This window comes from Zootoca vivipara, chromosome 3 (genome assembly GCF_963506605.1).
Source record: "Zootoca vivipara chromosome 3, rZooViv1.1, whole genome shotgun sequence".
NCBI lineage: Eukaryota > Metazoa > Chordata > Lepidosauria > Squamata > Lacertidae > Zootoca > Zootoca vivipara.
This window is the reverse complement of record NC_083278.1, coordinates 57148910-57214759: the sequence shown is the minus strand read 5'-3', so window position 1 is coordinate 57214759 and position 65850 is coordinate 57148910. Positions and strand designations below refer to the sequence as shown.

At 41.1% G+C, this 65850-nt stretch overlaps 2 protein-coding genes across 2 annotated transcripts in view; both read left to right on the top strand.

The window, feature by feature from the left end:
- Positions 1-10310: 10310 nt before the first annotated feature.
- Positions 10311-44577, top strand: MOXD1 (monooxygenase DBH like 1). Its single transcript, XM_035108974.2, has 12 exons — positions 10311-10642; positions 17606-17752; positions 18775-18942; positions 19076-19159; positions 31215-31394; positions 32267-32369; positions 35280-35446; positions 36687-36878; positions 39620-39679; positions 40836-40978; positions 42413-42581; positions 44130-44577. Exons 1-12 carry the CDS (start codon positions 10388-10390, stop codon positions 44292-44294), a joined length of 1833 nt encoding a protein of 610 aa, XP_034964865.2. The 5' UTR covers positions 10311-10387; the 3' UTR covers positions 44295-44577.
- A 17936-nt stretch (positions 44578-62513) lies between these two features.
- Positions 62514-65850, top strand: part of LOC118082750 (uncharacterized) — a 14131-nt gene continuing 10794 nt past the window's right edge. The window contains exons 1-2 of the mRNA XM_060273266.1: positions 62514-62635; positions 64561-64652. The gene's annotated coding sequence lies outside the window, so the exon portion shown is untranslated. The remainder of the gene's footprint in view (positions 62636-64560; positions 64653-65850) is intronic.

Sequence of the window (65850 nt, the reverse complement as noted above, 5' to 3'; positions counted from 1 at the left end):
AAAAATAGTTTTCTTTTACTCAAGCTTAAACAGCACAACACATTTGCAACTGCTGTATGAGAACTAAATTTGGCATATTTTTTTAAAAAAATCACTTGGCTGTGGAAAACTTCCAGGAACATTTTAATTTAGATTTAATTGTTGATATCAAGATGGGGGAAAATTAGGTTTCCCATTCAGATTCTAGCCTTGGGGTTTGCTAAAAGACAGGGCCTGACTTCCTCTGCTTTCCATTAGGAGGAGGATTTGAGCAGGACAAAAATAGGAATCACAATTAATGCAAAGAAGATTAAGTTCTTGGGCTCATATCTTCTAAAGAATATCTCACAAAGGCTATTGGGGGTTATTATGGTCTCATGTGCTGAGAATTCCCAAGACTACCATTTGACTCAGGTCAAATGAGATGTTTCAAGGCAGATGAAGTATACATCTCCTGACATTTTTTTAAAATAAAAACTTAATGTGTGGCCTAAGGATGCTGCAAGTTTGAGCAGAGGAAGAGTGAAAAGAGGAGATACTTAACCCTCCCCCCTCTACTCTTGCCACTTCAAATTCTGTGCAATGTGGTTAAAAACGGTCCTCCTGATTATGCAAACAAATTCCTCTGAAGAATGGCCAGAGGAGAAAGGGCTAAGCAGCCAATTCCTCTGCTCAGACTTGCAGACTCCCATAGCTTTCCTTCATCAAAAAGTTGAAGAATTGTTTGCACATGTATTGTCTAGTCCAGGTTTCCCAAACTTGTGTCTCCAGCTGTTTTTGGACTACAATTCCCATCATCCCTGACCACTGGCCCTGTTAGGTAAGGTTGATGGGAGTTGTAGTCAAACAACAGCTGGATACAAGTTTTGGAAACTCTAGTCTACTCCAGTCTTTCCCCAAATTGGTGTCCTCCAGATGCTGTTGGAGTCTTCAAACCCATTAGACTTTTTAAACAGGTTCCCCACCTCTGCCAAATCACAGACCACATCTGTTTCCATTGAATGAACATAAAAACCATGGATCTGGTAATTGCCAGTGCTGCAAAAACATGGATCCTTATTTATTTATTTTTACCAAGAAATGCCCTCAAAACCACCATCTAATAATTGGTGACTCTTGTATCCACAAAAAATTTGGCAGCATCTGTGTTAACCTTTCAAGTTTCTATTGAGTTTGATGAGTAATTGTTATTTTGTGTCAGCTGATTTGCTCAATTTTTATTTTTATTTTAAAATGGAGCTTGTACTAAAAACTATTGCTGACCTTTCATGATGCCCAAGCAGTTGAAACCTCTAAGCTTTGATTATTGATTATTTAATTTCTATACTGATTAATACATTAAAAAAACTGTAAGTGCTATACAAAAAACTAAAGCAACAACTTAAGCAAAATATTACTAAAATGCAGTTACATAAAAAGTTACAACATAAAAAAATTCCTTCCAGTAGCACCTTAGAGACAAACTAAGTTTGTCATTGGTATGAGCTTTCATATGCATGCACACTTCTTCAGAAAAAGTTACATTAATGCAAAGTTGCACACGCACACACACACACACACACACACACACACACACGAACACCTCTGCTCACCCACAAAGGCCTCACATCAAGTAGAGTTCCTGCAAACAGCGGGCATCACTCTAGTCTCTTGCTCTAGACCAGGCATCCCCAAACTTCAGCCCTCCAGATGTTTTGGACTACAATTCCCATCTTCCCCGACCACTGGTCCTGTTAGCTAGGGATCATGGGAGTTGTAGGCCAAAACATCTGGAAGGCCGCAGTTTGGGGATGCCTGCTCTAGACTAGCTTTTTATGGGAAGGCCCAATGCGGATGCTACTTCCTCAGGTTGTCCACAATTGTGCTCCCCACTCAGCTGAACTCTCCACACCCAGTTCTACAGTGGGTTTGTTGAGTTTCCCGGTGGGTCCAAAGGACAGGTAAAGATCCCCTATCCGCTCCCAGTTCTTTCTTCACCCTCTGTCCTCTACTCTCCCCCCCCCCCCCACACACACACCTGCAAATATGTATCCCAGGAAGAAACAAATGTAGAGCTGGGTATTTTCTGTCACATCCACACCCTAATCCCTTTTTATTTTCTTTAATCACTGTTATTAAAAAGGGTGAGTACAGCTGACTCACAGATCTGAACCAAGAGCGAGCTTTACTGAACATTTACAAAGTCTTTGTGTCATAAAGACATTTGAAGATATTCTTCACCTTGTAGGATCAAGACTGTACTAATATTTTACAATTCCCTTTTAATGCTTTAAATCTCAGTTCTATACCCACTCTAAGGCTGCATTCAGATGGCACTTTATTTCTTCTTCCCAACATTTCCTTCCCCAATAATTTTTGTATTTTATGGGCTCTTTCACACAGAAATTGTGGTTTTAGTTGCAGCTAATATTTGCTGAGTTACGGTCCATTGTTTTGTTGTATTATTTGCTGTTGCTGATTTCAGCGTGCACAGTATTTATTATTGAATTATTGAAAGCATTGATACCCCACTTTCTGTATATATATATATATATATATATATATATATATATATATATATATATACCGGTATATATATATACTCAAGTTGGTTTAGCACACTGGAAATAAAATTGATCAACCAGAAATAAATGTGCTAAAACTAAACCATTAAAATAGACAGGGACATCAAATGAAAATTTAAAAAATGTCCAGGGAGTAAAAAAACAATCCATACTCTATAGTCAAAATGCCTTTCAAAATCAAAAAGGTCCTCATGAGATGGCAAAAAACTATAATTTACAAAATTAGTTGCATGTCTACTTGCATAATTGCCATGATTTACATTCCTGAAACCATTAAACATTGATCAGTCATCACGGCTGCACAGATCCTCTTGAACTGTGGTCCATTCTCTTTTCTTAATTGACTTTCCTGTTTCTCAATCAGCAAATCAAAACCTTTTTTTTTTAATTCTGGAAGTTGAGTGCCAATGGTAGTGTCACATTTTTCGTTTGTGGAAGAGAGCTTGGCTGATTAATGGATCATTGAGAATGTAAAGGCAGTGCTTTGCAAATTTGCTAAATGTATGGGTTTCATTCCTTCTTCTAAAACTAATGCAAAGTTGAATTTAACTAGCAGAGAGCCAGCTCAGCTGAACCTTAATTCAGATACACAGGACTTTAATTCATTTCTGTTCCTTAAAAATTAAGCCCCATGGGATTGCTTGGATCTGTAGTAGCCTAATCCATAGCACACTTACATCAAAGCACTTGGATTAAAAACTGATTTTCAGACAGTTCACATGACCATATACATGGTTTGCTAGGAACACGGTTTGATCTGTGCAGAGTTCTTTGCATGGTTGATGACACTGGCAGATTGATTCCCTGCATGTCCAGCTTACCAGCTTACATGTTTTGCCATTTGGCAAGACTGCTAAAGAGATCCTGAAATTTTGCAGTAGACAGGCAGGTGGGAAATGTTAAGTCTTACACTAGAAACCTGGTACATAATGCCGTAATTCCTATCCCCTTTAAAAACTAAATTTCCTTCCAGAATTATGTTATGGTGAACTTTCAAACATGTTTTATGTACTAAAATGTGGGAAAGGAAATCAATCCCCTTTGCACAACACAACTGAAAAATCATAGTGCGGATAAGCCCCCCCCCCACAGGTGCTCAGGTGAAGGTGAGAAAGAACCTATGTGGACATACAAGCTATGTGCAAAGGCTTTGTCCAAGCAACTGCAGACCCTATTTGAGCATCCGTAATCACATGGACTACAGTTTGACAAGTTGAATGTGCATGGGCTCCTTCAGACCTTCACCAGAACATACATATGGGGCAGCAGGAGGGGCAACAACCACAGTCATGTTTCCTGCTCAACAAGCACTACCATTTGAATGGGTGGAAGGATCTATGAATGGATGGGGAACTTGTGGTCCTCCAAATATTGTTAGACTCCAAGTCCTTTCCTTTCAGACTTAGCCAGCATGGCCAATGGTCAAGGGAGCTGTGGTCCAACAACATCCCGAGAGTCACAAGTTCCATATGCCTGTGCTAGAAAGAAAGGAAACATAATGCCTCATGGATAAACAGCAGCCTTTAGAATGCTTTTTGAACCATTATATAAACATAGGAATAAGCTCTTTTGAAGCTGGAAACACCAGGCTTATCCCTGCTTGTGGTTTCTTGATAAATGTTTTTTTTAATGGCCTTACCTTCTGAGTCAGCATGGGTGTGTTAGATGGTTGGATGCAACAGTGGTTCACAAGATCATTGGAAAACAGACTTTATAGAAAATAGCAACTGCCAAGAAGGTGCTGCAATGTTCTGGGTAATCTCTAAAAGAATGTGACCTCCAGCAATATGCTCTGACTGGAAAGAAGGATCCCTGCAGGGAGTTCCAGGTTTTGTGTGCTGAAGCTCAGATAATTGGGAAAGGTACCACCAAAGCCAAGAAGATGCCAACATGGTTCACAAGCAGAGTCAAGGAGACTGTTAGAAGCAAGGTTTCTTTCAGAAAACAAGTCTTGTCCAAACAAAAAGAATAAAAAGGAGCACAAACTTTGGCAAAAGAAATGCAAGCAGGCAATAGCGGGCAAAAATATATAAACCAAAATCATTTCTAAAAAATGTATTAGAAACAGGAAGCTGACTAAGGAAGCAGTTGGACCTTTAGATGACATGGGAGTGAAAAGTGTGCTAAAGCAGTAAAAGGAAATTGCAGAGAAGCTGAATGAATTCTTTGTCTTCACTGCAGAAGATGTGCTTCAACTAACTTTTTCAGGAAGGGAATGCAAGGAAGTAAGGCAAATCGTTTGGAGAAGAGATGAAGTTCTCAATCAGGGGTTGGGAACCTTTTCTGCCCAGCAGGCCAGATTTTTATCTCCATGCTCCTGGCAGGTTGAAACTGACAGGTGGACAGGGCTACCCACCTGTGCATCACCTGATGTGATAGGGACATCATGTGATACTGTGCTTTGAAGCCCCAGTTGTCAGCACTTCAAATCACAGTACAGAGATATCTGTGGGCAGAATTCCTGCATTGTAGGGGGTTGGACTAGATGACCCTTGGAGTCTCTGCGAACTCTACAATTCTATGATTCTTGCACTATCCATGCTCTAGCTGTTGTCCAGTCTGCTTCTTTGTTTGGAGCTACCTAGAATACCAAAAGGCAACATCAGCTCCACAATGATGAAAAGGTGCCCATGAGAAATCATGTTGATAGCCCAATGAATTTTAACATTTCATAGTGAAAGTAGGGTGAAAAGGTAGCCTGTTCACTGGCAAATCCCCAAAGCATTCAGGTTTCCATATTCTCACATTTTACATTTGTATAACAATACGTTGACCATTACAAGCATCCATAATATCTCAAGAATCTCAATGTACTGTTGCCCTAGTAGATCCCAACAGCAGTTATTATGATAGAAATTAAGATAAAAATGGGTAATTTACAGAAGATACTTGGTGGCTCTTGAAATCTACCAGTGAACTGCATAAATGAATGAGTCACATTTTCAACATTTACCCCAGCTCCAATGAAAATATTGCCATCTACCCTAAGGTGATGGCTCTTTGTTGGCTCTTTGTTGGGGCAAATTGCTTTTTTGGTTTGTTTTGGGAAAGTACAAACTAGCTATGGTGAATGTTGTTCTTTAATACTAAATGATGGAAATGAGGATAGAACTTGGTAATTTACTTGCAACGCTCAGTTGACCTTGAGATTTTCTGTAAATGTCAGAGTTTTCTGACATTTCCCACTGGCCTCCTAAAAGCTTATTGATAAAGGTCAGCACTAAACAAGTTCTATTCACCATCATATTTACATTGCCTTCATTAAGACAGTTATTAAATCTGTAATTCTGTCACTCAAGCTTAAATTTATCAAACAAAACTGATCATCTTCTCCTACTCCTAAATTTCACCCAACAAGCACTCAGAGCTATAATGAAAGCCAGAAGGTAAGAAATGTAATTAATTTGGTGACTAGAACTCAAGTGGCGCTGTGGGTTAAACCGCAGAGTCTAGGGCTTGCTGATCAGAAGGTCGGTGGTTCGAATCCCTGCAACAGGGTGAGCTCCCGATGCTCGGTCCCAGCTCCTGCCCACCTAGCAGTTCAAAAGCACAACAAAGTGCAAGTAGATAAATAGGGACCGCTCCGGCGGGAAGGTAAACGGCGTTTCCGTGCGCTGCTCTGGTTCGCCAGAAGCAGCTTTGTCATGCTGGCCACATGACCCGGAAGCTGTCTGCGGACAAAACGCCGGCTCCCTTGGCCTATAGAGCGAGATGAGCGCCGCAACCCCAGAGTCGGACACGACTGGACCTGATGGTCAGGGGCCCCTTTACCTTTAGAACTCAAGGCCCAGCTTTGGATGCTAAGTGGATGACACTTAGCAAGAGACTCACTCCCAGTTATATTTCCCTCCATCTAAGCAAGAGGGATAATAACGATAAGCTATTTTCAGACGATCAGTGTGAGCTAAATGAACGCATCTGGCAGCAAGGAGCAGGGCTGTACTGGCAGGTCTCACACCCCACTCTATGTGTATTCATCAGTCTGTGAAAACAGACGCAAGGCATGTGGAAACTTAAAAGCACAGGCTCTGTATTTGCAACCCGGACCTACAAAACGCCTTGAAAGAGTACCCTAGATTGATTATCTGAAAAACATATAATCTTGGAGAAATCAGAACAACAGTTATAGGAACTGTGATTACTGAGAATTTATGCACTCAGTAGATCCTTCTATAATCCAGGCTTCGTTTTAAAACCCTCGGATATCCATTCAGTATATCCTCTTACAGCCCCAAGTCAGTTTAACCTTGTAACTCAGTGTAAAGTGCACTCCCAAAGTTATGTACTGCTGATACCAGCAGCAATCCAATTTGGACTTTTTTTTGTAGTTTACTCCTCTTCACTAGCTTGAAATGGCCCTTCTCCACTTTTATCCAAAGGTCTTTTACCTCTTCTCTGGATATAGTCCTGTATGGCTTGCTAAACTTCCAAACAAATTAGCACACAGGCCACTGATGGATATATGAGTTTTAAACTAGGGACATAAGTGTGTGAAAAAGCCTGATAGCTTGGAGGCAATGCTCTTTGAAGGCTCAGGGGACATTCAAGCTTTGGAGACATTTTCAGAATATCTGCCCCATTGAACCATCAGCCATGGAGGAAGGTGTTTGAGATGAAGATGTGAGCGTCTAAAGCAGGAACTATTTCAGCTGGAAATTTCTACATGGCACAGCTTTAAAGGAAGGTTTCAAAAGGTGAGCTTAAAAGACTAAGTGGAAACATGTGATCTCATCCCTTAATTTAGCAGTGTGGTGTAAGAAGCTCTGTTTGTGTACCACACACTTGGCACGAACCCCCACCTACCCCCAGCCACTTGTAAAAGCTGGCCTCTTCCCTTCGTTATAGTACTTTGTTTAATAACAGTTTCCATCTCCTTAATTCTATGATGACATCATTTTATCTACAAACTAAAGTGTGAAAAGTGTACATTGTGGTTGAAATAAATGGCAATTCTCCCCTTTACTTTCATACAGGGTGGCGTCCTTTTGCTACCCGCTTTCTTGTGGATTAGATCCCATTCTCTACATGCTGTCCTAAAGTCTACATATACAAACAGAAAGAAAATATATAAATGTGCTTCAGAATAGAACATAATTCCAGAAGACATTGGCTATCTACACATTAGCAGCTTAAAATGCAATGACGTCATTCTCCTTTCTGCACCATTGCATTTTTAAATTGCTGTTTACACTAGACAGACATTGGAGACGTATTCGCCCAATGTTCTTTACCTGATTGGTTTTCCCATGCCTTCGACCCCACTAAACTTCTATTCAATGGAGCAGTCATCTGAGCATGCACAAAGGTTTTCTGAAATGTTCACACCTCAGCTCAACTCCCACACCTCAGCTTAGCCTAACAGGCATCCCCAAATTGAGGCCCTCCAGATATTTTGGCCTACAACTCCCATGATCTCTAGCTAACAGGACCAGTGGTCGGGGAAGATGGGAATTGTAGTCCAAAACGTCTGGAGGGCCGAAGTTTGGGGATGCCTTGCTTAGGCTCTCAAGTCAGACAGAATCTTATTTGAGGGCAATCACATCAAACCTCTGTATTTCTCGAGAAAATTCAGGATACATATGGATTGTGGCCAGCGCCATGTGTACAGTGGTACCTCGGGTTACAAACGCTTCTGATTACAAATGCTTCTGGTTACAGACTCCGCTAACCTCAAAGTAGTACCTCAGGTTAAGAACTTTACCTCAGGATGAGAACAGAAATCGCAGGGCGGCAGCAGGAGGCCCCTTTAGCTAAAGTGGTACCTCAGGTTAAGAACATTTTCAGGTTAAGAACGGACCTCCAGAACGAATTAAGTTCTTAACCCGAGGTACCACAGTACTCTGTTTCAAACACCAGCAGTGGGAGCGCACTGGAGCTGGAGTAAATGGCAATGTACACACAGCCATTGTGTATGTACCATTGCAGAGATCAGCCAAAGTGTGAGCTTTATGGAAAGTCTGGCATTCCTCTGCTTTCTCTGAATGATGTGTGGTTTGTTGTTTGTTTATTGATATTTTTTAAAAAGTGACCGTAATATATCAAGCCTTTCAGAATGCTTTCCATTTACCATAAGTAGTCCTCTTTGCTGTGTGTGGAAACTTCGTTTCATACAGACATCAGCTTCTTCCACATTTGAGTTTGCACTAAAATGCTGTAAATTGTATCTGGATGAATATCCCACCTGTTCACAGTTGTTAACAATTAGAATCCCAAATTAGTGCATAACCATGCACAGAAAAGGTGATTAAAAAGGTGATTAAAAAGCTACCCTTCCCCATCCTTACTCCAAATATGATTAGGTGGTTATATAACAACAACAACAATTTATTTGTACCCCACCCATCTGACTGGGTTGCCCAAGTCACTCTGGTTATTAACGGTTATTAATCAGCAATTAAGCTGGTTATGTTTTTGATGTGCTTTTTTATTTAAAACTTTTGGAATGTAGTTTTTACTATGTGATTGTTGATAGGGTCAAATAATTAATGTCCCAATCCCACTGACTACATGATACACTAAGTCTTGTCCAGGCTGCAGCTTGGATTATTTTTCTCATATCACTTTTCTTCCACCACAGAACCCAAGGCAACAAGCATATGGTTCCTAAACCCAGGTCTGTTTCGCTTCAGCAAGGGTCTCATTTCCCTTCATTCCATACCTATGTTTGGGTCCGATGCTGTGGTGCCAAGCTGCCTGAATGGCACTGGGGGGGGATGGGGCAACCGACTGAAAAAGATGTCAATCACTGCAGGGGTTTTGTTTTAAGGACACCCTTTCAGACCACCAGTCACATGGCCTGCTGAGAAAGGTTCGACCTGGATAGCTCAGTTGGTTACAGCGTGGTGCTGAAAATGCTAAGGTTGCAGGTTCAATCCCCATATGGGATAGCTGCATATTCCTGCATTGCAGGGGGGATTGGTCCTAGATCAGGGTTTCCCAAACTTGGGTCCCCAGCTGTTTTTTGGACTATAATTCCCATCATCTCTGACTGCTGGTCCTGCTAGCTAGGGATGTTGGGAGTTGCAGTCCAAAAACAGCTGGAGACCCAAGTTTGGGAAACCCTGCTCTAGTCTCGGTGATCCTCAGGGAGGGTTCCTTCCAGGTCTACAATTCTATGATTCAGTTCAGGGCAGCGGGGCCAAAGTGCAGTGCTGCCAAAGCAGCACATCTGACACCTGAAAGGGGCCACCTGTGGAAACCACTTAGAGGTCGCACAGCAGCACCACCTCTGGTGGAGCAAACGCACTGCAACACAACATGTTGAGACTGCCACCTGGAGTAGAGGGGTGCAGAACCAGGCTGTGTCCTGGCGCCGCCCTGCTGAGGCTTACAGGTGTTGGATGAGCTGCCTGTTATCTACCTGGTACCTGATAAATCCTCCGTCTGGCAGGGCGCGCGTCGCTCCCCTCCTTCCCTCCCGCGTCCACGAGGCACGTGCCGCCTCTCTCACCGGCTCCGTCTCTCAGCAGCCGGATTCTGAAGAGGAGCACGTGTCAAAGGCTTCTCCTGTTGAACTTCTGCCTGTCCGAGAAGCTCCTCGTTGTCCAGCTCTGCCCCTTCGCTCTTTCCCCTCAGGACCTTCGCTTCCCCGCCTCAGGGCTCCTCACCCAGGTCGCGCTCTCCTCCTCCCTCTCCCGCGCTTTCCTCAGCCCTCGAGGCCCGCTGACTTCGCGGGGGCGGGGTGACGCCGGGCCCCCGCCCCGTCCAATGAGCAGGCGCGGCGCCTGGCGGAGGCGCCAGGAGGCTGCCTCGGCCAGCTCAGTCCCCGGCGCTGCTGCTGCCCCACAGCTTAGCGGACGGTCCGCTGAGGTGCGCGCCTGGCGCGGGTTCAGCGGGCGACGAGGATGCGCCGCTGGCCGCTGCTGCTGCTCCTCTTGTGGGGGCTGCCCGCCGTGCCCGGGCGCCACTACCCGCACAGCGCCGTGCTGGACGGGGCGTCCCGCTACCGGCTCTCGTGGGCTGCGCAGGGGAGCTCCATCGCCTTCCGCCTGGAGGTGCGCGCGGCGGGCTACGTGGGCTTCGGCTTCTCGCCGACGGGAGGCATGGCTTCGGCGGACATCGTGCTGGGCGGATTGGACGCGGGGAAGCCCTACCTGCAGGTGAGGCGGACGGGCGCCTTGGACAGAGCGCTGGGGGGGGGGGCAGAGTACGATCTGATCAGGGAAGGGGGTCTGGCTCACATGTGCATTGGGGGACAGGGAAGGAGGAGAAGGGCTGGCTCCCCCTTCCAGGAACAGGGATCCAAACTCCTTAGGGCTCAGTGGGATGGGCAGTCGTGCACTCTGTGCATGCTCAGAGCAGGAGGGTCCATTGTAAAGCTGCTGGTGCAGTGAAGGGCAACGGGACAGCCACCAAATCGCGACCGACCGTTTGGGACAAGGGAGGGTGGATGTAAGGGGCAAAATGGGATCTCATGCGTGCTTCTTCTCCTGAATAGTCATTTAGTATGCCATCACTACTATTATCATTTTCGATTTATATACCGTCCTTCATCAAAAGATCTCGGGCGGTTCACAAAGGGATAGGTTTGGAAAAACTTCCTAAGGGATAGGTTTGGAAAAACCTCCTTACGGGTTTTCAGTGAACTTGCTGGGTTGTAAAAAGAATTAATATGAGGAAACATTAAAACATGTATTGGAGTTATTCTGGCATGTGTGAGGTGCGTGTTTTTATGGGGAGGGTGTGTGCCAGCAATCCTATGCGAGACAGAGAGTAATAGAAGACTTAAAAGGGTTTAATTTTTTTTTGACCTATTCTGAATAGCCTTATCTCCCAGGTTAGAAGCCTAGTGCTGAAGCTGGTTCTGAATTTGACAGGTTTGAGGGTTGATCCCTGGGCAAGACTTGGATCCATCTAAGACCCTTCTAGGGTGAGCAGATGAGTGACCAGATGGGTAGCGTGCTCATCGGAGGAAAAGGCAATGATATACAAACAAGGAATTTTCTGCCTCTCAGCTGTCTGCTTCTCAACTGGCATTGACAGAGCACTCATAGTATGTAAATCTGTGTTCAGTTGAGTTTAAAGGTGAGCGTGCTTAGGATTGCAGCCCTAAGTTTTAGCATTGTTAATGATGACACAAGCCCCAATGTTCACATGACTGTGTTCACACTTCATGTGCACAGATTCGGGAATTAATATTGTTAGTAATAGAATGTTGAATATTTGTAGGGATGGGCGAATCTGGAGATTTTCATTTCTCTTCAGTTTCTCATTTTTCCACTCTCTTCGGTTCATCAGATTTCTACATCAGTTTGCAGTTACATAAAAGAACAAACCTTGACTACCAGGACTTCTGCAAAGGGAGGTTTTGTGTCACACATCTTTTGGAATTCTTTTAGTGTGCCCACAAATATTCAGTTGGGGGAGATCTGGTTGACATTATACCGTATGTACTTAGACTTCCAAAATGCTTTTGATGAAGTTCCTCGCAAAAGGCTCATGAGTAAATTTAGCAACCAGCCACATGATAAAAGATCATAGGAACACAGGAAGCCACTTTATATCATCTAGCATTTACAGATTAGCGACAATATAAAGGTTCGATTTTTTCCCCTTTAGTTATACTTATTTACTTATGTTTATATAAGTAAGCATAAGTAAACATGGTGCACACAATATGGTGCTTTACATGGCTTTATATAAATAAAAGAAGTCCCCTGCTCCCACGAAACTTGCAGTTCATATGCTCCATTAGATAAAACTGCTTTGCTTTCATCAAAGAAGATATAAATCAACATCTAGCTTGATAGATCTGTGTAATATCACAATGGAAGGTTTGAACAGTGGAATTGAAGTGTTTTTACATAGTATTTACAAGAAAAACACACATATATACACAAACAAGCCAGAGATTCCCCCCCCCCCCGGAATTAATTTTTTTTAAAAAAAATACCCCGCCAGGAATTGATTTCCCACATCCCCACCCAAAAAAGAAAATATTTGCCAAGTACTAGAGATCAGGAAAACTTTTAAATAAAAAACATAAATAATTGTCTTTCTGTGTGCCTCTTGATGTTACCTGGGGCTTTTGCTTCAGTATCTGGTATGATGAAACAGAACTTGAAAGATGCTTCTACTAACTCCTTGTAAATAGATCAATCAGGTTGAAGGGTGCAATTATGTTATGGAGACAAAAAAGAACTTTACAAAGGGTCCACACATTCTTTCAAAAACTGTGGTTGAGTAGAGAGGGAGCCTGGAATGATGCATTAGTGGCTGAGCATTCCAGGAGTTCAGAGATTAGAGTGGGAACCCAGCGCTAACTATTTGGAAAGTGCAAGACTTGTGTCTAAATAAGAGTGGTCTCTCAAGCATGCTTAATAGCTGTTCTATGAGGGGTGGGAAAAGAGTGAGAGTTGAGCTAAGGTGGGGGAGAGAAAGAGAGAGCGCTCACCACAGACACATTTGTAGGCCAATGGTAGCAAAGTAGCTGCAGACGGGTGGAGCTATTATTATGAATACATTTAAGCATGGAAAAAGCACATGTACCTCAGTGCAGTGAAGCAAAGATACTTGATGGAGCAAAGATTGGTGCTGCCTCAGAGAAATTGCTCAGTCTGTCTGTGCTTGTAGTTATATTGCCACTGCAATATTGCCGAAGTGAGTTTCTCGGCAGATTACTTGCCATGAGAGTGCTCAAGGCAGCTCTAATTTTTGCATCTAGCTTTTTAAAAGACCCTCTCTTTTTTGCTCATGAATTGACACAGCTTGCATTTTTTTGCCTCCACTGTGGTCTCCACCCCTATCTGGAATTGTGCGTCCCCACCGCCCCAGCCTGTAGTAGCTGTGAGATCCATTTTTGCAAAGGGTAATCCTTCTTTATGAATGCTTGTTTTGTGCAAGTTCTACAGAACGTTGCATTGCAAACCCTTCTGTTGAATTTGTGCACAAAAATAGCCCTTACTTGAGGCATAAATCCTTTTGTGAATAGCTCTTCATTAATACTTGAAAGTGCTGCTTTCATTATAACCCTTGCTTGTTAGCTGACACCCATAATGAAGAAATATTTTTAATCAAATATAATCAATTTGAGATGTTACTGAGGAACAATCAGAATAGATTTTGAAAAGTGAGAAAATGGTGAACAGAACCATATTCTTCTTTTAAATGCACACATGCCAACATAAACAAAGAAATACTTAGAAAACAAATAGAAAAGCAGTAAGGGGAGATATGTCAGTGTGCCACACACTTTATATGTCAGCTGGTGTTTGGCTGGAGGCATTTCAGTACGAAGCCTTCCTTTATTGACTTAACTATGGGGTAAGTTTGTAATCATGTAGTGTAAGAGCATTCACACTTGAGAAACCAGAACAAGCATAGTAGTTGGCATCTTGCTCCATATTTACTGGCCTTCCACACAACAGACCTGCTTCTTTTCAACCTGTGTTCAAATCTGCATTAATTCAACAACTATTTTGAAGAAGTGTGAGTACAGATAGAGGTTTTCCACATGGCTGAAACAAATTGTGAAGAGAGGAGACAATTTCAGAAGTTTTATTCTTTTACCATGAAGTGCAGAAACAAGTGTTATTTTTAAGACAAAATCCCTCACAGACACTCCCCCCTCTTCTCAGCCTTTTCACAGATATACAAAATACCTATAGCCCTGGTTGGGACCCTCTACTCTAATTAATCAAGCCCTGCTGGGGAAACCCATCGAGGGGCAGGGTGTGGTCTCTGTTGTGTTAGGCTGTGAACCTGCATAATCCACCAAAGCCAGCTTACGGTAAATGATAATGAAGGACTTGTCAGCCTGCCAATTCTAAATGGTTCCCCACCTAAAGATGCCTGAAGCAATTCTTTTTTGGTTCTTTATTACATTTGAATCCTTCCAGTGAATCTCAGACTGACATTTTAGCCTCACAACATAACCATGTGGGTTAAGCTGAGAGCTTACCGGTAACTTGTGCCAAGTTGTGAATGTGGACCTGGTGCACTAGTCACTGTACTAGTCTGACTTGAGTGATACAGAATGAAAACTCTCATCCATAATTTGCATTCATGTGGAACAAAATTAACATCTCAGAAGCATAAAGGCCCATATGCCCTGGTAGAATTGCATAATCAGGCTATCAAATAATCTTGTGTTCCTGTGTGTTGGAGTGCCCTAGTGTAGTTGAACATTTTATTCTCACTTCCTTTACTAATGGAAGGAGGCAACATATACAGTATTATAGTTGGAGGGTATCTTCTCCATAAAAACACCTGTTCAAGGATAGAATGACAGCTGTGATTCCTCCCCCCTCCAAGGTTCCTTGTGCAGCTCTGCTTACATTCTTCAAGGATAAAACAGGGCTTATTTACATATTTTTACTACATCCATAAGAAAGTACTCTCATTGCCATTTTGTATAGCACTAATCAGAAACCATATCAACTGCAAATCCCTTCTGAGAGAGCAAGAACAGGGTCAACAGCATGTGAGGAGCAATTCATCATCAATGCCTTCATCTGTAGGAAATTATATACCTCATCTTTTATGATCCGTAAAATCAACTTACCATGTGTTGCTTCAATTTCTAAATTACATCCAGTGCATGAAAGACATCTAATTGTTTGACTACACCCACAAGCCAATAATTGCTTACGGTAGTTTTATTCTTTTTTTAAAAAAAGTATAAAAAGTGCTGATTTTAGGCAGTATCGTTACTTCAAAACATGCTAAACTTTGTCATTATATAGTCTACATCCAGAATGAACAGCACATCACATGTGGTCAGCGGGGATATAAAGCTCTCTTTACATAATATTTTGAGCTGACATGGTTCTTGCCATTGACAGGCTCCCACTGGTAGCATCTGCTACTTCAGAATAAGGAAGATGTCTCTATTCATGCTCATAGTGGTACAAGCTCAGTGGCAAACACAAGTCCCAGAAGTCAGGATTCCAAGGTGCATGAGCAAGGCAAGAGGTCCATAAGCAAATGGAAGCTATGAAGATGTCCCAACAATTGACATTCCCCTCCTGCCAAGTTTTCAAAGATAAGGCGGGGCAAACTCTGTCACAAGACTGTCTTGTCCTGTGTGTCTGCCACATGTACACATGTCTGCTCTGTCTGGGGTGTGTGTGTGCGTCTGATCTTACCTACAAAGGTGGTGCCTGGTTCACAATAGGGGTGGTGGAGAGAACTGGCAAATCTACTTTCCCCTCTCTGGCATCTAGAGCCAAAAGGGGAGGACCTCCCTCCCCCATCCCGGGGTGCCAACCTTCCAGCCCCTCCCCCATCCATCTTCATATCCTTCCTGGGGTTCAAGCCACATCTTGACGGAGCCAAGGAGCCATTATCATAGTTCTTCACATATATCTTTGCCAATGTGGTTAGGGCAGACTACGGTTACCGGTATTTACAGTGCTGGGTGTTGCCACTGTGATGCACAGCTACACAATCAGCTTCCACATCATAGGAAGAGAATAACTCCTTACTCAAAGCTGCTATGATGATCATGATAATAGCGTAATTCATGGTAACATGTAAACTCAGAATATTTTGCCTCATAGCAGGTAGGGGAGGCAGGTGAGTGAAGTGACTGAATGTCAGTATGTTTGTTGATCTGTGTTTAGTTTCTGTTTATTTATTTCGTCTGTTGTCCGCCCCACCCCACCCCTTGAGTTAAGTACTTTTCTGTTACATGTAACTCTAATAAAATTCTTTTTAAAAGAGAAAGAAAGAAAGAACTAACTGCTGGAAAAATGCATCAGAAAGCATAGTAGCTACAGCTAACTCAATACCTATTATTATTTTGGAGTGTGGGCCTGGCAAACTCACTCTGAGCAAAACAGGAAACAAATGCACAAATGCCCCTGCAAGCTAAGAAGAGAAAATTAGACGGCATTGCTGTCCTGGTCTCTAAATCTATAGAAGGTCTTTGTGAATTAGCATCAGAGAGTTTTCAGTCAGTCACAGGACTTATGGTGACCTAGAGAGGAGTCAGAAAGCCAGCTGCACATTATGACAAAGAATTCAGAGGTGAAGAGGTTAATGACACTATAAGGCAGCTTATGCATTATATCATATGTCTGCTAACATTGAGAACTTGGATAATATTTTCTCAGAAAAACATTAAAATATTGCTGTGGTTTGGAACATACAAAGTGTACAACAATATCATATTCCTATTTAATATTTCTCTCTCTCTCTCTCTCTCTCTCTCTCTCTCTCTCTCTCTCTCTCTCTCTCTCTCTCTCTCTCTCTCTCTTTCTCTCTCTCTCACACACACACACAGAGAGAGAAACTTGGTTATGAATAACTTCCTGCCATATGATTAAGCATGTGGACTGGGAAGTAGGTTCCAAGGAAATAGATGGAACTAACAACATAGGTTTAGGATTGGGGTATTAGATTGTTTATTAATGCAGACACTTTATTCCTAGATTTTAAAACATGAAACAGAAGAGAGCTTTGAAATAGATACACTTTAACAACAAACTTTTAAAAGTTAGTTCATACATTCTACGAAAGCAATGCAAAACCAGAATGGACACACTTCTAACCCACAAGTGCAGTGCAAAGAAGTACCATCTGTTCAATTTGTTTCACATGGATCTTTTAATGTAACCATTTTGATTACAACGTATTTTATGTTTTCGTGGTGACAATGTTGGGAAATTTGCTTTGTTTTCTTTTTCTGCTCTTGCATTCCCTCTTTTGTAAGATGCTCAGATGAAAATATACGCATACAGATATAAAATAAATTCTGGTGGCTAAATTCTGATGTTTTCCTGCTTGCTAATATAAAATACTTGCTTGTTGTTGTTGTTTAGTCGTTTAGTCGTGTCCGACTCTTCGTGACCCCATGGACCAGGCACTCCTGTCTTGCACTGCCTCCCGCAGTTTGGTCAAACTCATGTTCGTAGCTTCGAGAACACTGTCCAACCATCTTGTCCTCTGTCGTCCCCTTCTCCTAGTGCCCTCAAAATACTTGCTTAGAAAATTACAACTTATCCTTTTACACTTCTTTCCCAGAAAATTCAAAAGGTTGTTGAGTTCAGATTATTTAAAGCAAAGCAAAAAAAAAAAAAAAAGTAACAGCAGGATAATGTTCTGGTTTGTTTCTTCAACAGGATTATTTTACAAATGCAGACAGAACATTGAAAAAGGACTCTCAGCAGGACTACCATCTGGAATATGCCATGGAAAATAGTACCCATACGATACTAGCTTTCAGCCGGCAACTTCACACGTGTGACCCCAATGACAAGAGTATAACAGTAAGTAGCTGACGATCAATCTAACTCAGCGAGAGGGAAGTAAGACTTAAATCATGAATGAAGAGATAAAACAGTCTGTCCCCCAAAAAATCAAGCCATTTGTGGACTTCACATTCTTGGATCAATTAACCATTATGCTAACTATGCTAGGGTTGACATATTTCAAAACATGAAAATCCGGACAGAAAAGTTGTTGAGCTTTTCCCCCCCTCACTGAAAAGTTCTATGCTTAATAGAAGTTAGTTTAATTACGGATACTGGTGGCGGCACCTGAATAATTAACTCATCACAATACAGTGGTACCTTGGGTTATAAACACTTTGGGTTACAGATTCCGGTAACCTGGAAGTAGTACCTCGGGTTAAGAACTTTACCTCAGGATGAGAACAGAAATCGCACGGCGGCAGCATGGCAGCAGCAGCAGGAGGCCCCATTAGCTAAAGTGATACCTCAGGTTAAGAACGGTTTCAGGTTAAGGACGGACCTTCTGAACGGTTTAAGTATGGAACCAGAGGTACCACTGTATCTCAATTCCACAAGGAGGCATGGCCTGAAGTGACCGCTCCCCACATTAAATAGGGGGGCAACTTTTGCGTGGTCATGCACAGCCCCCTGGATCACAGGGCGACTCCCTGGTAGTTCGGAACTGGCCACTACCTCCCCAGGCTGGATACCTGGGGTCTCCACCTACCCCAGCCAATCATCCAATCCTACCTGGGGAGGCGTTGTCAGGAGACTGGCCAGGTAAGGGGAAGGAATGTTGAGCTCACACAATAGAATTTGAATCTTACCTGTGAAGCAGCAGTCAGGATAGGTGAAACGAATGTTCTTGGATTTTTAAGATTTAAAATATTTATAGACTGCTTTTTTGATCATATATAGGCTGTATAAAAAGCAGACAAAACTATTTTAAAAAGCAAATTTAAACAAAACAAAATGAAGTGCAGAGTGATAGAACTACAAAAAGAGTAAAATGCAGCTACCGTATCAATCCCTTACTAAAGTTTTTTTTCCCTTTCTAGGAAAGCACAGTGAGGGTGATATGGGCATACCATGACAAAGACTTTAGAGAAGGAGTTCAAAATTACCATGGTTCAAATCGAGGGACAAAGAGTCTTCGTTTATTGAACCCAGAGAAGACTGCTATTATCGCTCCCTCATTGCCGTATTTTGACTTGACAAACCAAGGCGTAAGTTTCTTTGGGTTTTGCTTTTATTAAGTATCAGGGTAAGATGGGTGGAACTGTTAGCTACCTGTACAGGGAGCAGAAATCAGATACTTTTATATTATATTTGCCTTTCCTTTTCCTTTTATTAAGACAGGTGCCTATACCAGACAAAGATACAACATATTGGTGCCAAATGTTTAAGATACCTACGCTACATGAAAAGCATCATGTGATACAGGTATGCCATCAAGATACATATTTGTGTGCATTTACAAGATAGCACTTTTTGCTATGGCTTTCTTTTCTGTACACACATTTTAAAAACAGTGAAGATCCTTGAAATATAGGATCATATTTTCAGCATCTAAAAATCTGAACTGCTGCATTAACTTTAGTTCTGTTTTATGTCCTGCCATGGTTATGTTGATTAACCATAGAGAAGTTTGAGAAAAAGGGGGCTTTGGTTGGTCATCCGTGTGTGTGTGTGTGTGTGGAAAATTAATATCAACCCCTAAATCAGGCACCCCCAAACTTTGGCCCTCCAGATGTTTTGGACTACAACCCCCATCATCCCTGACCACTGGTCCTGTTAGCTAGGGATCATGGGAGTTGTAGGCTAAAACATCTGGAGGGCCGCAGTTTGGGGATTCCTGCCCTAAATGGTTTCTCCTAATATCAACCCCTAAATGGTTTTCCCTAATTTGGATAGAAACATGGTTATTTGAAAGTTCCCTTGAAAGAGGAAATCCATTTCCTCAAAGTCTCTGAATCACATTGTGCAAAGATGGCTTTATGTAACTCCCCAATTTTTTGTTGAGACGTGGTGGGTTTATCAAAGAAGTTGTAAGATTACAGAAAGACTTCCTTCTTATTCTGAACTTCTTAATCTGCTACTTTTATCTTGGAAGTAAATGCATATCCAGCTAAATATGTTACATAAATCAAAAAAGTTCATATGAGTTACGAAATTGTACAAATCTTGAAACCCAAGGTATATGCAATTTTCTTAAGGGAGCAAATAACACTTATTTATGCCTGCAAACATGTCTTGTGGCTAGATGTGCACTTGCATCATGCTTTAGTTTGCTTAAGTTGCAGGACTCCACAGATGCCAGAGGCACAATTCCATGCATATGATGTTTGCCTATATATAGTACTAATGTCCTGAGTGTTCTAAAATAAAATAAAAAACCCAGCCTATGCATTATGTATACCACTCAAGGCTTTCTTAAATACTAGCTCCCATGTAATGAAAATTAAGTCCCTCACTGAAACTACTAAATAGCCACTATCGAAAATATTGTGTGTGCCTCTCTTATTGTTTTCTTGGGTATCTGTTTTATTTAAATTAATATATGAAGATTACAAATCGTATACTTTTTATAGATATTGAAGACAGGAGTATCCTCTGTTAGACAGAAATCTAAGGGGGGAAAACTATTGTTTTGCCCTTCATATGCCAACTGAAGATGGTATAAGGGGGTCTTATATGGCTGGCACAAATAGCTTTTGTGATGGAGGAAGATTTTTATTTCTCCATTCTTAGATACAGACTTCATTTTGATCCTGGTACCTAGATAATAAACAGATACCAGGCGTATATGTTAACAAGGACACACATTTTTAATATGTAAGCACAAATTATTCACATGATGAAAGTATTAAGACACAGCTGAATGAGTTGAAAACTTGTTTCTCCTGTATATTTCAACACCAATTCAGTCTCAGGTTAGAGGGTGGGGGGAAGGATGGGTGGAGCTAGCCCACCTCCCAATCTGCCATGCTGCTGGTGGGGGAACTCTGGCACCAGCACGTGAGCCCTGGCAGCAAGAAGTGGGCCCTTTCCCCAAAGGCAGGTGGATTGGAAGCTACCACTAGTGGTATCGCTGTGGGCAGAAGCCCATGGAAAAAAACCTGAAACAGGGTGTTTTGGGGATGGATTGGCACAGGGTGTTTGGGGGATGGATTGACAGGGCTGTGGATTACTGTGTTTCATCAATGCCAACTACTTCCAGCCAGAAGATCTGGTTGCTCTGTAAGATTACTGTAATTGGTAAGTAGATTCAACTTCATCCAAGTCGCAAACTTCTCCTGAACCTGGATAGGTTGAAGGGGAAGGGAGGGGAGAGAATCTGAGGTGCTGATCAGAAACACAATTCAGTTTTATGGCCAGTAACGACAACCCGCTGTCATGGCTGAAAAAGTTGACCTCCTAGGTTCAAAAAAATCACACCAGTCTTTCACCAAATTTACATCATTTAATGTAATCTGTACCCACCTGGTTTTGCCAAGTTTCTTAAATCAACAGATGTCATGAGTTGTCTTTGACTTGTGTGCTTTACCTTTTAACCATTCTAATTGCAACTTCAAAATGAGGATCAAGACATAGCAGGTTTATAATTTCCAAAGGAATCATTTCTTTATTTCAACCTTCCATTTTGCACCCCTTCTAACCCCATCGCCATTATCCTGCAGCAGGAGGCTATGCATGTAAGGACATAGATGACTATCACAAGCACATGTGATGTGATACTATTGACACATGTGATACTATTGACAACCTATTGGGCCAGTTACTTGGGCTAGTCACTGTCTCTCAGTCCAGTCTGCCCTGCAGGGCTGTTGTGAGAATAAAATGGGAAGAGGAAAAACCATGTATACTACCTTGAGCTCCTTGAAGGAAACATGGGGTATGAATGTAATAAATACAATAAATAAATCCCAGGTAGGACTGGGGGAAATCCCTGTTTGAAGCTCTGAGGAGCCACATTCATCTAGTGTTGAGAAGTGGTCTGACACGGTATATGATCGCTTTGTATGCTGGTAGGCTATCCAACAGTTCAAAGAAGCCATGTTTGTGATTGACACCAAATTATTTGGGGGTTTGTGCAAAAAGCTCCAAAAGGAACTCCCTAAACTGGTTGAAAGGCAACAGAATGGCAAAAGAGATTCAGTGTAAATTCTTTTGTTCCAAATTAACAGTAAAGCACATGAAAACAATGTGAAAATGGTTAGCAAATGTATTGATGGCTGGCAAGAGAAGCATTTTTATTTGTTGTTGTTTTTACCGTTGACCTGTTCTATTTTATTTTTAATCTGTTTTTATTTTTGTTGTAAACTGCCCCAAGAACTTCCTCATTAGGTTGCATATAAATACTTTTAAATACAGGCAGGCAGGCAGGCAGTGCAAAATTCTGTGCCTCTGACAGGGGCCAAGAAGAAGTTGCCAAAATATTTTATCTGCCCTGGAACAGGCTAGCAGATGCTACTTAAACATAATTTTTAGATTCATAGTAGAGTCTCATTAAAAAGAGACTCTCAAAAATCTTGTTACCATGGGTAACTAGGCTTTTTGACACAGGAACGTATTAGTAATGCCAAATCCCACAGCGTGCAAAACACAAAGGGGCTCCAGTTTAAGAGCATGATTGATCGGAAGCCAAGGGGGCAGCCACAGCATTTGATACTTAATGGGAGCACTGTTTCTTATCTTGAATGATAGACAGTACCTACTTATTATTCTGTGGCCTGCCCTGCATCTTGCTTGATGCAAATTGCATCACTTTTTTTCCCTGAAAAGGACCCCCCCTCAAAAAAAAAGTGATGTGAAGTTTTGCATTCCAAGCATTTGCTACCTGTTCAAAGCTCTCACAGCTCCATAAAATCAAGTTGTCTGTAAAATGTTCAGCTGAATATCACAAATCTTTCTTATTTGTTTATGGGTCCTTTGATCTGATGGATTTTCTCTTTGTTGCAAGCTTGGCTATGCCTTTTAAACTTCCAAGATTATTTATTTATTTTGACTTACAACCCACTTTATCCTCAAAGGCTCAAAGTAGCTAAGAACACTGAAGATGATCAACAGCTGAAGGTTCTAAAAAACATTTTAAAAGATTATGCTCAAGATGGGCAATAGATTCTGATTCTTTCACAATAAATTTGTTGTTGTTGTTTAGTCGTTTAGTTGTGTCCGACTCTTCGTGACCCCATGGACCATAGCATGCCAGGCACTCCTGTCTTGCACTGCCTCCCGCAGTTTGGTCAAACTCATGTTCGTAGCTTCGAGAACACTGTCCAACCATCTCGTCCTCTGTCGTCCCCTTCTCCTAGTGCCCTCAATCTTTCCCAACATCAGGGTCTTTTCCAGGGAGTCTTCTCTTCTCATGAGGTGGCCAAAGTATTGGAGCCTCAGCTTCAGGATCTGTCCTTCCAGTGAACACTCAGGGCTGATTTCCTTCAGAATGGATAGGTTTGATCTTCTTGCAGTCCATGGGACTTTCAAGAGTCTCCTCCAGCACCATAATTCAAAAGCATCAATTCTTCGGCGATCAGCCTTCTTTATGGTCCAGCTCTCACTTCCATTCATCACTACTGGGAAAACCATAGCTTTAACTATACGAACCTTTGTCGGCAAGGTGATGTCTCTGCTTTTTAAGATGCTGTCTAGGTTTGTCATTGCTTTTCTCCCGAGAAGCAGGCGTCTTTTAATTTCGTGACTGCTGTCACCATCTGCAGTGATCATGGAACCCAAAAAGGTAAAATCTCTCACTGCCTCCATTTCTTCCCCTTCTATTTGCCAGGAGGTGATGGGACCTGGAGAAGGAACTGGCAAGACACTCCAGTATCCCTGCCAAGAAATCTCAATGGACAATAAATCATAGGGTGATATCTAAGTCAGGCTAGACCCATTGAAATAAATTGATTCCAGTAACTTAAGTCCATTGACTTGAATGAGCATTGTGACCCTATGGCAGATGTGAGGTGTCTGAGAAGTGGCCCAGAACCCAGGCAGCTGATATGATGGCTTCTAGTCCAGGGGCAGGGATGTCAATCAATCAATCAATCAATCAATCAATCATTTTATTTGTATGTCACCATTCCAAAGTTAAAACCATGCTCAAGGTGGCTTACAATGTATTTTCAAGATTACTTAACTACAAGCATAGAAAAAGTAGTCATAAACAATCAACAAAGCATCAAAACGTGCACAACCAAATTGATACAAAAATAGTATTAACAACAGCAACAGAACCTCACAACAGCACCCTCCCTGACTAGGTGGGGAAAAGCCTGCCAGGTAGGGAGCAGGTCTTGCAGGTTGCAGAGCCAAGATGGTGTCTGGACTCTTCAGCAGCCTCAGCAATCCAGACCCAACATCTCCTAAGATCATTGGCAGTGTGAAGATCTGCTAGAGGGTCCTGCTGCAGGACCTCTAGAAGACCTCAGGATCTAGTGGGCAAGTCAGAACACTTAGCATATGACTTAATTACATTCCCACTTTCAGTTGACCAAATCTTCCAAATCGTTTTTGGGAGATGAGATTAATGTTGAGTATCGTTTTTTCACTTGCCCAAATTTTGGATGAATAGTTGTTAAAGTACATACGCATACACACAGCTTACAGCTGCAACTTCAAAAGAACAAAAGCAAACAAAAGAAAAAAAGATGGGAAATTATAATACGCAAAGAAAAGGGTCTGGCTTCCATGTGTACTTTCATCCATCTGAAGTTTTCTTTTTTTCTTTTTGTTTAATGAAAAAATCCTGATTTTGTTTGTTTGTTTGCATACTGTGCTTGTAATCCTTTCTAAATCTGATACCCATTCCAGCTGACATTTTAAATGCTACATTAAAAAAAATTAATCCTATTCAGTATGCCCTATTAGTATTTAGTAACACAGAATATATGGAACACTGAGACATTCACCCTGTTTCTGCCATTATTTTGTATGTATGCTTCCCAGAAAGTACAACAAAGAACTTCAAAAGCTATTATAAAGCATAGATGGAATGTTTATTTTGCTTAGACAGGAGCAGTTGTTGCCTGTGAATAGCTAGAGGCTTGTCCACACTTCTGCTTGTCCCACTGCTTTGCCCTGGGAAATCCCAATCTTTGCTGCCGAATCGGAGAAAACATTAATCAGGTTTTCTGCAGATTGACATTTGCTCCAATCCAGCACTAAAGAGTGGGTTTTCTCAGGAAAATCTCTTGTACTCATGCTTCCTAGGCATGGGACAACTGGGACAAGCCCTAGGTGAGTCATGGCAGAAGGAAGCATCCATTCTTCTTTTTTTCTAATGTGGTAATCACAAAATAATCTGGAAGTTAAAAACTGCAATTGATTTAGATTCTTACTACACATACTTAAGTCCAGCACTGATTTATTTTGAAATATATCCTATATATCCTTTGTGCCTGCCCCTTTTCAGCCCTACATATGTTGGAAGCGTGATATCAGTTGGGCCAGGGCCAAGGAGGTTTCCTCAGTGTGGCGGAGGCATCCAGTGTCTGACCTCCCTCTCTGGTTAGACCCCTTTCTCCATTCTTGTACAGGGAAATTTCATGCTTCCTGTGAGCCCTGGGAAATCCCACCAAGGACCATAGGATTGTAAGGTTAATTAGTTAAATATAACAATAGGATATATAGAGAGAGGGAGAGGGAGAGAGAGATTAAAACAGTTTTGGAATCTGTCTAATGCTGAATAACTGTTCTAACGAAATCTCTCCCTAGAAAGCTTGTCATGGAAAACAAATAACTAGACATCTGGCTGTTTTCTTGTTTCTCATTTTGCAGTTATGTAAAGGACTGTAATTTTGATGAGCTGGCCAGCCACAAAGAACATTGTTTCTCTTTACTGCCAGTAAGCAGTGTTTATTTCAACCCAAAAGGAACAATTTCTGGTAAAATGTTGCAGAAATGTGTGCCTTTGGGAAAGTCTCTGGCATGTTATTTCACAATCTCTTTGAAGATGGAAAGACAAAATAGTTGTGGCACATACGGTACATTATTTTGTTCTGAGAATTGCATTGATTTATAACAGTGCGGTGCATAGAGCCCTACTAAGACTTATGCTTTCTATTGGTTTTAAATATTGGGGGGGGGAATCAAAAGACAAATTTTAGCAATTTAATGAGGAGCACATAAACATGATGAAAATGTGCACCTGAAGCCCCACTGGCTACACACACACAAAAACATAACAAAACACAATCACACATGCCTACTTGCACACATAGATCCTTTGGGTATATTAGAAGATGGCCCCTGGTCCCCAATGAAATATATTTTGCTCTTTTCATATGGGAAGGTATATGGATACAGTACTCCTATAATTTTGCCCCCTCCCAATGCCTTAAGCATCCACCCAGATGCTCTCCCATTGATACAGATATGACTTCATCTTGTGTGGCTGCAGTATGCATAAAACAACCTAATCAGAGCTAGTATCGCACATAATTTTGAGGTCTTATAGGGAAGAATATTTTTTTAAAATGTGCTTTTCATTCTTTGACTCCTTTAAATTCATACTAATTGCATTTTGATAGTAATTGTTTGAGGGACTCAGTGCCAAGGCTCTAGCATCAGGGCATGTCAGGCAGACAAACAACATTGCCTATGATCAGAGTTATAAGTGACATTACAGTATTTCTTGCCGACTTGTTCATGGAACTTGAACTTGACAGCTGCTTTTTTTATCTTTCAATTTTTAGCAAGGTATAGAATGCCAAAAGTATTTTGCGGAAAGCAAGGGAATAAGTGTAACCTTGCAGGTAATTGCAAAGGAAAAAAAAAATATTCATTCTAAATACAAACACAAATATTTCATAATATATAAAATCAATCAACACATAAGAAAAACAGCTTAGAAAGACTGTATATTTACTCTCAAAAGGGGCACAGCCCTCCAAAACTGGCTATATTGCTTAGTCATTTAGTTTATCACCCAATATTGATATTGTGAATTATGAAAGTATGCTAATTAACTGATTACCAAATCCTTATTATTTTGCTTAGTCCGCAAAACTTGGGAAATATAATTAACAATAAAACTAACTACATATCCATGGTGTCGTTATTCCTTCCCAATCTTAAAATTGCATACATTAAGCCTGCAAATTACACAGGGGTTAGGTTCCAGGGATTGCCAGAATCTCATATAGTTAAAAATCATTGGATTCAATAGCAGGAGGGATTGCCAAAGGCATTTTTCCCAGAAGCCACCTCTTTTCCAGCCCTTAAAAAATTTGCCACATGTGTAAAGCTGAATGTGGCCAAGTTTAATGTGTGTAAGTTGTGATATTACTGTACTGTACTGTATAATTATTGGAACAGAACTGTTAGGAATGATTTTGTAAACAGAAGAACAAACTAAGGAGTTCCATCGCAATTTCTTCTAGAAGTCCTACCGTAGATTCGTTTTCATCGTGTGTTTTGTCAATTAGGGAGAACCTAAGGAGTCTGTCTGTCTTACTTTCCTTCCAACTTAAAAGACATTTTCTTGTAGTTTGCGGTTGTTATACTGTAATTTGTTACTGTTATTACCAAAGCTACTTCATATACTAACTAGGCTGTCTGGAAATCTAGTACTCACAGTGGAGTACTAGATTTATAAAAGCTTCTAAACCTCTTCCTTCTTCCAGTTATTGATTTTCTTGTCAACTCGTCTACACCACATATACTAAGGTACTGTAAGTACAAGGAATTTAGGTGGTTTCTCCCAGAAAAAAAACAAGTTAATACACCCATGTCTTAACTACTTCTGGTTAAAATGAAAACATGCTTATTAGGAAAGCAAACAGACACACCAAAGCCTTTCAGAGAGTACAGAATCCTAGCATTACTTCAGCCCTTACAGATGTCAGCAGCAAGGTGTATAATATTTGACCAGCTTGTTTTAAGGTTAAGAAAAAATGCAAGAGAATCTTCTTTATACTAGGCACTAGTAAATAAAATGCACATGCCCCTGGCTGTGCACTCATAATATAAATAACCCAAGATGTGCCTAGGAAGATGAAGAGTCAGAAAAGAGCTGACTCTTCTGTTCTTAGTGATGGGGGTAACGATGTTAGGGTTGTCAAATGGCAACTTTTGATTTGAAATATTCCTCTGGCTGGGTGGGCCTTGGGAAGTGTAGAGGGGAAAGCCCAATGGACTCTGCAAAGGCAAATAATAGAGCTAATAGCAAAATAGATTTGTTCCTGAGGCTGTGTGGGCAGAATTGTGGACTAAACCTGTATCTGAGTTTTAGCATGGTATATAAGACTCATGGAAGGAAGTAGCTGTGTAAGCAATCTCCACAGTTGCCACTATACCATCTCCTACTTTTACTTTGTTAGCTAAGGAAAGCATGGCATTGCACCTGAGGACACTGGGGTGGAAAGGGAAGAATTTGTTTGGCTGCTATGAGAACAGGATGCTGGACTAGATAGGCCATTGGCCTGATCCAGCAAGCTCTTATTATGTTCTTACCCAGTGCCGGATTTACATATAAACTAAACAAGCTAAATTTTAGGGCCCCACTCTCTTGCCCCCCCCCCAGTAAATTTAAAGGGGGGGGAAAACTGGATGTACATTTCCAAAATGTAAGATAAAAAACAAATAAAATGAAACCTACATACAGCAACAGTGGTAAATGGCTTTAGATACATATTAGGTCCTTAACTTACCATACAGCATATATTCAACACAAAAAAACAGCGACAATTTGTTGTTGACAAAGGACAGCTGGACATATAAAGGGCCCCATTACCTTCAGTAGCTTAGGGCTTTAGCAAACCTAAATCTGGCCCTGTTCTTACCTATCTCTAGCTCTATCTAGCTCTTTCACTCCTCAATACACAGAGTTTTCCTGTCCTTGGAATAGGTAAAAATGCCTCTCTTGTGATATTCAAGTCTTCCCTATAGACACATCCACAAGTGTGTACACTCAAACCACTTGTCATTGCCACATTTAATTGCTGCTGATATTTTTCTGGCCCAGGGCTCATTATGCCTCTTTCTTTCCATGGGAGAAGTACAGTAACAGCGATTGGTCTTTGACACATTGTTATTCTGCAGCAGGTGTTGACATGTATTGGAAGTTCTCAAGTGCTCAACATGGCAGTGGGTCTATGTGGAAAGAGCATCAGTGAAATACTCTTGACACCACACCTGTGGAGTAAGCCACACAGATAACAGAAATGTAGAAGGGCTGCTTACATTCCGTCTCCTCACCCCCTTCAGTCCTGCTCTTTGAATGTATAAAGACAAAAGTGCTTTATTAGTCAGAATTGGATACTTCTCGTGCATGATGGCCCTGTAAAGCTCTTACAGTACATTTCATAAAACACAACATATAACCATCAGATATTTAACCGGTTCTGTAGAAGAAAATGTACCTATGCATGTCTCTGTACCCTAAGATAAAAGTCTCATTTTATTATGTCCTGATATTCTCACCCTTGTCATCTTAAGCTTGAAAGGATTATATATATATTTTTGGTAACTGCCATATATTTTAATGGGTAATGAAAAATATATTAACAATATATATTTGCATGCATTTTTACACAAGTCAGATAATTAAGGGGTTATTTCCAGCCTCTTGTCTCAGGTCTCCAGATGTGAAGACATTGATTTGCCACCTTATATAATTATTATCAAATTAATGTGCTGGTGCTTCTCATGAATGTTTCTGTGGGGGGGGAGGGAGGGGGAGAGAGAGAGAGACTACAAAGTCTCCTGAAAAATGTCTGGCAAAGGCATTTTGTTTACCTTTTGAAAGATTCTCTTTTTCAATAGAAAGGGAACTGAACAAAAGAATACTTGTTTGAACTGATGTTTAGGAAACTGACATTGAAAGGATTGCCAACTTTGGTGATGACCCATTGCTTTGAAGGAGAGGTTGTTGTTGTTGTTGTTTTAAGTTCTGAGTAGAAGAACAGCAGGTGTCGGTGTCCTATAGAGGCAGGTGGGTGCATCACACGTTTAGGCAAGTACTCCATTATTTCAAGCAGAGATCAATAGCACATCCTCCTAGCCTTTTTGCTGGTTCCCATCTAATTTTATCTGCATCAAATGTGGGTGGATTTTTGTCTTCATTGTTATGCTGTAGCATTCAGTTTAACCATTGGTTTTAGGGCAATGTGACTGTGGCCTTCATTTATGCTTCTACTCTTCCCTTTTCTGATAGCTCAGAAACTAGTTATAGTGTGTGCACCTGTCCTTTTTAAATGGGGGCATGTAAGATGGTGGAAACTGCATCAATCTGAGAAACAATCCTGCATCTTTTCTGGATTTACTTTGAAATGATCCATGTGTGAAAACTGATTGTACTTTTATTTCGCTTCTGCGGTACCATGATAGCTCCTGCAGGCCAGAATAAAGCAGCGAGGAGGCCTTACTCAATGTCCCCCCCCCCAGTTTAACTATGAATCAAGGTCCTGCTCTTGTTCACCACACCCATGCAAGTCTATGTTGTTGCTGTTATGTCGTATTATAACATAATTATATTATTAAGAAGTATATGTTTTTCTGTGCCATATCACACTCCCCAGCCATCCATTTTACATGTATCCACAGACTCTCTTCATTTTTTGCAGGGGGTTGGACTAGATGATCCTCAGGGTCCCTTCCAACTCTACAATTCTATGATTCTATTATTTTTTCCTAACAACAACAACAACAACAACAATTTATTATTTATACCCCACCCATCTGGCTGGGCTTCCCCTGCCACTCTGGGCGGCTTCCAACAAACATTAAAATACATCAAATATCACAGATTAAAAACTTCCCTAAACAGGGCTGCTTTTAGGTATTTTCTAAATGCGAGGTACTGTAGTTGTTTATCTCTCTGACCTCTGATGGGAGGGTGTTCCACAGGGCGGGTGCCACTACCAAGAAGGCCCTCTGCCTGGTTCCCTGTAGCTTTGCTTCTCGCAGTGAGGGAACCGCCAGAAGGCACTCGGCGCTGGACCTCAGTGTCCGGGCAGAATGATGGGGGTGGAGACGCTCCCCATGCTTGCAGAATGGAAGCATATCCAGGATGTCTTCAGGATGGGAGAAGAGAACATTCTGGTTAGATGGGTTGGCCTTAGCTAACAAACAGGGATGGAACCTGAAAAATAATTCATAAAAAGTGTGTAATCTACAATTGAGTTATGATCCCTCCCAATGTGTAAGGCACGTTAATAATCTGCAAACCAGACACCAAGTCAGGGCACAAAACCCCCCATGTGTTTTCCAGGGACATTTACATGTCTGCCATAACACTTCCAGCTATAAGCTGTACCATAGTATCTCATAGTAGCTCCACCAACATAAGTTCAGTGCATCCTTTTAATGAATAACACCATTAAAAGATGTGTAATTTGTGTGTGGCCCCCTCACAAAATGATTTAAACATTTTCATTATATCACTAATATATAATTGTAATTGTAGCTATTTTGACTGGGGCTGCTTCTTCAAATGCTGTTAACATATGCTAAGTTAAAACACTATTAAATTCATTGACTTTTATTAAATTAACAGGTTGAACCATTGATACAGAAGGGCCATGAAAATTTGGTTCATCACATTCTACTCTATCAATGTAGCAGCAGTCTGAATGATAGTGTATTGGACTATGGTCATGAGTGCTATCACCCAAACATGCCGGATTCATTCCTCACCTGTGAAACCGTCATTTTTGCCTGGGCCATTGGAGGAGAGGTAAGATATATGGTTTTCATAACTTATTTTGCTAATAGACACTATGGGCAGAATTCACCTAATGAGCTCTAGCAGCAGAAGCCCATTGAAATCAGTGGGACTTAAGTTAGTCATGATTAATATACATTCTTTAAGTTGTTGCCTGTATTGAACATGATGAAATCTAAGGCCAGCTGCCGGAGGTCCTGCTTTCTAGTCTACCAGTAAGTAGTTAGATTAGCAGAGAGCAAGGACAGGGCCTTCTCAATTGGAGATCTCTCCTTAGCGGAATATATGTGACTTATCATTGCTGGTGTTTTTTAGGAAAACTGACAAGTGTTTTTTACTGTAGTCTGTATTATTTAATTGATTAAAGTCATGCGCTTGAAGAATTCTAGCTGTTGGTTGTTGTTTTTTTTAATTAAAAATTGCATTGTTCTTTAAAATGCATTGACATCTTTGTATTCATTGAAAGGCAGGCTATAAATCTATGAATTTGGAATACAGTACACTGATCCTAGGCTTGTTCCTGTAGTTTCTGATAGTGATATACTTTCATTACACTTTGGCCAACAACAGATAAGGAGAGGAGGTAAACAAGGTCCAAGTATCAGTACCAGTTTTCCCCTTTGGTGGAATGATGGAAGCAAATGTATGTACAGTATAGTAAAGAAATACGAAATATACCCAAAATGTACACAAACCCCCCAAATTACTGCATGTTTACATGTAGGCATGAATATATTTAACATCAGCAATTTCTGGTAAGTGTCAATCCTAAGGGATCTGCCAGTTTCCCCAGTTGACATATGAGGTTGAAATACGTTCCAAACTAAATTATTAGAACATTTGGTAGAACCTGGTTAATTGCGTTTGCATGTTTCAAATTCTAGGGCTTTACATATCCTCCTCATGTTGGCTTATCCATCGGGACAGCATCAGATCCTCAGTACGTGCTTATGGAAGTCCATTACGACAACCCATCATATATGGAGGGTATGTTTCTTAACTACTTTTTAACTTTCTAAATTAGTAAAATATGCCAAATGCATAGGCTTCCTAGCCTGAAATGAAGCAGCTAACAGGGAATGAAATCCCACTTTTTATTAAAGTGTCATTGCTGGTGATAATCTTCTATGTGAACATCCTAGGGCTTGTCCTAGCTCTTGCCCATATTCACGTGGAGAATGCAATGTTTGAAATACCGTATACATGGAAGCACAGGTTGGCATATGCTTTGGTACAAAGTATATGCTGTACTTCCAGTTACAGTATTTATGTGAAACTGCAGCTCTTCTTTTGGGAGCTATTATGGTCAATAGAGCTATTGTGGTCAATTCCGCAATACAGTGTAGTCAGGTATGCCTATATATGTGATTCACATGGTGCTTCATCTGTGCACAGATGCTGATAAGTCCAAGCCTGAAGTTATCTACACATAGGACACTTGACGGTGTTTAAACTAGCTACTGTAACAATTTGTGCACTGCAAAACTTAATCTGAATTTCAGAAGGATAAACCTTTCCACACAAAAATGGGGAAACATGCACATCTTTTAGTTATGAATTTCTTAAAGATGAAATGAATGGAATATTTTTGCATGGCATCAAAGTTGTTTTTACAGATCAACATTTCAATGAGATTTTGAAGCTGTACTGTTTTAGTTAAGGGACGCGGGTGGCGCTGTGGGTTAAACCACAGAGCCTAGGGCTTGCTGATCAGAAGGTCGGCGGTTCGAATCCCCACGACGGGGTGAGCTCCCGTTGCTTGGTCCCAACTCCTGCCAACCTAGCAGTTCGAAAGCACGTCAAAGTGCAAGTAGATAAATAGGTACCACTACAGCGGGAAGGTAAACAGCGTTTCCATGTGCTGCTCTGGTTCACCAGAAGTGGCTTAGTCATGCCGGCCACATGACCTGGAAGCTGTACGCCACCTCCCTCGGCCAATAATGTGAGATGAGTGTTGCAACCCCAGGGTTGGTCATGACTGGACCTAATGGTCAGGGGTCCCTTTACCTTTACTGTTTTAGTTATCAACATATTGCAAAAAGAAATAATACAATTGTTTATTTATTGCATCAGTCACCCAAACAAGGCAGTCTCTAGGTGGCTTACATCCAAGTTTGGAAGCTTTTCAAGTTTCATAAGTTTTTGTAAATGTTGATTTACAGAAATTCTGGCACATAGGCTAACTGGCTCTGAGCGTGTGCTGAGTAGTTTTCCTTTCCAAAACAAATGCTTCCTTACCTGTCTGGGTGTGTTGTACAACTTGGTTTCCCACACTTCCAACTTGACCCGCCTGTCTAGGGTACCAACGACCTTGCAGATACTATCTTGATACTACGAGTAGCTACTTGACTGAGGAGGGAGAGACTTGGGATTTACCCTACTCTGAGACTGGCTGTCTGGCTGACTCTCTTGCACAGTGTCTGTGAGAGATTAGCTCCACTCAAAACAGCTCATAGCATGTTAAAAGACAAGAAAAATCCAAACAACAATTAGCCACTTAAAAACTTTAAAGTCTTAGATTTTAAAAGATTCATATTAATCAGAAAGCGCTGTCTGGACCAGTAAAGATAAGATATTTCATAAGACATACTGTGATAAGACATGCAGTGATGCTGATAGCCAACTACACTTTACTGTCTGTCCTGTCATATTACAAAAGTGGAAAAACACTGCAGAGATTTGTTGAAATCAGCTCACCATAGACAAAATGATTGCTTCTGTCTCCTAGCATTGCTGTTTTGTTAATTTTGTTATTCCTTTATTCAGCAAAGGCTGTTAATATTGAAATAAGTGGGACCTGGGCTTCAGTCCTACCTTTAACTGAGTATAGCAAATTAAACAATAGCATAACAGAAAACAAAACCCCTCACTTACAGTCCTATGTATCAGGGAAAAGGTAAACTTCACTCATGATGGAGCTACTTTTATTTAAGCATAATTTTAAGATTCACAAATTAGACTCAGATCAAAATGTTGGCACAGGCAAACTTCTGTACACTTAGAATTTAGGACTATGATGCTTTAATTGGCACATGATTATCATTAAATTAAACATGTTCAGCCAAATAATTTATTTTTAGGACCAGAACTGTTCTTACAACCCATTTACAAACCAATTAAGTCCCGATTCCTCCACTTAGTAAAGAAAATATTTGTTTTGGCAAGCTATCTTAAAAAAAAAAGTATTTTACTGTTGCTATTGTTAAACAATTGGGATTAAAAAAGTTTTGCTGATCTGCCAGAATTCACCCCAAGATCCTCACCTACCTTTGTCCACTGCTGTTATATGTACTATTATATATATGTTATATACTGTATAAGAAGGAAAAAATAAAAAAATAAAAACATCACAAAATGGAGAGAACACGGGACAGAAAAGAGTTGCTCATGATCAGTCTTACCAAGTACTATCAAATAAATGTCCCTGACACTTGAACAGCACTCCAGATCATTACAGAAGGATCCATTCCTCCACTCCCTTGATGAATACTGCATCTTAAGTGCTTGTCAATTCAGACATGCTTCCTTGGTGCAGGTGGTGGAGAGAGACACTTAGATGATACCCCACAACAATGGAGTGATAACTATGTGTTTATCATGCTAGAGTGGCTATTTGGAAAGGCCTTACAAGGAACACAGATGCATGCATTTTTTTTGTACAGGTCAGAAAAGTACAGAAGTCAGTCTGCTCTGATTAACCACTTTCTTATGACAATGCCTTATTTACAGCTTCCCCAGTTTTTGTGACCCCCTTTGACCAGTCTTAAGCACAATTCCTCCCTTGTGTTACTTTCTTGCATAAACTTGACAAGTGGCTCCCAAACCGACTTTAAAAAAACGATAGGATACTTTATGTTGATTTATGGCTGCTTCTGACAATTGCTCTTTTGTTCTCAGGAATGATAGATAACTCTGGGCTGAGGCTATTTTATACCCCAGATTTAAGGAGCTACGATGCTGGAGTTATTGAAGCAGGTCTCTGGGTCAGCCTCTTCCACAACATCCCACCGGGGATGCCAGAATTCACATCAGAGGGTCACTGCACTTTGGAATGCCTAGAGGAAGTATGGCTGCTCTTTGTGATTCTTTGCATTATCTGAAAATAGCACATTTGAATTGCTTCCTTCTGAAGGAACTAGTGGGTACTGATACAGTCATTACTATGCAGACATTTGCAGTACAGTAGGTCCTGGATCAAAAGACGGGTTGTGTGCACATGAGACAGAACTGCATGTGTAGCTCAGCCTTTTAACTTCGTTTTTCTCTGCTGAATGGACAACCCTTTGCACTGTAATTAAAATCGACCTGTTTCTTCAACAGTTGTAACGAGAAAGCAAAAAGTCAAACTCCTGAATCCTAGTTAACTCCCAGGCACATATACCATTCCTTTGGATCCTTGACAGCAGCATGTTGTTAAATGAAATCAAATGGAAATAGAACAGGAAATAGTGAAAGAAATACTTGGTCTTGATTTTTCTTTTCCTGCTGATCTTCACAGAATGTGCTTTAAAATAGACCTACAGTTAATAACTCTGACTTTCATTCTGTATTGCTTTGTTATCAGTTTTCTGGCAGCTGGGCAAATATATTCTGTTCAAAATATTGACAGTGCTTTGCTGTTTTCTTCAGGAAGAGAGTTCCACTTTGAATAAATGGCACATATGCAAAACAATGAATGAACAATGCTATTTGAAATACTGAATAATATTGTGTTTGGAAACTTGTGGAGGGAGGGAATGGACTGGTCTGGAAGGGCTGTTGAGGAACTGAGATGTGAGAACTTACAAAGCAGGACTAGTGAGGTGATTAAGGACTGAGTTTGCTTTATTTTCTAGCTCCCAAAACTCCCCCTCCCCACCTTGCAAATCGCTGAGTGTTTTAAGGAAAGCAAAAGCTGATCGAAAGACTGTTCTGCTGGTCAGCCATCATAGGACAGTGACTAAGTTGACAGCTTGAATTACGGATCTATAAATCTACACATGCTTCCGTGGTTTTTGCTGTGAGGTTTTTTTAAAAGGATTATTTCTTTCCCCCTTTTGTAGGACTGTCCCTGCCTTAAAACTATTATTATTTTGAAAAGGAATAAATTCTTATGTTTGCAGGAATTATTTTAACTTTCTGACTACACAGTGTGTGTGTGTGTGTGTGTGTGTGTGTGTGTGTGTGTGTGTGTGTGGTGAGGGGATAATGGGTTTTGTAACCATATTTATATATTTTGTAACCATGCAGTCTATCTGCTCTTCTAATACTGAATGTCCTCTCACCCTCTATGGTAATCTGATAAGTTTCACTGGTCCTTTTCAGGCCCTGGATGCTGAGAGGCCAAGTGGCATCCATGTGTTTGCGGTGCTCCTCCATGCACACCTTGCTGGTAGAGGTATAAGGATGCGTCATTTCCGCAAGGGTGACGAGCAGGAACTTCTGGCCTATGATGATGACTTTGACTTCAACTTCCAGGAGTTTCAGTATCTGAAAGAAGAAAGGACCATCTTGCCAGTAGGAATTAATGCTTCTTCCATTTAATAATACTTTTGCCATTGTGCCATTTCTCCATGCTAATCTGTCCCCCCTTCCCCCCCCTCTTCAGCATAGACCAAAAATTCATGTTTGTTCCATGCAGGGATTGGGGAAAGGGATGGCCCCACCCCAAAGGATACCGGCAATTAGGCTACAATTACATACATTTGCACGTCTTGTGTTGTGGCTTATCAGTAAAAGTTATTACTTCATATTCCAATGAACCTAATGTTTACTTTCATGAATCATTTTCAAGGGCTTGCCCCCCCCCCCAATTCCTAATTCTCTGTTCACAGCCTTTCATTCTAAACTGATGTTCTGTTTAAGATAAGCTTTTCCTTTGGGCTGTTGCTGTTTTTGTTACTGATAAGAACTTTGGGTTGCCATAAGAGTTAAATATTAGTTGCAGAAACTTGAGACTGAAAGGCTCCTCACCATATAAATCTGTCAGGATTTGTCAGTTGCAGCCAGTCTGATAGACCTCAGGGCTCTGAGGATGGCTAGTCATGACAAATACTGTTATGCATTTTCAAACATGGAAAATTTGCTGCCTGTAGCAACTTTATTATTGTGGGGAGATCAAATATTACTTCAAATAGTCAACTTGTTTCTAAGCTCCCAAATAGACTACTAAATAACAAGAGAGAGAGAGAGAGAGAGAGAGAGAGAGAGAGAGAGAGAGAGAGAGAGAGAGATGCATGCAGTGGCATATAAATGACCCTAGTGTCATTGAAAAGTGTTGCCTTTATTGTCCCCAATAATAACAGTTTTAAGATTCATAAACATGACCACTGGGCATGTGCTGGCCACTTTATAATCCTCCAAAAGTTATCTGCCTGCTTTGGGCAGCTGTTTTGTTCTGCTACTACCACTCCTCGCAGTATTAAGCTTTTTTCCACACTATTGCAAATGACTGATTTCAGTGACCTACAAAATGTTTAATCCTTTGTGTGGTGGTGACTGGACTGGCTGTACGCAAGTACATTCGAATGAGCTCTCAGCCACATGTACCTCACAGGCCCACTTAACATATGCATTTAATGTCACAGTTTCTATCTTTCTCAGGCCATGGTGTGCTTCCACAGTAATGTATAAGAGGGGCCTAGAATAGGAGCAGCATTTATGTGCGCTGCTCTGGTTCACCAGAAGCGGTTTAGTCATGCTGGCCACATGACCCAGAAGCTGTCTGTGGACAAACGCCAGCTCCCTTGGCCTGTAAAGCGAGATGAGTGCCACAACCCCAGAGTCGTCCATAACTGGACCTAATGGTCAGGGGTACCTTTACCTCGAATAGGAATGAATACCTCATTCATTGGATGCCACTGGGAACAGAATCCATCCAGATGACAGGTGGACCTCATCCCTATCCCTAACCCAGTTGTGCCTTGTTTACCCCCAGTCTGATTGCAGGAACGTAGCAGACTTACTGGCTCCAAGGCACAACCTGCTGTGTTACCAACACAATTCCTTTGCATGTCTATTTAGATATAACATTGAGTTTTATGACCCTTACTCCCAAGAAAGTGTGCATCTGAGCAGGCCAATCCTTTCCATGTTTACACAGAAGTAAGTTATGTTGGGTTCCATGGGACCTATACCCAAGGAAATACACTGTCTCTCAGGATTATTGTGAAGACCTTGGTGTGGGTGTGCAGGGAAGAGTTGAACTTGGTTGTTCAGGAACTCTTTTTCCCAAGATGCCCTTTGCTACGTTGCATGCAAGCAAGGTGCATACAGCAACTTGCCCTTGATCAGAGGAAAATATTTTATTCTTACCTATGACTGTCCTTTCTGAGAATACAGTCATACCTCGCGTTGTGTCCGCTGCGGGTTGCGTTTTTCCATGTTACGAACGCGGCGGACCTGGAAGTGTTTACTTCCGGGTTTTGCTGCGCGCATGCGCAGAAGCATTCTATCGCACTTTCGCGCATGCGCAGAAGCGCCTCTCAGGTTGCGGACTTTTCGGGGTGTGAACGGCACCCCGGAACGGATCAGGTCCGCAACCTGAGGTACCACTGTAGTATCACAGGTCTTGCTTTTCTGGCAGACTAAAGTGGCCCTGAACAATTAAATTTAGCAGGGCAGAATATTTTGCCTTTTCTGTCTTCATTAGGGGCAACTACTTTCTAGAGTTTTACATGAACCTGCTGGTGCAGTTACAAATTAAAAGCATTGCTACCTCCTGGCTTAAATAATTCATTTCTGCCATGATCCAGTGAGAGAGATTTGCCATTCCACTCTGCTTCTCCTTGGCTGGGATGGCTCTATGGGTCTACTATCTTCCTAACCAAATCCCAACTATTCATAGCAACGAAACCTTTCTTTCTATGGTCTTTGCTGCTTCTGTTTGGTACTGAAGAAAAGAAACTATGCTATAAGAGAGAATGCTGTAATTCAGCAGTGAAATGCATTGCTGCTATTTGACCACAAATCCAGAAAAAGGTGTGATTTTTGTGATTGTGTTACTTGTAGATTTTGGTTCTAAGAAACAGTGAAAACTGGAAACTGTGTTACAATGTATTTTACAGTTCCTTTTAACAAATTAATTGTTACATACGTTTTTACTGATGAATATGAATGCCACATACACAAAGTAAAATTTCAGCCTACCCTCTACATCTTCAAAAATCAAAATATTAAAACTCAAACTCAAACAATCATGAAAAATGACTTAAACATTATCATTTGTAACAGTGTTTGCCTTAAATGTTGTGTTTCAGGGGGATAATCTGGTCACCGAATGTCATTACAGTACCCTAAATCGATCACATATGACTTGGGTAAGAAACTTTATGACATGGCAGAATGAAAATGTCTTCAGATAAAAATGTTGCAGTAAATGTTGCTTTGAGGCATTTGGGTACTCTTGGCAGATAGCTGCAAGGCTGCTAGACCTTTGCTGTAGGTGATGTATTAAAGTTATAAAGCAGATTTGCTTCTGATGCCAGAGAAATGTGCATAGCTGCCAAGTTATCCCTTTTTTAAGGGATTTTCCCTTATGCTGAATAGGCTTCCTCGCGAGAAAAGGGAAAACTTGGCAGCTATGGAAATGTGGCCCTCTTTGCTGCCTATAATTCTATAGGCAATGTACCTTAATAGACCCAATCTAATGTTCAAGAATGATGCTTTATATATTGCAATGACCTCATAGCCATTGGTGATTCTTTACAGAATTGGGACATAAGACTCAGCTGTGTGGGTCATTTGTATGGCAGTTACACAGCAAATATGATATTAACCTCCCTTTAGCATTTGTTAGCCTGTATGTACCATATTAAGGCTCTGTTATTTACTTGTGGGTTTGGGGCCACAAAATCCAACTTTTACTTTGAGGGTACAGAGAACAAGGTTATTTTGGCAGTGGGCTTTGCCATATACCCTGTGTCATATATGCTTAACTGCTACTACTTTTCTTGCCATCATTTTAGTGTTTTATAGTGGCGGCAGCTGCAAACATGATGGATATATAGAGGTAACACCAGAGGGCAGTAATAGTCAGGTTTGGGAACAAGCAGAGAAGTTTAGATTCTAGGACTGAATTGTCTGTCAACACTACCTTTCTCAAATTTGCACGCACAGTCCTAGTTCAGAAAAAATGACACAGCAGGAAGGCTTCTAGAAGAAAGTTTTTTTTTTAACATTTTGCAGTTGTCTGGCAGCACCTGTTGTGAATAATCCATCAACTGTTTCACTTCAGCTATAGTAAGAAAAGAATAAAAGTTTCAAAGTCAGCAAACAAATTAACAATGGCTTGGATGCCATTCATACAGTTTATAGTTTCATTTGCTGCTCTTGCTTTGGACATTATCTGCATTTTCTTATAATTATTGCTAAGAAGATGAGTAATTTTTAGGAAACATTCTCTCAAAAAAGGTACCAAGAGATCTGCGGGAAAAAATCCTGAAGTATGTATTGTTGATTTGTTCACATTTTTAGGGTGGTCTTAGCACCAGAAATGAAATGTGCCTATCCTACCTTCTGTATTATCCGAGAATAAATCTTACCCGGTGTGCAAGTATTCCAGACATAATGGAACAACTTCAGTTTATTGGAGTTAAAGAAATATACAGACCAGTAAGGTAAGCAAGGTGGTTTCGTAGGCTGCGGTGGTGCAAAGCTACGGTATATATCACATTTGATATATCGCTCGTTGTTATATCCCTCATGTGAGATAAGGCAGTCCTTAAGATATGCAATACTTAACATAATCAATGTATTAAAATTTGGAGGTGTGGGCGAGATGCACCATGCTTCACATGCTCTAGAGCAATGGTTTTCAACCAGTGTGCTGTAGCACCCTGGGGTGCCTTGAAGGATGGCCAGGGGTGCTGCGAGCAACACTGGCCTCTGTCCCTCTTTCCTTCACTCCCTCTTCTGATGCTCTCTCATGTCTCTGCCTCCCAAAGGCTTGTGTGGCTGTTTGTTGCAGCAGCCCTGGCTACAGGCTCCCCGAGTGAATGGTGCCTCTGAGGCTGGCCAGGGGTGCTGGTTGCCAAGAGCTGAGGCGGCCTTGGAGTAAGCAGGCAAGCAGGCAAGGGAGCCCAGCCAGCTAGTCTGCCAGCCCTTCTAGTCTGCCAGCCCTTCCTGTTGGGAATGGATAGACAAGTGGGAGGCTGGGCAGGCAAGCAGATGCTGCTGGGGTTGCCAGACTCAACAGAGGACAGGACTTTTGTGCCTTTAATTGCCCTGCTCTCTTTTGAGTCTGGAAACCTTAAAGAGAAACCAGCAGACTCTTTGTTTAATTTCCAAGCAAAGGGTCTGCTGGTTTCTCTTTAAGGTTTCCAGACTCAAGAGAGCAGGGCAATTAAAGGCACAGAAGTCCTGTCCTCTATTGAGTCTGGCAACCCTAGATGCTGCACTGGCCTTTCTTGTGCTTGTTGTGCGCAAGGCCCACCTGGGAGCTGAGTGCCCAGCAGTGCCTGCTGCCTCCCCAGGTTGTGTGGTAGCCTCACATTCACCTTTGGCCAGTCTCCATTGGACATCCTCTTCCCAGGCCCCTGTGGGGCAGGGGGGCAGCTCAGAGACCAGGAGTGGCAACAGCGACTGCCCAGAGGACAGGGGAGAGGAGAGGAGGTTGAAGGAACATTCTGCAAGGGAAGGTGTTCAAAAAAGAGTGAGAGGCTGCCAGCTCTGCATGTAAGGGGTGATATAACTGGGCTCCTGAGCTCCACAGGGGGGACGTAGAAAGAATGTAGTTGGTCAAGGGAGCCATGGACTCGAAAAGGTTGAAAACCTCTGTTCTATAGGGTTCCCTCTTCCACAGGTTGGACAGGGACTCGTGTGCAGGTTTCCTGGTTAAGGGCGGCATTTCCTGCATAAAGGCTGGCTCATTGGAACTTTTCATTATAAATATTGACAAGAACGGATGCATTACTCATTCTGTTGTTGCTGGTCTTAAAACAGTAATACCACAGCAGATAAAAATATTTTTCTTTCAGAGAGGCAGCATTCTAAATACTTGGTACTATTATTGTAATAATGGTGGGTTTTGTTTCATTTTGCTTTCAATTCAGGACTTGGCCATTCATTATCAAGAGTCCAAAACAATACAAAAACCTGTCTTTCATGGATGCAATGAACAAGTTTAAATGGTCCAAAGAACAGGGCCTTTCCTACAATGACTTTGTTCTTAGGTTACCAGTGAATGTAAGATGTACCAAGACTGACAATGCAGAGTGGACAGTAAGTGTAATCCTTTTTTAAAATAAAAAATAAACTGCTTGAACTACTGCTAATCTGTATATTTTATTAATGTGTCATGGTTGTAAATTGGATACGGTGATTGGATTGCATCAGATATTTATACTATTACGGTATTATTCATGTACATGTATCATGAGGCATGCCAAAGTGATTTACAATAAAATGGCATATATATATATATATCAGTTCTCTATATAAAACAATTGCCTGTGAATTTTCCTTTTCAAAAGATAGCTCTAAGTATTAAAACATGTACATAAAATAAATTCATGTCCAGAACAGATAGCAACCAGGATAAAGGTTTTAGAAGACTTGTTGATTTAGGAACACCTTTATCAGGTGCCCAAAAGCCAATACGGGAGGCACCTGTCTGGTATGCAGTGGGAGGGAGTTCCAAAGGGCAGATACCGCCACACTAAATCTCACCACAAATCATCATGAAGGAGGGGTTGTAACTCAGTAGTCAAAATGCATCCCTTAACAATGTAAGACTTGACTTGCCTGATCAAACCAAAGCCCATCTAGTTCAGTTTTCTGTGGGACAGCAGCCATCTGGATCCTTTGGGAATCTTCATAGGCAGGATAAGATGGTGATAACTGTCCACACCCTGCCGACACCTGGTAATCAGTTTTGGACAATCATATCTGAGATTAATAAGGCAATATATGAACGAGCCATTTGAGTGTGCACCCAGCTCCATCACTCGCCTCTTTGCATGGGTGAGTGAACAAACCAGGAAGTCTTCCATTAACCATTGTTTTCCATTCCCTTCCAACTGGTTAATGTCATTAGAACAAGCCAGGATATGAAGCTGTGATTGAAGTCTGATTAATACCCTGATTTCTTTGAAAGCCATTTACTATCATTTCCCAGTTCAGACAAAACAGGAAAGTATCATTAAAGAGATGCTTGCTTGCTTGTCTGTCAGATGGTGTGAAGACTGAAGCAAAAGGCGCTCACTTATATCTTGGCTGAATATACTGATTCTGTGTATGAATGGTCTTGGGGATTTGCAAAGTACTTTAGTAACCATAAATTCTATAAAAGAGGGATAACGCAAAGTCTTACTATGACACATAGTACTCTCAGTAGCTAGAAGGTAGCAAGGATTTAGATAATAGATATTAAGGGCATTACGAAAGTAACTGCCGGTAGCTGTTGATTACGGCCATCAGGTTTAGTTGGGATGAATAAATCTGTGTAAATAAGTGTAAATGCTTAATAATAATAAATAAATTTCCAGAGTATTATGTGTTGTTGGTATTGGTGCTTACTTAGATCAGGATTTCCCAAACTGGGGTCTCCAGCTGTTTTTGGACTACAATTCCCATCATCCCTAGCAGGACCAGTGGTCAGGGATGATGGGAACTGTACTCCAAAAACCGCTGGAGACCCAAATTTTGATCTGCACCCTGACTTAAACTATAATACATAAATAATATAGATAAGGCACAGATGTCAGCTAAATTCTTTATAGAGCCCAGTAGTACGTGCAGCTTATAATTTTATTTCATTTTACATTTCAGATACAAGGAATGATAACTTCACCACCTCAAATAGAAAGACCATACAGGACAGAACCAATTGTCTGTAGTTCCACTTCCTGCTTAAACTGCAATCTGTTTTTAACTCTATTGATTGTTCTGTACATGTCAACCACTGCTGCAAGAAAGAGTGAGCCTTTTGTATAATAACTCTGATTGTACTCACTTTTCATTTTTTTGTGCCATGCAAGTCCTGAAATGTTTGCACTGTTGCTCTTGTAGATTTATTTTTTTACATATTAATAAACTAAATTCATTTCAAAATAGTCTTCACCTCATTTGAAAGGGGGGGGGATATTTCTTTTTTGCAATCTAAATTGATTGGTATTGTTTCATTTTATTCATCCTGGCACATCACACCATGAAAAAAGCTGCTCTGTATTTGGATACCATTGTAATAAACTAAACTTTATCTATGTAACCTTAATAATCATGAAGTTTTTTGAATTATTTCACCTCTGCTCTTGATAAATGTAAGTTAAAAAGGTGATTTGCTGTAGAGCTGGATCTTGCCAGTGCAATATTAGTTCTGCAAACTGTTTTTTTACTCCTTGAACAAAAGCCATAAAAGTGTTGTAAATCACAAAAATGAATGAAGCAGAATCACAGAAGTCTGTTTCTGTGATACTGGCTGGTTGTTATCCACATAAGAGGTCCTGTGTCTGTGGGGGGGGGGACCTTCACTCAGATTAGCAATTTACCCTGATATTCTGGTCTGCCATTCAAGTGTCCTGTCATAATATGTGACTTTATGCATTAAAAATTGCCAGCTTACTTGACATGATAAATACTATTTGCTTCTGCCGCATCATTTGGCCATAAAAGGAAATGCTATCTTATACAACTTTTATAAATGTTTACTTGGAAGGAATTCCATTGATCTGAGGTAAATGTACTTCCCAGTAAACATGCTTAGCAGATTGCAGCCATTCAAACAAATGTTCTCATTTCACTTTTCCAATGGTTTTGGAGAAATTTACAGTTTAGATACCTTGCCTTCGATTTCCTGTTTACTTTTCACCATATGAGAAGAAAAAGCTTCTACCCTTTCTGAACAGCTATGCAAATGGTTACAAAGTAGGTACTGAAAGAAGGTGTGTTTTACCAAATAACATGGCTTTTCATTGCTCGGTAAATGTGTGTTTATGGCATAAAGCTTTTGTTGACTTGGTTTGGAATAAATATAACAAAGCCCTATTCCTTTTTCATGAGCAGTCAACCTAACAGAATATGAACAAATGCAACTTTGTTGTTACCAACCATTCTGTTTTGGTTCTGAGATAATGGAAAGCTATCCAGGCAAAAGGCATTTAGAAGATAAAACTCCTAACGTTGATAGCAAGCAGCACTGGATCGTTTATGCTTTGATGGCCTCAGGCTTTTTTAAGATCACAGCTGGCAAAGAAATAGTCTGATTCAGCAATATATGCAAACATGCGCAAAAGGACATTTCTAACTAAACAACATGGAAGCAAATGTGTAAATACTAAATTCCCAGAAATGGAGGGAAAGAGATGGAAACCAGGATACAGATTGCCCAAAATCGAAACTCAGGTGGAAATGGAATATGCTGGACATAAATGCAACAGTGAGAACAAAAAGGTAAGAACTCGTCGCCTAACATCCTTTGACCTTGTGCATGTGTACAAAACAGGCAGTAAAGTATAATTTCTGTCAATTGTTTGTTCAGTTGTTTATTGGCATGTACAGTTTCAGCATACGAAATCTCCATCCCTTTACAATAGCTGTGAGTAATAAACATTGGTAAGTACAGTTCAGAAACAGTGCCTATGGGAAAGGAGCATAAGGGGACATATTTGTGCATGATTATCATAAATGGACTTTTGTTTCTACACACACAAACGCACACTTGACATTGAACTCTCCTATAGAAACAGCACAGAGGATGAGGCACTAGAGACCTCACCTGAATGTTAATGTTACACCCGTATTGGAGTAACCTGTTATGCCACGGCAGCAGCCCCAGAACAGTGCACAGCGGAGGAGAGAGAGGAGATCCTTCAGAAATGCTTTCAGTGACAGAGCAATCTTCTTATGGTTATGTTGAATTCCTCCCAAAGCTCTGTCCCACTGAATTCAAGCACAGATTTGAAGCAGATAAGTGTGGTGTACAGTCATACCTTGGTTTTCAAACAGCTTAGTTCACAAACGTTTTGGCTCCCAAACACTGCAAACCCAGAAGTGACTGTTCCGGTTTGTGAACTATTTTTGGAAGCCAAATGTCCAATGGGACGTCCGTGGCTTCCAATTGGCTGCAGGAGCTTCCTGCAGCCAATCAGAAGCTGCAGTTTGGTTTCCGACCATTTTGGAAGTTGAACGGACTTCCGGAACGGATTCTGTTCAACTTCCAAGGTACGACTGTATTTTACAGTTAAATTTAGTGTGCACTTCCATTCCTCACTTCTCTCAATTCAGAAACAAAACTGGCACAAGGGTTTTGATAAGAGGAAACGTTAATGCAAAAGAAATGCAAAGATATAATCATGCATCATGGTTTCTTAAAACTTGTTTGTCCCTGGCCCAATGGCCCATGCTGGGGGCAGCTAGTATGCTGCCACAGAAACAAACATATTGGTCCTTGGAGAGAGGCTGAGATATTTGATGACTACAGTCATGATATGGGGCTGATGTGGCCTGCTTTTTAGAGACTTTGAGCATGTCCTCCTTAAATCTTAAATTCTTTTTGTCAGAGTCTCAACAGGTGTTAACTTAAAACAATTCATTGTTTTCTTTCTTTAGGTTCATAGATGCGTTTCCTACTTGTGGGGAGATATTTCAAGGTATGGCTGTGATGTGATAATACAACATTGTGATAATACAACATTAGATGCTTGTTGGGATGAATAAAAGGGTCTTCCTTTTCATCATGCTTATACTGTATAGTAGAACTCCTTACCTGGGAGGGTTTTTTTTTAAAAAAAATCCCCAGTCTCCTTGCATTTTGCTGATTGGCCAAAATATTTATATTCTGGCAGGCATTTGACCTGCAATGTTAACTTGTTAATGTACAAGTTTCCGAAAGATATATTTTGGTTTAATAAAGAGAGATATTGATCCTTCAGCCCATAATAAAAATAAAATAAAATGTCCTTTTCAATTATTATTTGCAATTTCAGCTAAATTTTATAATATTCCTAACAGTATATGGATCAATATTATCCTGTATTTAGTTACTGGTGTAATAAATAAACAGACTCCACTTCTCAATAAATGGATTGTTATGCTTTTTCCTCTCACATTCTAACCACATTTAACAACTTACATATCTGAACGATGTCCCGTGGATTCAATAACCAATTGTCCAATGTAGGAGGGTTAGGCTTTTTCCAGTTGGGACTTATTACCATCCACACACTTCTCATTAAGTGAATAACAATCTCTCTGGGTTCTATGTGAACCATATCTTAAACATAATGAAACTGGGTAACCAAAGGATTCCTAGGAAGAGCATATTCTGTGAATTATTGAATTTCATGAATTGCCATAAGCCAAAAGGACCATATATTCTGGACAGGACCAGACCATATGATTTACATTTCCAACTGTGTTTGTTAGAGCCATTATAAATATGATTATCCCTTTGAACAAGCAGTTTGCACAAGTTTTCTTTCAAACTTATACTTACCAGGTTTGGCACATATTTCCACAAATCATTACAATTATTCATTTGAAATTTCAAAGCTCAGGCCTTTCACCCATCTTGTAATATTTACATATAACGAAGAAGAAAAGACTCTTCAAGATCATTTTGTCCAAGTTTAGTCGAATTTAAGCCTTTGACAATAACCCTCGAGATTAATTTCCTCTTTGTATTACTCCACACTGCTTACATTTTGTCAGGATTCAAAAGCTTTATCAGATTCCTGTCTGTATTTATTTATGCTATACATAATCCTGAGGGCAGCGTTAACATCGGCAAGAATTAGGTCAAATGCCATTTGTGCTTTGAAATTGGAATTTCTTGACATTTGTGTTCTAAAGCTACTTCGCATGAGCTTTACACAGCAGTGATCATGGGGTTTTGATTGTGTGGTTATATGCAGTAGCAGAGCACATGATAGGAAAGAAATCACTTTAGATATTTTTAATATTCCCCCACCTTTAAAAATGGATGTTACGGTTCAACTGGCTGGTGGTGTAACATCAGATACGAAATCAAGTCACAAATACATGAGTCCAAAGAATATCTGTATAGCTATTTTTCTGGACTAGGAAGTTACTTTTGGCTGAGTCGCCAGGAACAGAATAGGGGAAGGAGGAGGCCTACAGGTGCAACATGCTCTGAAAGTTTGTTTAGCAACCAGGCATTTTCAGGGAAGTAATGCCGGATAGTCTTTCTTCCTGTTGGATTTACAGATGGATTTAATGCAGTTTCATCATTTTAGATTCGTATTATGCATTTTCTTTGTATTTCTCTTATGTGCATGTTAGCGTGAGGAATAGAATCACATCCATTGGCCCTCCCTCTATTTAAAATTGCAGCGATGTCTGAAAGTGCGTGGATATAACTGATGTTGCTAGTTTAGAAGAAAGTAACTCTCTGCCACTTTCTTTTGCTGCAACTATTAAAATAAACACAGTTCACAGACAGTTAACTCAGAAGCCGCTTTGTCATAATCGAGATGTGTATTCAGTCCGTTGCTATTTAACTTGCTATTATGTTGTTCTATTATTTCCCAGTTGTTATTATAGTAACCAGCCATTACAAGCACCAGATCTACAGATATAGAAACAATTATTGCCTATGATCAGTTTTCCTTTCAACAGTGTTTCTTTTGGCTGCATTTATGCCTCCCTCCCTCCTGTTTCTAATGTCACTAGGCTTTGAATAATCTCTTACTCTAAGGGAACCTTGTGAATCCACATTATTTCCATATATAAATTACACCAGTTCCAGTAAGAATTTCAGTATATCAAGACTGTAGAAAATCTCTACCTGTCATTCAGGATCTGGCAATTGGTGGTGGTGGGAGGCATTCTAAGGTGTTATTTGAGAGCAGTATGACACCAGGGAGCAGGTGGCGCTGTGGCCTAAACCACTGAGCCTCTTGGGCTTGCCAATCAGAAGGTCGGTGGTTCAAATTCCTGCGACGGGGTGAGCTCCCGTTGCTCTGTCCCAGCTCCTGCCAACCTAGCAGTTCAAAAGCACACCAGTACAAGTAGATAAATAGGTACCGCTGCAGCAGGAAGGTAAATGGGGTTTCCATGAGCTCTGGCTTCTGTCACAGAGTTCTGTTGTGAGAAGCAGTTTAGTCCTGCTGGCCACATGACTTGGAAAGCTTTCTGTGGGCAAACACCCTCTCCCTCAGCCTGAAGCAAGATGAGCATCAACATCACTTTTCCACACTGCGGGGCTGACAATAGGGGTTGGTATTGGTGAGCATTTCCTAAAGCCCACCTCAGCAGGGATCTCCATGGCTGACCACCAGAGCCCCTTGGAGCTTAACATTGCTTCTTTCTCACTCTGACTGGGCCCAGAAGGACAGCACCAAGAGGCAACAAACAAATGAAGAGGTCTTCAGATCACAATTGCCTAACAGGGCAACTTGTGGTGTCCCAGTGATGCAGCACTGCTAGTCCTCTGGTTTATTCACTTATTTGGCAACACAGCATTTCATGCAATTAGCTTGGTGTCATTAAGAGGCCTCTCAACACCTAATGTTCTTAAAAAAACAAAACAAAACTTTTCAGGGAGTATAACTGTTGTGAAGCATGAGAACTGCACTATTGCAGGATATTATTTAAAACTCTTCAAAACCACTTTTCCAGCTGCAGTGTCCATTAAGGCCCCCCCTGCCCTTTTTCTTGTGAATACAAGCCCTCCATCTTACATATACATGCCTCATTTATTTTGGTCAATCTGCCAGTTTGCCATTTGACCTTGATGGATGTCTATAGCAGCAGCTCTCACAGACTTAAAGTGCTACAGAGCATCGGGTGAGGGAGCAGAACAAGCAGCCTTTGTCTGAAACAGCGCACTTATTTCTGTCACAAACAGTCTGACGGAGATATTTTTGTGAAGCAGCGTGACATAATCTGTCTCTGCTGTACTTAGGCTGACGAAACCAGAACTACCATTGTGGCTGCCTCTGAATGGAAAGGCAAATCTGTTAATTGGCTTAGTGGGTTGAAAAAAAGAGAAACAACCCCTCACAATCTCTCAGTTCCATTTCCTGATAATGATCATTTGGTGGTTCTGGAGACATTGGAGCTATCCATAAAATGTTGCAATGAATTCTTCCTGAGGGGTTAGTGGGAAGAAGTGAAATGGTTCTGAAGAAAGGTTTTTTTCTTCAGAAACAGGAAATAGCTTAGTCTATGAAAATTATGTAATTTGTGTGTGTGTGTGTGTGTGTGTGTGTTTACAGAAAATGTGGTCTGCCGACAAGCTTCAAATGTCACAATGGTTTGCCATATTTCTGTGTGGTACAGTATTGAATTCCAGAAAAGGAAAGGTTTTATGATACAGCTTGTTTCTGACAATGTGACATCTGTGCAGAGCTGAGAAGAATGACAGTGGTGTCCTGTGTGTGGAATATTTTTTTATACAATCCGCTAACTGATGAGGCATGTAACTGAATAGTCTACTAGAAATAAAAATTGATACACACATAATAGATAGATAGATAGATGATAGATAGATAGATGATAGATATAGATAGATACCGTAGCTATTAACCTGAACCATCTACCCTGCCCCTCAACATGCAGGCTGCCATACAATTTTCTACCACCGTGGACAGGGCCAGATTCAGGTTTGCTAAGGCCCTAAGCTACTGAAGGTAATGGGGCCCTTTCTATGTCCAGCTGTCCTTTGTCAACAACAAATTGTCACTTTTTAAATGTTGAATATATGCTATGTGGTAATTTATGGACCTAATAGGTATCTAAAGGCATTTGCACATAGCAAAATATGTATTTTATCTAAGTAATTGTTGAACAAATAAAATTAAGAAGTATATAAATAGTGAAGTACAATTAAGAAGAAGTATATTAATAGTGAAATAATTATTAAGCTCTAACTGTATGCAGGTTTTATTTTATTTGTTTTTTATCTTCTATTTTGGAAATGTACATCCAGTTTTTTTCCTTTAATTTTTTTGGTGCCCCCAAGATAGTTTATGCTTGTTTAGTTTATGCGTAAATCCAGCACTGATCATGGAACCCCTTTCATACCAACTTACAGCATAGCTAGGAATGGGCCCATGGAGCATCTTTCTCTAAGTGTTTCTGGGTGGGTAATAAATTCGGTGAACATTGAATTAGAGTGCAATATTGATACGAAGCAGGACATTTGCTGGGAAAATAAATTAATTTTCTATGGCTGTGGATGATTTGGGAGAATACTTAAAGCATATTTTAATTGATTTGGAGCAGGATCTTTTGGGAAAGTAATTGGGGGTAAATGAATTGAAGACAAACTTATCTAGGGGGATCTGGGATAGGATACAAATTTGTTTAATACCTTACTTGGGGGTTATTTGGATCAAAAACTGGCTTGCCTCCAATGATATTTAAAGTCTAAGATAGTTGGCAATACCTCAGCCAATTTACTTGCTCCTTTTATAATTATAATAATAATAATAATAATAATAATAATAATAATAATAATAATTTATTTATACCCCGCCCATCTGGCTGAGTTTCCCCAGCCACTCTGGGCGGCTTCCAACATAAAAATAAAATAAAATAATCGATTAAACATTAAAAGCCTCCCTAAACAGGGCTGCCTTCACAATCGCTTCTAAAGTCAGCAGTTTTGTGCTGGAGTCTTCCCTTTGAAGATCCTTAGTTAAAGAATGGCAAAGGCTTCTCTAGGCTTCTGTTTTGCATAACGATCCCATTGCTCAACCCATACAAACTTTTCCAAGGGTGGGTATAAAACCAAAGCTAAACTCCCACAAAGGAAAACCTGCCAGAAAGACGATGGAGACAAATTACTTGGCACAGCAGTTGCGTTTTGTGAGTGGATGCTGCCACCCTCTGGTAACAGGAGAGAATAGATATCTAAAAAGCAAAGTGATGAGAGCAACGAGCAGTTTGCTCTACCTCAGTGAGTGGGGCTTCTGTAGATGTGATGTGTCAGAGGGATCTATCACAGCTCTATTCACATTGATGTTGTTTTCCCATGGAAGGCTTAGTTGGGAATATTTTTCATACACCAAAATGTGCATGACATTATTGTGAACACCTTTCACATGTGGAGAGGGGGAAGTACCGGTAGAAGGACCATGCAAAGGTGGGGTGGGGCCGCTGGGTACACTTGCCCCGGGCCTTGGAGGGCTAAACTGGCTGGGGACCCCCCACCAGGGGCCCACAGGACTTGTGCTACTTGAGTTTATAAATTTATTCCAAAAAGACTCCTGCCCTGGACCGCAGACAAGCTCTGCACAGTCCTAGGAAGTAAGGCCATGTCCGTCAACCTCCAGAGTTGATGCATGACCCATTTACACCCCCACCCTCATTTAGTAAGCAGGAGAAGGAGCCTTATGCACACATCAGTATACACTCATGAGGTCCTACACACAAGGGGTTATGATCTGAAGGCCCCCTGAGGCCACAAGCTGTTTTTAGATGAGTGAGACACACATTATGGCACCTTGGAATTCATGGGAGGATAAAGGCAGGATATGAATTAGATTTTGGACATAGAAGAGCTCTACACATTTGGCACTTTCTCATTCTCACCAAACATTCAGCTGACAGTAGGGAGGGGGGCAAGGCCAGCCAAGTGTATGGATGGCAGAAGGCAGGAGGTGTCTAGAGCCAGCAGCTTCCTCACATTAGAGATTAAATCTAAAAATCATCCCATGGGAAAACTGTAGTGCTGAAACCATTATTACTATTTTTTGAACATGCTGAACTGTACATTAAAAGCATGTCATATTGCTTTAAAACTTGAAGATGTGCTATTTCTGGGATTTATCTCTTCCCTAAAGCCTGAGGCTGTAATCTAATCTTCCTTCTTATGCTGGGTGGTGGTGGGTTGGATTGAGGCTTCCCTCTGTTGCTTCAGTCAACTCAGCAGGAATCTTGTCAGCTGTGTCATTGACAGGGTGCCACTCAGTTGATGCTGGCAAAAAACAAAAACAAAACCCACTTCTGCCTGCCAAACAGAAGGCTCACCAGTGGCATCCCCAAAACTGAAGTCCAGGAGAAAGCCTGAAACAGGTGTTCTGAGGGAGGGTTGAGGCTGACCTGACCTGGAATCTGCCTGATCCTGACCCAGTCTCACAGCCTGCCCTGACTAGCATTGGGCCCAATCACTGCACCAGCCTGGAGCTTCTGCAGGTATACCTCAGCTGATCTGCCATTCATTCAGACTCACTTCCAAACCCATCCTACAGCATAATGGGAAGGGATTATTCACTTCCACATGAACAATTGGAATTGTCAGGTATGTCACAGAAAAAAAACACGAAATTGACCTGGAAGTCATTCTAGTTCAGCATTCTGTTGTCACAGTCGCCAATCAGATCTCCATGGGAAGTCCCTGAGAAAGTTAAGAGTTCAACAGTGCTAGCACCATTCATGATCTCCAGCAACTGGTACTCAGAGGCATACAGAATTTTTTTAATAACATAAATCTTCCAACATTTGGCTTCATTCAGAAATGTCCTCTTCTGAAGCCTAATGTGTTGTCTTCTGCAGTCTAATTGTTCACTTACATAGATGTTGGATTTGATAGCACCATGATGATGGTTACCAATTGGTTTAGCAACACTTGCATCTTGCACCAGGGCTTAGGTGCCACTGAAGTCCTCCAGAGTGTTTGTTGCAGGGAAGAAGGGAAAGGAGAATGTTAGCCACTTTGAGACTCCTTCGGGTAGTGATAAAGCAGGATATCAAATCCAAACTCCAACTCCTCCTCCTCCTCCCTCCTCCTCCTCCTCCTCCTCCTCTTCTTCTTCTTCTTCTTCCTCCTCCTCCTCCTCCTCCTCCTCCTCCTCCTCCTCCTCCTCCTCCTCCTCCATCTCCATGGCCAGCTGTTCTAGGGCAGAGACATTTGGGGTATGTAGAAATTTCCCCTCTTTGACCTGACTGGAACATGCATTTTCCCAGTCACTGTGGTTAACAGGCTCTCTGACTTTCTTTGACACTGTATGTCACGCATATGCCACCAGCAGGGCATCCCATATCTGACCTTTCCGCAGCAGCTATTATTTATTTGTTTGTTTGTTTGTTTGTTTCGCAGAAATTATATACCATGTGATTGTAGAAAAGAAGCTACATCTTGTGTACTTAGTAAGCCTCAGCCCTGCTATTTAATTTGTACCAGTGATGTTATTTCCTTTGCACTGCTAACATTCACAAAGATGTTGTTTTGGAAGCTTCCATTCCTGCTGCACAAGCTCAGAGACACCAGTTATTTATACACAACCCTATTGAGGTATCTGTGACAATCAAGACAGCTTGCTACTCTGACCCAGAGGTTGTGAAGAGGGGGGGGCAGCTGAGTTAAGGTATCCAGGCTACTTCTAATCAGCTGTGTTTATCCAGACGGAGTTAATAAATATGACCGAGTCAAGGTAAGCGAGACAGCTGTCTGTGGAAGCTGGCCAGGGTGTCTTGGGTAAAGGGAGAAAGCTCAGTGACACAGGAAGGAGAAAGGCAAGTATTTGCGGTTGGTACATGACTGCTAAAACAACTTACGCAGAATACGGTAGACCAAATATTCAGATAATCTCACTTTATGACAGGTGTATGTTCAAGCAGCAGAGCAATGGAACTATCCCAAAACATTTTCCTCCCATTCTGTTAAACAGGGACAGTTTTTAATATCAGCACTGTCAGAAGTGTGTGGATGTTTGGCTGTGCAGCTGCAGTCATTGGCCACGAAAGTTGCCAGCAAGGATCCCCCCCCCTTTAACAACTTGTCAGAATTGATGCAAAGAATGATGGTTGTCTTCAAAATCCAGTGTTTCTTATTAAAAAGGTCTCTAAAAATGCCATGAGAAGAGAAGACTCCCTGGAAAAAGACCCTGATGTTGGGAAAGATTGAGGGCACAAGGAGAAGGGGACGACAGAGGACGAGATGGTTGGATAGTGTTCTCAAAGCTACAAACATGAGTCTGACCAAACTGCGGGAGGCAGTGCAAGACAGGAGTGCCTGGCGTGCTCTGCTCCATGGGGTCACGAAGAGTCGGACACGACTAAGTGACTAGATGCCATGTGCCCACTAAAAGTGCTGCCATGTTATTATGGCCAGGCCATGACTGCATCAGCAGTACTTTATGTGCTCTCATAAGACTGTCATGTTCTGTGATTCAACCCTCAGTGCCTCAGGCAGTTTTCTTTTCAGAAATATGCAGTACCAGCCCAAGTTGTTGTGCTACCTCAAACAGAGCACAAATTGTGCCCCCTCTCCCTCCACATGCAGTGAGGCCAACTTTTTTTTTAAAAAAAAAAACCTCTAATGCCTATAGGTTAGTTTCCTACATTTCAAAAATAGCATTGATTATACTTGTGTTTTAACGATCATTTATATTGTTTTAAAATTGGTTTGTGCAATTTAGCGGTGTTTTAACTTTTTTTGTGCACTGTTTGATGGGAATTTTGAGCAGCTTAAGAAATCTCCTAAAGAAATAATAAATACTGAGGCATGAATTCTTTCCTTATTCTATCCCACCATTATGGTATCACCTGCTACATAACAGAGGCAACCCGGGGCTAATGAGAACCAGTTATTTATGGAGCTCCCTGTTTGGTGCATAGCTGTCAAGTTCTCCCCTTTTTTAAGGGAAATTCCCTTATGCTGAATAGGCTTCCTCGCAAGAAATGGGAAAACTTGACAGCTATGGTTTGGTGACACTTTCATGTAAGCAAGAGACATAATCAATAGCAATAGTGATAAGTTTGGCCTCTTAAGCTGCAGTTGTTCCCCTTTAAGTGAGGGAGAAAAAATAGCTACGGACATAAATCACAACAACAGCTTTTGTCTGATGTGGACAGAATCTCCACCAGGAACATCACCTGCTTCAATGCTGACCAGCTTCAGGCTTCATCAAGAGACGAGAGTCCGGCTGTTTTCTTTTTGGAGAATGGCGAAGCCCTTTTGACAAAAACTGTTTCCCTTCCCTGAAGTGCAAATCATTTCTGGTTTTCAGTTTGCTCTTGGAAACCTTAACTATCTCATCCCCACCACAGAACTCCAGTCCCATTCTCCTCCCATTAATAAATGTCTACTTAACCCTCGAACACCCCACTTTCCCACCCAGCCTATATGTGGGGAAACACCTGATCACAGCCCAAGAACATGAAGCTCACTTTAACTTTCCAAAGTGGTTGGCTGTAGGCCTGGCTATGAATGGGAGTGAAGAAGCATAATGAGAACGTAACTGATGTGTTTGGCCTGCACCCAAATTACTTGGGTCCTCTAGTAGAAAATGCTTCTAAATCTCTAACTGGGTTTTCATCACTATATGTGGAGGAGAAACTACTTTTTCAAAACACAACAACAACCCACCTTGATTATTGGGCACATAGTTTCTACTGAGTGGGTCCAAAAAGTTGGGATGTTTTGATTCTAATGCTCTACAATAAGGAACATACAAAATATTATTTCTCGGCATGACCAAAATTTGGGAAATAAATATTTGTTCGCTAGTATTTCCTGTAGGAACTGGTTAGAGGGAACGCTATGTGCTAAGAGCTGTGTCAAGTGTCTAATAAGGTTTCCATGGCATGTTCCACTCAGACCTTTGAATGTTTGTTTAGTTAGCAGAGTTTTTCATTTGGACTTTATTTCCTTTCCCTGTGATACTTTTGGAAGAAAAAACAACAACCCAACTTCGGTACTTATTTTTATTCCAGTGCTCCAAAGTTCAAATTAGTTAGCCAATACACACCTTGTACCATTGAGTCACCTGTTGAACTTACCGTAGATCTATTTTAGGAAAGAGATGTTTGAGTGCAGTAACTGGGGGAATTGAAGGATTCAAGGTCCAACCAATTAGATTAAAGCCTGTAGAGACAATAATATATACCAGACCTATGTCAGTTGTTGCCTAGAAAGCCAGTACAGTCCCTGCTTCTGTAGCAATGCCTGTTATGAGCATGATAAAAGTATTCTTTTCACCGTTGCTGCCAGGCAGCTAAATCAGAAAATTTCTTGACCTCTGATCAGGGGCGTAGCCAGGATCAAAACTAGGGGGGGGGGCAAGCCATGGTCGTTCAGGGGCGGGGCCAAGGCACAGAAGGGGAGGGGCCACAAAGTGGGTGGGGCTAAAGGGCCAACGGGCCTGATGACATCGTGGCGGTGGCAGCAGCGGCCACCTTGTGCTTCTGGGGCTGGTAGCGTTGGCGGCTACCCTGCTTGGCTGGAGAGGACGGGAGGGTCGGGCAGGCGAGAGGGGGTGGCAGGGCGGGCGAGGGCGAGGCAAGACACGGCCGCAGCCACGACGGCTCCGAGGCGTTGCTGCATATCAGCATAATATTTCAACCATGGTTCAAGCCCCACCTTAGGAAAAAAATCCTGCATTGCAGGGGGTTGGACTAGATGACCCTTGTGGTCCCTTCCGACTACAATTCTATGATTCTATTGATATATTACCATAGCATATGCATCATTCTGCTTTCTTGAATTGTCCTACTCCTAGGCATAGCATCCAACTCCTAGAGGCCTAGGTGCCCCCCCCCAATTACTGGTAAATACCGTATTTGAAAGAGTCATCCCCCCATGTTGATGGGCTTTCTATGTGGGGCTTATCTGCCCCCCCGTATTTTATTAAGGATGGAAGAGGGAGGGAAGGAAGGAAGAAATAGAGAGAGGGATAACTCATATTTGTGGGTGCCTCTGGGTGACGCTGTGATGCTGGAACTCTGCATGTACAGGAGCCTTGTAAGCAGCTTTCTCTCTGCTTGATTTACAGCAGGCACGTCCAACAGGTAGATTGTGATCTACCAGTAGATCACTGGATGTCTGTGGTAGATCACTGGTAGGTCACTGGCACCCCTAAAAAAAGCTCACCCAAAATTTTCCTCCTCCCTCAAAAAAATTGAACTATGACCTGAAGCCCTAAACAAAAATGGGCCTCCCTCCCTCCTAAAAGAAGCTCAACAAGTTTGACCTAAACCCCCCAAAACAGGGCTTCCCTTCCTTTAAAAAAAAACTCAACAGCTTTGACCTGAACCCCCCAAAAGGGGGTAGATCACCCCCAGTTTTAAACTCTGAGTAGATCAGAGTCTCTTGGGAGGTGGCCACCCCTGATTTACAGTATACAGATGCAGGAGGAGGGGCAGACTGGAACACCAATGCTTTTTATAAACATCACTGTGTCTGTCAAAGCTACAGCCCCCCCCTTTCTTAGTATTCACTTCCTTTTAGCCTTGCAGAGCCACCTTAGTCAAATTGAATCCTCTGAGTCTGCACCCTCATTAAATCGCCAATAGAACTCTTAATGCTCCTGAATGCTCATTAACAAGTCCCACTTAAGAACAATAGGGTGAAATGGTCAGCTATCAAATATTGCCTGGGGATATATGCTCCATTGTCTTAACTGCTTAACTACTGGTAGCCACTTTGCTTTATTTATTTGATGTTTTTTTGTTACTGCTGTGTCCCCCCCCCCCAGCAAGTGGAGACTTAGCTGCTCTCGCTAAAGCAAAGCCTTTTCCACTTCAGTTTTTGGAGGGGAAAAGTGCTGGTTATGGTCTGTAAAATACATTAATTTTTTTGCTTCTAGGGGGGGGGCCCTGCCTACGCCCATGCCTCTGATTGTCTCAATTCAAACCTGCAATTTAATTTTCTCCTAAATTATAATTCAGCAGTTTCAGACTGAAATTTCCTTTTGATATTTCTTTGTTCAAAACAGGTCAGCAGTAAGGTTTCCTGTGATGCTGACATTTTCTCCCCTTTCTGAAAGCTGATTTATCTCCATTTATTCTTTTCATAGAAATTGGCCTGTTGCATGGATAATGCAGAATGGCTTTACCAGTAGATGATAGCGTGTCTCATCTCTGGCATCTATTATCATATTTTTCAGGCAAATAAAGAAACATCAGATTAACGATTTACTGTATACCAGGGTTTGCAAATCTGTCCGCTTCAGAGTCAGCATTGATTTTGATAATACTTATAAATGGGCTTCTCTGATATTTCTTCTGTTTTCTAGCTTCTGTGTTTCAGAGACAACTCATTCCATAAATTCTACTAGGCACATGAGGTGTTGTTTTTCCCCTAAATGAGAAAATCCTTATGAATATTAGATATTATAACTAGAAAACATCTTTTATTTGGGGAACAAATACCATCATTTGCCATTGGAGGGAGATAGCATGCAGCAATTTTACCTCAGCTGTTTCACCATTCTCACTAAACTGGAACAGTAACATTATACATACATATATATATATATTCTCACTAGGAATATTGAGAGAAGCTGTAAGAGACAAACACACATTTTATTAATCTTTTGTAGCATAAACTGTAGAAATCTCTTCATGAGATTTTGGGCTAGAAGGCTGCCACAGTATTTTCTACAGAAAACTTCATACTGTGTTCCTCAGACAACATTTTGGTTCCTCCTAAGCCCTCAGACAGCAACTGACCTTGCTGATAGCTGCCACCAGCCAGGGTTCCCAAATTCTTTACTAAAGTGATTCCCTCACCCCAAATCATCAAAAACCTTTTAGCTAGATCATGCAGGAACTATTCCAGCTCTTTTGGGCTTGTTTGAAATCACTCATACATGACAGTTAGAGAACTTACCTCAGAAAGATGGCTTGAAAATGCAGCAGCTGTCATATGAAAATGATTCTAGATAAATTTCTCACATGAGGAGTGTACTTCCTCAGAAATGCATGTGAATTGGCCCAGAATTTAAAGGCAAATCCAAAACAACAGTAACATAGGCTAAGATATGAAAGCAAAATAGGAAATAGGAAAATTTGCCCGAGAATTTTCCCCACCCAAATTCATTTAACTTCTAATTCAGCAGTGCTGCTTTAAACCTCAATTAAAAAAATTCTTTTCTGCAAAGTTTTCTGCAATTTTGGTGGTCATTGGAATCTCAGAATCAGGATTTTTTCAGATTCGCTCCTTGATACTTCAGTAACTAAATTCCTTAACTCTGTAAAATATGTCTGCAGAAATGAATGAGCCTGCAAAGAGGATGAGGTATCGCAGCCTTAAAAAAAAAACTTAAAAATGAAACACTGGAAAGGAGCCTTCATTAAAGCCACCCAAAACTAACGAGGAATTGGTATACGCTTTAAATCATGCCTGACAGATGTTTTTTCCTAAAGGCCTTCAATGGAGATTCCACAACTTCCCTGGGCAAACAGTAAACATTCACCTTTGGTGGTAATGGAAAGTGAATGTAATCTGACGATCATGCAACATCTAGCAATAAATTACCTTTTGAAATGTATCTTCCAGAGAGAAGCCAGATTTTACAGCTACCTCATCTTTGCTTTGCATCCATGGCTTAGACTCAAAGCGTTGGCAGCAAAGGTCTTATTTATGGGATAGAGAAGATGCTCTTCATTTTATCATTGGTTCCTGTGTTGCTCATCAGAGTGTGTGGTGCCCACACCTTGTTTCTGATGCTGAAAATAAAAAAAGGGGGGAGGTGCGCCAAGCAGGATGCAAAAGACGCCACTGTTTTGAAAAAACATGTTGTGCATGGCGGACAACTGTCATAACTCAAGATGGGTTTCTTTCATCTCTAGAATGGGCTGCTTTGCCAATAAGGAAGGGGGGGGGGAGAAAGAAAAAAGGTTGAAGTAAAACTCTATATTCATGGCATCCACTTTACAGGCTAACATTGTAAGACCTCACCTCTCAAGGATACTGCGCCAGGGTCAACTAGTATCAATGAACATGCCTTCAGTACAAATGGAAAACAGTTTTTGAATGGCTTTGCCATTAGAACGCAAGAGAGCTGCTAGATCAGACCCATCTAGGACAGCATGCTGTTCTCACATGCCTATGGGACACTCACAAGCATGGCATAGAACCACAGAATTGCAGAGCTGAAAGGGACCACGAGGGTCATATAGTCCAACCCCCTTCAATGCAGGAATCTATGTGCTGTTGTCTTGTCTGGTTATTCATCACCTAGGGAGCTACAGAGTCACATATTATTATTTATTGAATTTATATACCTCCCTATGCCCGGAGGTCTCAATGTGGTTCAAAGAATAAAATCAAGATATAAAATCACAAAATACCTTATTAAAAATAAAAACAACAACCCAATACCCTTCCCCCCAAAAAAACCCCACACACATTCTAAATGGGCATAGGATGTAAATTGGATCAACCAAAGGCCTGGTTAAAAAGGAACGTTTTTGTCTGGCGCCTAAAGGTGTATAATGAAGGCTCATGGGGAACTTCCCTGGGGAGAGCATTCCACAGACAGGGAGCCACTGCAGAGAAGGCCCTGTTCTCGTGTTGCCACCCTCTGGACCTCTCGAGGAGGAGGCACATGAAGGAGGGCCTCAGAAGATGATCTCAGGGACCAGGTAGGTTCATATGGAAAGAGGTGGTAATATACATCATGACTAGTAGCCATTGTTAGCCTTATCATTTCTGAATTTTTCCAATTCCCCTTTAATTCCCCAGGTTGGTGGGAATCATTACATATTGTGGTAGTGAATTTCACAGTTTTGCAATATGCTGTGAGAAGTGTTTCATTTCATCTGCCCTGAATCTTCCAGTGTTCAGTTCCATGAAGAGAGGGAGAAAAACTTTTCTCTATATGCTTTCTCCATACTGTGCATAATGTAATACACATCTGTCATGCCATCTAGATCTAGTTCTCTGTTCATTTAGTATGTTAGTAAGGCCCAGTACATTGTATTTTGTGGTTGCTGTTTGATCAGTTCCTCAGATTCCCTTCCTGAGATAGTTCAGGCACAGGGATTTGCCCTGTATCTTCTCCTGTGAAGGTAGGTGCAAAGAGTTCATTCTGCTTCTCTGCAATCAACTTTTTCTACCTTTGACTCCTTTGTCATTCGCAGGTCCGACTGCCTCTATAAGAAGTTTCTTGCTTCTAATATACCTAAAAGTTATATAAAATGGTTTTCTTCTTTTTATTGGTTTTCATTTATTGGTATTCATCTTTTTAGCAATGTGTTGATCGATTTATTTGAGGGTTTTTTGGCATCCCTTATTGTTGGATTGCATTTATTTTCAAGAGTTTGTGTTCTGTTTGTTTGTCATTGTTCTCATCTGGGCAAGGTTTCCATTGTGCGAAAGAAGCCATCTTGTTGTTAATAGCTTCCTTAACTCTGCTGGCATATGATATTATATACAGTATAAGTTGTTGACTTTTCAATGGCTAATCTTACAACAAATGTATTTAAAACATTTATTCTCTGGTTTTGTCTAGGTATGTTCCTTTTTGGGAACAAGCACACTTGATCAAAAAGATATCAGAACCTTTGAGTTACTGTGTAGAGTTAATCCACAACCAGCCTCTCCATGGACTCTGCTATGGCTGTGACAGAAACATTCAGAAACAGTAAGTATCCTCCTTAAGGACAAAAGCAAGAGTGTTGCCTGCTAAATGGTCAGGTAATCAAATGGAGAAATGATTCTTAATGTCCAGAAAAGAAATCTGAAATGATTCATCATGTAACTACAAATTGTGTGTGTGGTAATATCTATTTGTCTACTTCAGGCATCCCCAAACTCAGCCCTCCAGATGTTTTGGGACTACAATTCCCATCATCCCTGACCACTGGTCCTGTTAGCTAGGGATGATGGGAGTTGTAGTCCCAAAACATCTGAAGGGCCGAGTTTGGGGATGCCTGGTCTACTTTGTTCTCCCATCTACAATCTCTGATGCAGGCTGGTGTTTTCTATGATGCTCTACAAGGCTTCTCTTCAAATATACCGAGGTGCAGGTGGTTGGATAAAGCACCTGCAGTTACATTACAGAACACACAATTAACTCTATAGCAATGCAGTGATTGTGTGGAGCTTTGAGGAGCCTAAGGCTGAAACTACATATTGGGCATCAAGCCTCTCCTTTGCTTTTCCTCATAACATTTAGCAGTACAAAATCTTTGCTGTGCCATCATCATCTTGCAAGGCTGGGATGCTACTTGACTTGATTGTCTGCTACTTGTGCAGGTGGAGGAAACTAACAATGCATTAATGTCACATAATGCATGATGTCACATAATGCATGTTGCTGGGGAAGCCCAGCCAGATGGGGCAGGGTATAAATAATAAATTATTATTATAATATTATTATTAGCTATTATGGATTTTCTCCATGAATTTTCCTAATCAGCCTTTAAAGCTGTCAAATTCCGTTTTAAGCCACACTGGACAGGATTAATGTGTAAACCATCAAATGAGGTGCCCCTCCCCTGAAACAACACCTGTAGAGCAGTAATTGTCTTAGTAATTAAATTATAGTAGTGAGGTTGCAATTCATCTATCCCTGATTTACAACAAAATTCAAATTTTAGCCAGTGGTGGTCATCCTGTTATAGCTTACTAAATATGTCTACTATTTTTCCTTTACATTTCTTTGAGTTTATTATAATATGTACCTACTATTGCTAAGAGTTTATTATAATATGTACCTGCTATTCAACACAGCTACTTATACTGTCTCATTTCAACAAGAATTTTTTAGGCTGGATCAGTGGTATACCAACTTGGCTAATGATCTTAAATAAAGGAAATCTGTATTAGAATATGCTTCATTGTTTTCTACAGAAAAAAAGAGAGAGACCAAGTGCAAACATCTGACAAATGAGATTTCCTGCTTTATAGTACTTCCTGTGAAAGTTAATTGTAGCAAGTCACTTAATTCTTGAAAGTATTTCTTTGGAGCTAATAATAACATCAAAGAAAGGGTTGAGTTCTTTTTCTTCCAAAAATTGTTAATCTTCCCATTGATTGAGGAAGCTGACTTTCAGATTACATTTCTCCCCCAAATATATCTACCACAGTTCTACCTCTTAATCTTCTGAAGTGTCTTCTGAACAAAAACTTGCTCTCTAATGCCTCAGAGGACAGGCTAAGATCTAGTGGAACTGAGAAATAGGAGGGTGCATTGTGACTGAACACTGGGAGTAAGAGCAGTTCATTACTGGGACCAATTACTTGTTTCCCCATTTTTCTTTTCCAATAGACACTCAACATCCCATGGATCTTTTGATGTTTGAGAATGTCCAGCTCTTATTGGGCTTTGTGGGAGTTGCCCCCTTTAGGGTTGTTGTGGTTTTTTAAAATCACCACTGCTGCAATACTTGAGGTTATCTCAAGCATGCTTAATACCACTTGAGATCCTTTCTGGTTTAATTCCCATCAGCACAGGAGTACTGCATTTGCTATTAGAAGGAGTGATTGTCATAGGGGAGTGGCATAGCTCAGTTTCATAGGATCTGGGAAAGTGATCTTTCTGTAACAGCCCTTCTTGCTTTATAGCTTTCATCATGAGAAGCCGATACGCACTGGTGGAGGGTACACATACTTTAGCAAAAAGACATCAGCATGTCCACTTCAAGAAGGTTACCTGAGTGAGTAATAACAACTTTAAACAAATGACATGGAAGTTACGACTTCATTTCACAGGTTGTGCTTGCTCCACACTCCATCAACAGGGTTCCTGAGCTCAATTCCTGTCATTTGTATCAATTCATTGTCCCATCACAAGGGTAAGCTTTTCCTTCTTCAGCTGATTTGTTCATCCAGCCCCACATTCCATGCCCTGCCCAGCAGCAGCCAGTCTTAGGCAGGGGCCTTTACCATCATCACCTGCTAGGCTGCTACATGATCCTTTTAACTGGCAATTAGATGCTGACTATTGAGTCTCAAACCTTCTGCTTGCAGACTGTCTGCTCTAGTCTTTCCAGCAAAGTGCCACCATAAAAGTAGCCCTCAAATCCTCTAAACCCTGGTGGGCTTTGTGGAAGCCTAATCCATGAAAGCCAAAATCCAATTTCAGATACCACATTACTACCACACTGTGGTGCCCACATCTATGTTCCCAAACCTAGGTTTGCTTCTGCGATCTCCAAGCTCACACAGTTCTAGCTCTCCCCAGGGCTCAGTACTTCCCAGTCTTGAAAACCACCCATATACATTCATAGCTACCAGGGACCTTCTGCGGACTACAGGAGTTAAAATGGATTTTTTTTACCCATGAGGGCTAGAAACTTCTCATTAGGAAAACAGTTATAGCCAAAGAGTGAAACACCCTGCTGAGACACCCATCTGCAAAAAACTACCAGGCTTGTGAGGCAGGGACTTTTCCGCAGTAGCTCCTCATTTTTAATGATGTTAGGCAGGCCCTGTCTCTGACCTCTTTTAAACACACTTTAAAAAAATAACCTCCATTGGTCTTTGTGGGTAAAATTTTGGTGCTGAGTAACATGTGCTATTTGTTCTGTGCTGGTTTTGTATTTTATTTTGGGAATTTGCTTAGCTTTTAATGCTTATAATATTTTATTGTATATCCTTACTGACTGTGAGGCAGTTTGGCCTGAGAAATGGCATAGGAACTAAGGTTGCCAGACTCAATAGAGGACAGGACTTCTGTGCCTTTAATTGCCCTGCTCTCTTTTGAGTCTGGAAACCTTAAAGAGAAACCAGCAGACCCTTTGCTTGGAAATTAAACAAAGGGTCTGCTGGTTTCTCTTTAAGGTTTCCAGACTCAAAAGAGAACAGGGCAATTAAAGGCACAGAAGTCCTGTCCTCTATTGAGTCTGGCAACCC

Excerpts from the sequence above, each read along its gene's own strand:
- MOXD1 (XM_035108974.2), top strand. The coding sequence starts at position 10,388 with ATGCGCCGCTGGCCGCTGCTGCTGCTCCTCTTGTGGGGGCTGCCCGCC. Across the intron at positions 31,395-32,266 it reads CCTGGGCCATTGGAGGAGAG|GGCTTTACATATCCTCCTCA; the intron begins GTAAGATATATG and ends TTCAAATTCTAG. Across the intron at positions 39,680-40,835 it reads ATCGATCACATATGACTTGG|GGTGGTCTTAGCACCAGAAA; the intron begins GTAAGAAACTTT and ends TCACATTTTTAG.